The 55,653-nt window shown below is 51.7% G+C and overlaps 3 protein-coding genes across 9 annotated transcripts; 1 reads left to right on the plus strand and 2 right to left on the minus strand.

The window, feature by feature from the left end:
- Positions 1-9,055: 9,055 nt before the first annotated feature.
- Positions 9,056-18,091, plus strand: LOC113630032 (SEC14-like protein 3). Its single transcript, XM_027125254.1, is given in 13 exon segments — positions 9,056-9,109; positions 9,964-10,039; positions 10,326-10,354; positions 10,448-10,541; positions 10,544-10,563; positions 11,542-11,730; positions 12,651-12,746; positions 13,416-13,476; positions 14,637-14,724; positions 16,305-16,407; positions 16,776-16,942; positions 17,042-17,211; positions 18,027-18,091. Coding segments are annotated over 13 exon segments (1,212 nt in total).
- Positions 18,092-28,992: 10,901 nt separating this feature from the next.
- On the minus strand, positions 28,993-33,031 carry MTFP1 (mitochondrial fission process 1). Its single transcript, XM_027124308.1, has 4 exons — positions 32,553-33,031; positions 31,655-31,782; positions 31,049-31,281; positions 28,993-29,624 (listed from the first exon to the last, which is right to left on the minus strand). Exons 1-4 carry the CDS (start codon positions 32,617-32,619, stop codon positions 29,552-29,554), a joined length of 501 nt encoding a protein of 166 aa, XP_026980109.1. The 5' UTR covers positions 32,620-33,031; the 3' UTR covers positions 28,993-29,551.
- A 1,382-nt stretch (positions 33,032-34,413) lies between these two features.
- Positions 34,414-54,328, minus strand: LOC113629685 (SEC14-like protein 2). Of its 7 annotated transcripts, none has more exons than XM_027124311.1 (13): positions 54,129-54,251; positions 53,533-53,727; positions 51,880-51,955; positions 47,154-47,197; positions 46,692-46,812; positions 46,270-46,458; positions 45,182-45,277; positions 44,954-45,014; positions 44,474-44,557; positions 40,880-40,986; positions 40,658-40,797; positions 40,341-40,510; positions 34,414-35,543 (listed from the first exon to the last, which is right to left on the minus strand). In XM_027124311.1, the coding sequence occupies exons 3-13, from the start codon at positions 51,943-51,945 to the stop codon at positions 35,413-35,415; spliced, it is 1,209 nt and encodes a 402-aa protein (XP_026980112.1). In that variant the 5' UTR covers positions 51,946-51,955; positions 53,533-53,727; positions 54,129-54,251; the 3' UTR covers positions 34,414-35,412. The 7 variants fall into 7 exon arrangements, with proteins under 7 accessions (XP_026980112.1, XP_026980114.1, XP_026980110.1 ...); XM_027124313.1 differs by having other exon boundaries at positions 46,692-46,751; positions 54,129-54,249; XM_027124309.1 differs by lacking the exon at positions 53,533-53,727 and having other exon boundaries at positions 46,692-46,751; positions 54,129-54,328.
- Between the last annotated feature and the right edge of the window lie 1,325 nt (positions 54,329-55,653).

The following is a 55,653-nucleotide window of genomic DNA, read 5'->3' on the forward strand; positions in this document are numbered from 1 at the left end:
CCCCCAGACTCAGCCTCCCCCACAGTAGTCTTGGGCACTCCATGTTGCCCAAGAATGGCAATGAAATCAGAGACCAGTTTGGCATGAAGAACTTGGAACACTGCATGCCCTTAGGGTACACCCTGGTATTGTGAGAAAGGGTGTGCTAGCTCCAGCCCTGGACAGTGTACAAGCTTCTCCACTTTGCAGCCTCCTTAATAATCCTCCCCCATGCTCCTATCACCATAGCAACCCATTCCTATGGTAAGCAACAAGGGCATCTTGGCAGAAAACATAAGGGGAAAGCTTCATAACAATGGATTTGGCAATGATTTCTTGAAAATGACACCAAACACAAGAAACAATAACAAAATAAGCAATAGATGAATTGGACTTCATCAAAATTTAAGACTTTTGTGATTTAAAGGACCTATCAACAGAGTGAAAAGGCAACCCACAAAATGAGAGAAAATATTTGTAAATCGTATATCTGATGAGATTAAAATCCAGAATATATAAAGGACTCCTACAAGTCAATAATAACAACAACAACAGCAACAAAAACTCATTTAAAAATGAGTAAAGGGGACTTCCCTGGCAGTCCAGTGGTTAAGACTACACGTTTCCACTGCAGGGGGCACAGGTTCCATCCCTGGTCGGGGAACTGAGATCCTGGGTGCTGTGCTGTGTGGCCAAAAAAAAAAAAGGGCTTCCCTGGTGGTGCAGTGGTTAAGAATCCACCTGCCAATGCAGGGGACATGGGTTCAAGCCCTGGTCTGGGAAGAGTCCACATGCTGCAGAGCAACTAAGCCCGTGCGCCACAACTACTGAGCCTGCACTCTTAGAGCCCACACCACAACTACCGAAGCCCGTGTGCCTAGAGCTTGTGCTCTGCAACAAGAGAAGCCACCGCAGTAAGAAGCCCGTGCGCCCGCAAGGAAGAGCAGCCCCCGCTCACCGCAACTAGAGAAAGCCCACGGGCAGCAATGAAAACCAAATGCAGCCAAAAATAAATTTAAAAATAAAAAAAAACAATAAAAATGGGTAAAGGACTTAAATAGACGTTTCTCCAAAGAAGATATACAAATGGGCAACAGCACATGAAAAGATGCTGAACATTACTAATTATCAGGGAAATCAAATCAAACCCACAATGAGACACCACCTCACACCACTGAGGAGGGCTATTATCAAACAACAGAAAATAGTAAGCATTGGTGAGGACGTGAAGAAACTGGAACTCTTGTGCATGCCTACAGGGAGTGTAAAATGGTGCATCCACTATGTAAAACAATATGATAGTTCCACAAAAAAATTGAACATAGAATTACCTTATGATCCAGAAATTCTACTTTTGGGTATATACCCAAAAGAACTGAAAGCAGGGACTTGAACAGATATTTGTATACCAATGTTCATAACAGTTTTATTCATAATAGTTAAAAGATGGAATCAACCGAAGTATCCATTAACAAATGAATGGATATGGACTAATCAAAATAAGCCACATGCAAATGGACAAATGTTGCATGATTGTACTTACAAGAAGTACCTAGAGTAGTCAAATTCATAGAGACAGAAAGTAGGATGGTGGTTGACAGTGTTACTGGCCCTTTCTAGTCGGGCCCCAACAGGGGTCCCTCTACCTGGTGTCATTTGAGCCAAAAGATTGAGACCGAGTTTGGTTGTGAAGCAAAGGAAAGCTTCGTTCTTTGATCAAAGAATGAAGAGGTGTGAGCTTGGTCTAGAGTACTCTCCATCAGGCCCTCCCCAATAGGCCCTCAGCGGGGCTGCTTTATAGGGCTCTCGTCAGTGGGAAGGGGGCGGGGTTTTCAGGGGTCTGGCGCAGGCGTGTTGCTCACGGCTCCAGACCGCCGTGCTGGGCGTAGCATCTCTGCGCACGGCCCCCTGCCGCCATCTTGAATTGAGTGTTGCGTGCAGCACTTCTGCACGTGGCCCACCGAGCTGAGGTGTCCGTGCAGCGATTTTGCACCGGGAACTCTGGTCTGAAGTGCCGGGTGCACGGCCTCTGCAGGCGGCCCCCTGTGAGCGAGTGAAACGAGAGTAAGAGCAGAGGAAAAGAAGAAGAAAGGTTAGACTTTATTTTATTACCCAGATTCTATTTTTATTTCCCGAGAATTGTTCATGGGCTTTGCCGGTGACACCAGGGGCTTGTGGGGAGGGAGAAGTGGGAAGTTACTGTTTAATGGATACAGAGTTTCCGTTTGGGAAGATGAAAAAGTTCTGGAGCTGGATGGTGGTGATGGTTGCACAACAATGTGAATCTACTTAATGGCACTGAACTGTACTTTTAAAAATGTCAATTTTTTGTTTTTGTTTTTGTTTTTTGCGGTACGCGGGCCTCTCACTGTTGTGGCCTCTCCCGTTGCGGAGCACAGGCTCCGGACGCGGAGGCTCAGCGGCCAGGGCTCACCGGCCCAGCCACTCCGCGGCATGTGAGATTCTCCCGGGCCGGGGCACGAACCCGTGTCCCCTGCATCAGCAGGCGTACTCCCGACCACTGCGCCACCAGGGAAGCCCCTAAAAATGTCAAATTTTATGTTAGGAATATTTTACCACAATTTTTTTAAAAAGTTAAAAAAAACCAAAGACCTAAATGTAAGAGCTAAAACGTAAAACTCTCAGAAGAAAACATGGAGGTAAATCTGAAACAGGAAAGAAGGGATCAGGGCACAACCTTTAAAAGAATGACTTAGCCATTGTGGATACAACGTAAACTGGTTAGAACTGACTAGGCCCAAGCTGGCAGAAGATTCGACTTCCAGTTGACCTTGAGCCTCATTATGTGCTCATTGTAAATATTAGCATACGCTAAACAACATGCTCACAGGCGCCATGACAGTTCCAAGGCCAAAAAGTGGGTGGTGGCCCAATTCCTGGAAATCTCCGCCCTTCTCCAAAATCATTGGAAAAATCCTCCCACTCATTAGCCTATGAAATTTCCCAGACCATAAAAACTAACCACTGCATATTTCGGGGCCACTTTCAATCCTTTCTGTCTATGGAATGTGTATCTCCCAGGGCCTCTCACCTTCTGAGATGGTCCACACTCTGTGTGTCTCTTTTTTTTCTAATTTATTTATTTATTTTGGCTGCGTTGGGTCTTCGTTGCTGCACGCGGGCTTTCTCTAGTTGCGGCGAGCAGGGTTTACTCTTCGTTGTGATGCGCAGGCTTCTCATTGCAGTGGCTTTTCTTGTTGCAGAGCACGGGCTTTAGGCTCACGGGCTTCAGCAGTTGTGGCACACGGGCTCAGTAGTTGTGGCTCACGGGCTTAGTTGCTCCACGGCATGTGGGATATTCCCGGACCAGGGCTCGAACCCGTGTCCCTTGCATTGGCAGGCAGATTCTTAACCACTGTGCCACCAGGGAAGTACCTGTGTGTCTCTTTTTGAATTATGGTTTTCTCTGGGTATATGCCCAGTAGTGGGATTGCTGGGTCATATGGTAATTCTATGTTTAGTTTTTTAAGGAACCTCCGTACTGTTCTCCATAGTGGCTGTATCAATTTATATTCCTACCAACAGTGCAGGAGGGTTCCTTTTTCTCCATGTGTCTCTCTCAATTAACCTACTTCTTACCTATCGCTTTGCCTCTCACTGAATTCCTTATGCGCTGAGGCAAAGAGAACCTGAGCTTCATTAAGTCCTAAGACCAGGCATGTGATTTCAGCTAAAAGACAAGTGGGTTTGAGTCCCAGCCCATGGGTTCAAGTCCCAATCTTAGTTTTAGCTGGGTTTGAATACCATCTGAGGTGTGATTGAGTTCAAGTCCCAATCTGATCTGAGTTGTGCTGTTTCAGCCAATCTGAGACCAGGTGTGAGCTTTCAAGTCTACGTGACCTTGGATTTGGCAGTGCTTTTTTAGATATGACACCAAAAGCATAAGCAATAAAAGAAAAAGTAGATAAGTCAGCCTTCATCAAAATTTAGAACTTTTGTGTATCACAGGACACTGAAGAAAGTGAAAAGACAACCCACAGAATGGAAGATATTTTCAAATTATATATCTGATAAGGGATTAAAATCCAGAATATATAGAGAATTCTTACATGTCAACAATAAAAAGACAACCCAATTTAAAATTAGGTAAAGAGATTTTAAAATTTTGAATAGATGTTTCTCCCAGAAGATCTACAGATGGCCAGTAAGCTCATGAAGAGATACTCAAGAGCTTTAGTCATTAGAGAAATGCAGTTCAAAACCACAATGAGATACCACGTGACACCCACTAGGATGGCTATAATAGCAAAATAAGAAAACAGAAAAGGAGCCCTCACACATTGTTAGGGAATATATAAAATGATGCAGCCACTTTGGAAGACAGTTTGCCAGTTTCTCAAAAGGTTGAACATAGAATTACTATATGAGCCAGTAATTCCACTCCTAAAGATACACCCAAGAGAAGTGAAAACATGTTTTTACAAAAACTTGTACAGGGCTTCCCTGGTGGCGCAGTGGTTGAGAGTCCGCCTGCCATTGCAGGGGACACGGGTTCGTGCCCCGGTCCAGGAAGATCCCACATGCCGCGGAGCGGCTGGGCCCGTGAGCCATGGCTGCTGGGCCTGCACATCCGGAGCCTGTGCTCTGCAACGGGAGAGGCCACAACAGTGAGAGGCCCGCGTACTGCAAAAAAAAAAAAAAAAACTTGTACAAAAACTTTTCATAGCAGAATTATTCATAATAGCCAAAAAAGTGGAAATAACCGAAATGTCCATCCACTGATGAATGGGTAAACAAAATGTGGTATATTTATGCAAAAGAATATTATTCAGCCATAAAAAGGAATGACATAACTGGTACCTGCTACAACATGGATGAACCTTGTATACATTATGCTAAGTTAAAGAAGCCAGTCACAAAAGATCACATACCGCACGTGATTCGCTTTCTATGAAATATCCAGAATAAGAAAATCTATAGAGATGGAAAATAGCTTAGTAGTTGCCAGAGGCAAGAGCAGGGGTGCAGGAAATGGGGAATGACTGCTAAAGGGTACAGTGGTTTTCGGGGGGCAATGAAAATGTCCTGCAATTAAGCAGTGGAGTTGGTTGCACAACTTTGTAAATATACTAAAAATCACTGAATTGTACACTTTAAGAATGGTGAACTTACGATATGTGAATTATACCATATTTTAATTTAAAAAGGAGATGAAACTGCCCAAGGGTAAAAGACGGAAGGCAGACGGTCCCAGGGCGCAGCTGAGATCATCACTGGGGCTCCGACAAGGCGCCCCTCCCCGCCTCCCATCCCCACAATTCCCCTCTCCTGTCGGCCACCCCACCTCATCTTACTGTGCCCTGAACCCCACTCCCACTTGGCTCGTCCCAGCCACGTTTGCCCCATGGTGAGGCTCCCTCACCCCCGGGGCCCCCTCTGTACTCACCCAGCTGGTTCTGGTAGGACGGCATTTCACATTTCCTAGTAACCAACCCCCAGAAAGGAGGGGTTCCTGGGTGTGGACTGGGTGGCCCCGTCTATCCCCCTTAGGTTGTTTGCTGGTGTCCTGGTTGTAGACATGGTCCCCTGAGAACCTGACAAACTAGGACTTGGAGAAGACCGAAATGGTGGGTGGGGGTGGGGGGGTTCTCCTCTGCCGAGGCCTTTGTTTCAAGAGAGAGAAATGAATTCTCCTGGCCTCAAAATACCCTGCAGTCCGAGGTGGGTGGATCCAGGCTTCCTAACACACAATGGATCTTAGACCTTTTATCGAGCACTTACTGTCTTCTAGGCACAGTGTTAAGCCCTCCGGGGGAAGGCACATCTGGGCAGTGGCTCCACTACAAGGTTCCAGAGTCAGACAGGCTTGGGTTCAAATCCTGGCTTCCCATTTCCTGGCTGTGTGACTTCAGAAAAGTTTCTTTCTCTCTCTGATCTTTCATATCTTTGACTGTAAAATGGAGATACCCCTACCTGTTTCCAAATGGTTTGATACCAATGTAATGTTCTCAGCGCAGAGGAAATGCTCAACAAATGGGAGACTGTGAGTTCCGTGCAGGCAGGGACCCAATCCATCTTGTTTACTGTAACATCCTCAGCTCTGCCCTTGTGCTTTTCACTTGCCCACCTCCACACCTTGGCCCATGCCGTCCCCTCCACTTGGGATGCCTTTTCCTCTACCCCAATCTCCACTAATCGACATCCTCCTTTTCTTCAAGGTCTGGCTCAATGCCACCTACATCTCATTGGGGTGACTTCTGTGCCTGGGTCCTCTCCCTGATTAAGGTGGAGGCCCCCAGAGCTGAGACCGTGGGGTGGCCTCCAGTGTGACAGCAGAGTGGTTAATTGCATGGGCTTAGCTCTGGATAAGATACTTAACTTCTCTCTACCTCAGTTTGCTTGTCTGTAAAATGGGCTTAATAATGGTAGCTAATCCCAGGGGGGCTCTGAGGTTTAAATGAGGTGATGCTTTTTTTTTTTTTTGGGTCTCACCATGAGGCATGTGGGATCTTAGTTCCCCAACTAGGGATTGAACCTGCATCCCCTGCAGTGGAAGTGCAGAGTCTTAACCACTGGACCACCAGGGAAATCCCATTGTTTTCTTTTCTTTTTGGCTATGCTGTGTGGCATGCAGGATCTTAGTTCCCCAACCAGGGATCAAACCCGTGCCCCCTGCATTGGGAGTGGGGAGTCTTAAGCATTGAACCACCAGGGAAGTCCCACAAGGTGATGCACTTAGAGTGGAGCCTGGCATGTAGTAAGCCTTCAATAAATGCAGTAGATCTGTGCTAATATGGTAGCCACAAGCCACATGGGGCAATCTATTATAAAATTAATCAAAATTTAATTTATTTAAAACTTGAGTTCCTCAGTCTCACTAAGCACATTTCACATGTGACAACTGGCTACCAGTGATGTCCAATAGGACACAGCCCAGATACAGAACATTTCCATCACTGCAGAAAGTTCCATTAAAGGGGCTTCCCTGGTGGTGCAGTGGTTAAGAATTCACCTGCCAATTCAGGGGACATGGGTTCGAGCCCTGGTCTGGGAAGATCCCACGTGCCGCGGAGCAACTAAGCCCATGTGCTACAACTACTGAGCCTATGCTCTAGAGCCCGCATGCCACAACTACTGAAGCCTGCGTGCCTAGAGCCTGTGCTCCACAAGAGAAGCCACCGCAATGAGAAGCCCACGCACCGCAACAGAGTAGCCCCTGCTCACCACAACTAGAGAAAGCCCCTGCGCAGCAATGAAGACCCAATGCAGCCAAAAATAAATAAATAAATAAATGAAAGTTCCATTAGATAGCACTATTGATGATGATGATGATGATGATAATGAAGATAACGATAATGATGCTGTGGGCACACAGTATGTGCTCTGTGTCTGTTTGTGGTCTGGGTCAGGAGAAGCACTTAGGGGTATCTCTGAAGGCTCAGAACTCCTGGGAGGACCTCAACTCCTATTCCTGGCCCTGCCTTCCCAGCCTCTGATATCCCCAGAGGTAACTGGGTCCCCTCACGTTAGAGGGATTAGGGCGAGAAAGGTGACTGGTGAGAAACAGGCAGGATTAGGGGCTAACGAGAGGGCAGTGGAGGAGCCCAATCTCTGCATGCTGCCCACCTGGCAGGAAGTGGGTGTAGGTGGCAGCTGTGGGCTTTGCAGAAAGAGGCTGGAATGTGAAGTGGGGCGGGACCGGGGTGTGGAGAGGTACCTAACTGCTCCTGAGTGCACGTGGCAGGCACCCTGGATGGAGGGAGATCGCCAAAGACAGCCCCCCTTCTCCTTCTGGACCCAGTTCTATCAAGGCCCAGAGCAAGGAGGTGTCAGCGCTAACCCACATCAGCGTAAAGAGGTCCCAAGACAGCCCAGGGGTGAGGACCAGGAATGCCCTGGGGGTAGAGGACCTGGGACAGCACTGGGAACAGGGGCTTGAGTTAGCCCAGCTGTTGGGTCTGAGGCTAGACCAGGGGAAACTTTCAGCCCATGTGGACCCCCTCGAGGCCTGGAAGATGCGGCCATGTGGCTGTACTGTGGTCTCAAGCAGATGTACTCCTGGTTTCCTTATAAACAGTCATTGACAATGTGGCCTCTGCCCTCTCGGAGCTTCTGACAGCTGGAGAATCCCTTAGACGTGCATGACCCTTGACAGTCTATATATCTCAAAGGACAGGGAAACCTTCTGGGCTTCCCTCATCACCTGGCACAAGTGGTGGACGCCCCTCACTGATCAGATGTTTAAAATCCCAAGAAGCACCCTTACCGCCCCAAGGGCATCAACATGCCCCACCTCTCCCTTAGGACCCAGGGGATGCGAGGTCCTGGACAAGGACCCTTGTGTCCCCATGACCTCTGCGATGAGAAGGGAGGGCAGCAGGGTTGGGGGAACTCAACCCTTCCCCGTATTGAAGGTGAGGGACCAGCACCACAGGATAGAATTTGAAAGACAGGAAAAGTAGCATCAGCCCTGTGGGGAAAAAAAACCTTGCGCAAGGACACCTTTCGAGTTCCATTTTTCTGCCCCAACCTGTCTCCTCTTGAATATGGACATTTGTTGCAAAAAGACATGAGCCTCCCACCCCGACAAAGTGAATGAACTGTTTACTAGACTAAGTCCCTGACTCCTAGCCATCACAGCTGGGTGAGGGTGACGTTTGCAGAACCGTAGGTGCGGGGTCTCTTCCTTAGTGAGATGGCGAGACTGAGGGTCGGAGAGAAGGGGTGCCTGCAGGGAGCAGTCCTCACTCCCCCTGAAATCCTGCCTTCCCTGGAGGCCTGGGGAGCACTGGGGGGGGTTCTACAGGTACCTAGCCTGGACTCCCATACCATGGGAAGCCAGCCTCATTTCCTCCCAGCCTCTTCCACCTGGCAGGGGACCTCTGACACGCCCTCCCGTGTACATCTGCCTCCCCCACCCCAAACTATCCCAGAGCCAAGCACGGGACTTCACTTAATCCCAATTATGTAATGTGCAACCCAACAGCTGGCCAAGAAGGAGGCTCCTGGAGCCACGCCCAGGAGTGGGGGCAAAAGGCTCTGCTTGGTCAGGACCACAGACCAGACTTGGCCTCTGCCTGCAGTGGCCTCCACTCCTCCAGCCTCACCCAGCACCATGAGTGGCCGAGTCGGAGACCTGAGCCCCAAGCAGGCAGAGACCCTGGCCAAGGTGAGAGCCAGGGGAAAAGGGCTGAGAGGAGGAGGGAGGGCGGTGGCCAGAACACTGCCCCACTCTGTTGATTCAGCATATCTTTGACATTGTCTCTTTGTCATCACCTCACCCAGGGTCAGGTCTCCCAGTGCCTGGTGACATCAGCCCTGTCCAGGGCAGAGGTTGAGGGAACAGCACCACTTCCGGGCAATAGTGTGGGTGCCAGATCAAGCTTGACTTCTCATCCAGGAGCCAGACCCAGAGACCTTTACCTGACGTGCCCCTCCCCGCCTCCCCTTTGGTGGGAGCTGAAGATGGTCTGCCCTCTGACTCTGTTCCCTTTCCCTCCCCAGGACCCTGACAGATGACCTGTCTGTAAGAGCTGAGAGATGGAGCAGAGTATGTTATCCCCACGGTCAGTGGGGAAGAGGACGCATAATCACTAACAATGTTTTTGTAGAAAATGGGATGGAAAAAAAGACAGAAGCCTTGGTGGGCTAACACATGAAAAGAACTAAGAATACATTCATACTCCAGTCTACTTACCCACCCATCCACCCATTTATCTTTTCTTCCATCCATCCTTCTACTCCCACCCACCCGTCTGTCTACTCACACACCCATCTCTCCTTCTGTCCATCCACTATTCATTGATTTGTCCTTCCTTTTTTCCCATCCATCCATCCATTCTTTCTTCTTTCTATTTACTCACCCATGTATCCTTCCTCCCATTCACCTACCAATCCATCCACCCACCCATCCTCCATCACTGTAGGCCAGACTGCACTGGAAGAGAAGGAGGCAAGACGAAAACAATCACTGAGTCTGGGGCAAAGGCTCAGTGTGAAAAGCTCTTCAATGTCTCTTCCCAGTTCCGAGAAAATGTCCAGGATGTGTTGCCTGCCCTGCCCAACCCAGATGACTATTTCCTTCTGCGCTGGCTCTGAGGTGAGGGCAGAGGTGGGGGAGGTGACGGTGAGGGGGCAGTGAGAGGGCCCTTGTCCCAGCTGCTCCAGAAGGACCCAGGGCTCTCAGGATCCTACCATACCACCTTGCTTCACATGTTCAGGTGCAGGAGAGGGGAGGGGACAGGAAAGGGAGGTCCCACCCAGGCCCCCAGTGCCCTCCATAGCCCCCCAGTGCCCTCCATAGCCCCTCACTGCCCAGGACCAGGGCAAGATGACTGCAAGGCAACCTCTTTCCCACCCCATGCCTTCTTTCCATCTTCTCACAGCTCAGAATTTCGACCTGCAGAAATCAGAGGCCATGTTCCACAAGGTGAGACCCATCCCCCGCCCTGGAAATTTGGCAAGGGGCTTTGTGGGGGCAATCCCTGCCTTCAGCCCCTACCTCCAGCCCCTCCTCAGGGGTGCTGGGAGCCCAGTGAGACCTTACCACTCAACTCCCTTTCAGTACATGGAGTTCCGGAAGACCATGGACATTGACCACATACCGATTGGCAGCCCCCCGAGGTGAGCCAACACCTGCACAGCCCCCAGTCTCTTATAGACTTACTACCCGAGCAGTCTCTGGATCATCGGGACCGTGAGTGGAGGGTAGCAAAGACCATGAGTATGCAGGCACCTCTCCTATAACAATTATGACTATTTTCTGGGGGCTTATGAGGTCCAAGCGTAAGTTAAGACTTTATCTGCATGATCTCATTTAATCCTCACAACCCCATGAAATGGGTACTGTTGTCCCCATTGTACATATGAGGACACTGAAGCCCAGCAATGGTTAAGCAGCCCACCCAAAGTCCCACAGCCCCAAGGTGGAGCTGGGATTTGAGCTCAAGCTTGTCTGTCCTCCAAATCCAGGCTCTTCACCACCAGAGTTAGCTCGTGGCTCTGAGCCCTCACACCTAGGGCCTTGGTCAAAGCATCCTGTCTAGGTGGGAAAGAAACTTAGCTCACCAAGAAGTTGGGGAGAAAAGTCCCACCACCGGCATCTTAGTAAAGCAGTGGTCCTAGTTTCATTTGTGGAGCACAAGCTCTGAGTCAGGCACTGTGTGATCTTGGGGACTTTCCCCAACAGAGGAGAGGGAATGGGGCTCAGATAGGTGGCATCACTTGCTCAAGGATGCACAGGAGGGAAGCAGTAGCATCTGTTTTTGAACCAGGTCTGTGACCTTCAGAATCCATATTCTTCATCACTAAGCCCAACTCCTTTCCATGGAAAGGGACACGGGAGGCATTGGGGGCAGAACTAAGGAGCCCAGAGGCCTCAAGCAGGCGTGGCTGAGACCTGCCTTGGCCATGTACCTGCTGTGAGCAAGACCTCCTCCTGCAAGCCCCTCAGTTTTCTTACCTGGACAGTAGAGCCGCCCTCCAGTAGAGGGACAGTGCTTGTACCACGGTGTGTGTTGGCTCAGGCCACCCACGGCAGCCTGGTCTGGGTATCTCTGGGAGGTGCATGATGCCAAGTTTCGTGTGTTTGTCCATGCCCAGGTGATCCAGAAGTACATGCCTGGGGCCCTGTGTGGCTGTGACCATGACGGCTGCCCTGTGTGGTATGACATCATCGGGCCGCTTGACCCCAAGGGCCTGCTTTTGTCTGTCACCAAGCAGGACCTGCTCAAGACCAAGATGAGGGACTGTGAGCGCATCCTGCACAAGTGTGACCTGCAGACAGAGCAGGTGAGGCTGCCAGGGGACTTGGTCCCAGGAACACACCTGTGATCTCTGCTGTCACAGTCAGAGGGCTCTGTGGTCAAACACCAGCTCTGCCACTTCTCAGATGGGTGTACTGGTTTTCCACCTTGGAAAGTGGTAACTTTGGTGGTGGTAACTTTGCCACCTTGGAAAGTTACCTCACCTCCCTGAGCCTGTTTCCTCACCTATAGAACAGGGACAATAATAATGTTTGCAAAGATTAAATTAGATAATGCAAGTATATGGCTGGCATACAGGGCCTGATTCATATTTCTCAGAATGCTATTAGCTACTGTTATTCCCTCAGAGTCTTTGCCCCTGTTGTTCCTCTGTCTGGATAGCCCGACCTCCAGCACACACACTTCCCTCCCGCACTTCCCTTGGCTCTCTCCTGTCTGTCTTTCAGGTCTCAAACTGTCACTTTCTCTGAGGCCCCCATCTGGGTTAACGTGTGTTCCCACAGCTCCCATGTTGTCCAGCTCTCACTTCAGGACCGTGGGGATCTGGTTGCTTGTCAGTCTCCCCAACCAGCCTGTGAACTCTTCAAGGACAAGAACTCTGGATTATTGAGCTACATGCTATACTTACAGTGTCTGGCTCAAAATAGGTGCTTAATAAATATTAGTTGGACAAATGGAGGAATGAATGGCTGAATAAACAGCAGTATGAAGGGATGGATGGGTGAACTGATGAGTGGGTGGGTCAATTAATGGGTGGATGGATAGACATGATGGGTGGATGGGTGGATGGTGGATGGATGGGTAGTAAATGCATTCACTATTTTGTCCACTCATTCATCTGAGGGCAAAGTAGGAATGTGGGAGAAGCCCTGAAGGGTCATGTGCTGGGGTCACCATCTCCCAGGTTCTGAGCCTGCACCCTGATCCTTGCTCTCATCCTCACAGCTGGGGAGGAAGATTGAGACCATCGTGATGATATTTGACTGTGAAGGCCTGGGGCTGAAGCACTTCTGGAAACCCCTGGTGGAAGTGTACCAGGAGGTGGGGAAAGGCCCCTGGGCACCCCTGCTTGCTTTAACGACCAGCTTGGCCTGCTGTGACCTTGCTGCTAACTCAGAGGCAGGATCTGGTAAAAGGTGGTGGCCTTCCTGGGCCCCATCACTGCAGCTCAGGACCCAAAGATATGTTGGCTGGAAGATCCCACAGAACAGGCCTCAGGGACAACACTGTACTGAGTCCATAGGGGCCAGCTTCAGACAAACCCCGCCCAGCCCTGTCATCCCTAGCTCTGTGACTCAGGCGAGTCGCTCTATCCCTCCATGCTTTATTTTCCTCACTTACAAAATGGGGATACTGATTGCACTTCAAAGGGATGTAGGGATATTTCAGTGAGTTGTTATGTAAAGTGTATACACAAGTGCTTGGCAAATAGCATTTAATAAACAGTAAATGTTTTATTTACTATTACATAAATTATTATTATATACTACCATTGTTATAACATTTGCTCTAAAAATGATTATTGTTATGTAATAACAGGTTATGGTTGCAATAGTCTGGGGTGAGATTTCCTCCAGGGGCCATGGAGGTGATGGAAAGAAGGGAAACCCTCCACAGCCCTCTGAATCCTCCAGAGGGGAGGTTGCAAAGGGAATGGGGGTAGGAGAAGAAGAGGTGTGGGCTCTCATGGGGTCTCTCTTGGTTCCACAGTTCTTTGGCCTCCTTGAAGAGAATTACCCAGAGACCCTGAAGTTCATGCTCATTGTGAAAGGTGTGTGGCAGGTGACTTCACTCCCCTGTGCCTCCAATTCCTTATCTGCACCCTGGGGACAATACTAGTGCCTTTTTCCCTGGATAGCAGTGAGGCAGATTGGTTGTTTGGCTGCATGCAAATCAGAGTGCCTGAAACAGAGTAACTTCTCCATAAATGGTAACTTCTGTGGTTGGCTTTACTGCAAGAAGAGGCAGCTCCCACCTCAGTTCTTCCAGGAATCCCCCATCACCTTTCCCACCCATGTTGATCTCTCCCTCCTCAAACTGCCTCTGGCACTGGCAGCTGGTGCAGCCCAGTCTGGCCTTTCCTGTCAGCTGCTTTCTGGGCCCTCCAGTTGTCTTGTGTGTATTCATCCTGTTTTCCTTGGGTTGTCTGCTCGTTGAAGGCAGGGCCTCTGATTCTCCACTTCTGTTGTATCCCTCACAGGCCTGGGGCCAGGTGGAAACTCAATAGGTATTTGGGTGGTGGTTGTTTGGGTGGGTGGGTGGATAGAAAGATGGATATACGTTTGATGGGTGACTGGTTGATTCATTGCTTAGTTTTTGTCTATTTGGCCAGTTGTTTAGCTGGCTGGTTGACTGGTGGTTAGTTGGATATCTGGTTGTCTGGTTGGGTAGTTGTTAGCTTGGTAGACTAAGTGACTAGTTAGCATTTTGATTGCCTATGTGGGTGAGTGGCTAGTTGGCAGATTGGTTAGTTGGTTGGCTGATTTGTTGCTTGGCTGTATCTTGGATGGTTGATTGCTGGTTTGAATGGTTGACTGACTGGAAGAGGCGGTTGGTTGGGCAGTTAGCTGGTGGTTTAATTAGCTGATTGGTTTACTGATTGGCTGACATGTTGATTGGTTGTTTGACTATTTGGTAGGTTGGCTGTTTGATTGGTAGGCTGACTGATGGGTTGGTGAGAAGGTGAATTGATTGGCTATTTTTTGGCTGGTTTGCTGGCTGTTTGATTCATTGGATGATTGATTGGGTGGTTGGTTAGTTGGCTGCTTGTTGTTTTAGTTGACCAATTGGTTGGATGGTTTGTCAGGTGCAGGGCATTGGAACTTGCCGAGGTAACTCATTATTCCTCCACATTGTTGGCTATGACTGTTACGGAGAGAGTGGCCCAGTGGAATTATCTTTTCCCCATTATACTTGCTTATATCTCTCCAGCCACCAAACTGTTCCCTGTAGGATACAACCTCATGAAGCCCTTCTTGAGTGAGGACACTCACAGGAAAATTATCATGTTGGGAAATAAGTAATTCCAGCTCCATCCCCTAAGCTCTACGTATGAACTTTGGAGTAAGTTTGGTCCATCGCCCCCTCCAGAGATCCACACAGCACCTAAAGTCAGAGGCTCCTCCTTCTCAAAGATGAAATGGGTCTTACACTATAGAGTCTATCCTGTTACCTCTGTCTTACTCCCTGCCATACCTCTTTGGTGACTAAAACCTCCACATCTTTCTCCTTTTCAGTTTCAGTTTGGTTGCTAGTCAACCTCTGGGCTATGGGCATCAGTTTCTTTTCAACACTCATCGCCTCAGTGCTTCTAAAGGCAATTTGGGCTGAAGAGGATGAGGAAGAAGAGCAGGAAGAGGAGAAGTGATTCAGAGAAGGAATGCTCAATAAGGACGGACTGGATAAGTAAGTAACAATGCATCCATTTGATGAATGATTGGGCAGCCATGAAAAGTGATTTGATGTCATGGGAAATGTCATTAAGTTAAAAGAAAAATAGATTATAAAGTGGTGTGGATAGTATGGTCTTATTTTTATAAAAACAATATATTTCTAGAAGGAAATACAACAAAATAATTTGTGGTTAGCAAGAAATCAGGTGGTTTATAATTTTTTTAATATATTTCTAAACTTTTAGAATTACATGTATTACCTTTATAAGTGGGCAAAAAAAATGTTTTAATGATTAAAAAAAAAAAGAAATAGAGAAGAGAAATAGTTCTTAAACTCAGCTGGTGACCCTGAGCTTGGAGGATAACATCTCATAATCAGAATGGTCAGATCATCAAATCAGGAGATCTGAGGATCCAGGGGGATGGGGATGAAGCTAACAAATGCCTGTTTTCTCTCCCTTTCTGATACCTGAGTCTCTGCCTCTGCCTAGATCCAGTGGGGTAGGGAGCTGGGTGGATCACAAGGTAGCCCCCAAATCCTGGAGCAGTGTGGGTAACTGCCACACTCCAGACCCACATCCAGGCCTCTGCCCCATTTGGTGGCGCACAGGGTTCTGTGCATTTGGCTGTGAGATGCCAGGCATTATGGTCTTCCTTCTCATCCCACTGGTATCTCCCATGGCCACAGCAGGGGATAACTTGAATTGGTTATAGGTCTGGGGCCATGGTGACACCCCAGGATCCAGAACACTTAGAGCTTTGCATAGGGCATGAAGAACAATAATGGGCATTATGATTGTGGTGATTAAGCAGCAGAGAGGGGGAGGTCCTTTCAAAGACCCAGGGCTATCCCTCTCCACCCAGAGGTCTGACTTGTGTATGCCACTTGCACACAGTGTGGCCCCTGACATGGTCCTTGACCTCATTAGGCTCCTTGAAACAATTAGACAACTCTAATTGTGACTGCTTATGACTGGGAGACCCTCAAAAATGTGCAAACCCATCAGCCAGGGAAAACATGTTTCCATAGCAACACAATGCTGGAAGACATTTCTGCAGCCTAAGGCCTGGGGGCCCAGGGAATGGGCCCTGGCAGCCTAGCTCCTGTAGGGCTTCTCCCCAAGGTCAGGTCCTCCTGGTAAGAGGGGGGCTGATGGGTCCCCTCCATGCTCAATAGTCCCCCTTCAACCCCTCTCCCCACAGACAGCTGGAAGGAAGGTTTGCTAAAACTCATCAGTCCTGAAGAACTGCCTGCCCAGTTTGGGGGGACCCTGACCAACCCAGATGGGAACCCCAAATATTTAACTAAGGTATGAAGAGCCCCAGAACAGGGGAGGGTAGAGGAGTAGAGCTCAGTTCCTTTCTCACCCTCTCATTCATTCCACAAATGTCTATGGAGAAACCCCTGTGAGCCAGGTATTGAGTTAGTCCCAGCCCTGCCCTGACAGAGCCCTCAGCAGCTGTGCAGGCAAACAAGAAATGGGGAAATTTTGACCCAGAGGGATGAGCTGGGAGGGGAAGTTCCCAGAAGAGGCCCTGATTGAGTATGGAGGGACACAGGAGGCTTCCCAGGATGGGGGGGATGGGTAGGGGAGGACAGGATGAGCAGGATACTTCCAGGAGATGGGGAAATATCTCAGGCAGGAGAAACAGCATGAACAATGCAAGAGGTGGGGAGCAAGCCCATCTTGCTCTGTGTCTGCAAATCAAATGTGGTGGGGAGATCCCCAAGTCCATGTACGTGCAGGACCAGGTGAAGACTCAGTACGAGCACTTGGTGCAGATCAGCCGCGGCTCCTCGCACCAGGTGGAGTACGAGATCCTGTTCCCAGGCTGTGTCCTCAGGTAAGGAACAGGCCACCAACCCACCCCTGGCTGGGCCCTAGCCCCTCAGGGACCCTTCAGCCTGAGCAGTGACCTGTTCCCCTCCTTCCCCCAACACAGGTGGCAGTTCTCATCTGACAGTGAAGACATTGGCTTCGGGGTTTTCCTGAAGACCAAGATGGGGGAGTGGCAGTGGGCTGGGTTGATGACGGAGGTGCAGCTCAACCAGCGCTACAACGCCCACCTGGTGCCTGAGGATGGGAGACTCACCTGCACGGAAGCTGGCGTCTGTAAGTCTGCCCTGGCTGGGCCCCAGCCCTGGAAGGTTGGAGCCACCTGTGCCATGGTTTATAGGAAGAAATAGAGGGGTAGTGACCACTCCTCCACCAAGGAACATACACCCTAGGTCAGTGCCATTCATCCATACAGTCACTCTTTCGGTTCACACTTGAGAGCACCGATCGTGTGCCAGAAGGGGCTGAGAGCACTCAGGCCGCAGGACACAGGCAAGGGACAATAGGGCAGTGACATTCCCCAGGAGGAAGCTGGGCCTCTGAGAGGTAAATCAGCTTGTCCAGAGGCACACAGCTGAGTGTGGTACCAGGGTCCCACTTCAGCCTCGTGGTAGCTGCATAACCCTGAGCAAAAGTCTTACTGAGCGCAGGTTTGCTCACCTGTGAAGCAGAGGCTACAACTCCTACCTCTGGGGTGCCTGTAATGAGGCAGAAGGCATGCACAGGCCTCGCCCTGCACCCCACTTCATCAAGGGGCCTGGGAGGCCTCTGATGTTCTGAAATGCCCCCCTCGCATACCTATCATGTGACTGTCCAGGTGTGGACACAATGGGAGGCAGTGGCTGTTGTTCTCATTGCCAGTTGGTGCAACTAAAGCCAGGCTGGGCACATGCCAGGAGGAGGTCAATTTCTGTTTACAGGCCCTGCTCAGGAATGGCAGTTCCCATGGGGAAGGGAACAGCAGTTGGGGGAACTTGGTCCAGCTTGGCAAACACAACAGGTGGGAACACAGCCTGTTCTCCCCCATGGCCAGGGCGCAGGGAGTGTGTGAAGCCAGGCCAAACTACCTGTCTGTCCATCTATCCCCCTAGATGTCCTGAGCTTTGACAATACCTATAGCTTTGTCCACACCAAGAAGGTCAGCTTCACAGTGTAGGTGCTGCTTCTGGATGAGGGCATGCAGAAATAAGACAAGGAGCTCACCCCTGTCTGGGCAGTTCCCTCACTTCCAAGAGACCCCTGACTGCTTTCGGCCTATATATCCTACTCTTCCCCCAGAAATTGCTCAGTAGTCCTCTTGACTCTGTGACATTAGTAAGTAAAGAAACAGCTGCCTTGGGGAAAACGCATATGCTGTGGTCAGATCAGGAAAGGTATGAGAGGCACAGCTTTGGAGAATGCCGAGGTTGCAGAAAAGGAAGAAACAAGGGTAAGAACAAGTGGATGTCCCTGAAACCCAAAAAATAGGAAAACGAGTCTCCTAGCCTTTGTCCTCACTTCTGAGGCATTTGTGTGCATGAATTTTTTCTCCATGAGTTATCAGCAACCTGGGTTGGATGTGTATCTAAATTCTTTTTGCTGCTACTCCTTATATAGTATATGCTCAATATATACTTGTGAAGTTGAATGGAGGTAGGGAGCAAGTGATTCATGGGTGTGCAAATAAGAAGTACTAGGGGAGATTTCAGCACCTCGGACAGGGACAGAGCCCTGGAGGGGATGGACTCTCTTGGAGACCCAGGTGACCCAGCCCCCAGACCTATGGCAGTGGCTGCCCCCTTGGGTAGGTAGGAGCTGCCTAGAGAAGGCTTTGTCTGACTCAGCACACAGCTTCCCCAGCCCATCTCTACCACCCTCACTGCCTTCCCTTGCAACTCACAGCTTATATTTTAAGCAATTAAAGGCACTTTCCTAGAAGCAAAGGAAGTCACATCTGGCTCTAGCTGCTGCCTGGCGATAATTAAAAAAAACAGCTGTCATTCGTTGAGTGCTCTCTATGTACCAAACACAGTGCCAAGTGCTTTATGAGTTTAGCCCATTTCACACGCCTACCCTGAGGCCACGTATCATGGTCACCTATGCATAAGGAAACCAAGGCTCAGGTGAAGTCACTCACCCAACATCATACAACTCTTTTTTTTTCTTTTTCTTTTTTTTTGGCTGTGCCACACAGCTTGTGGGATCTTAGTTTCCTGACCAGGGATCGAACCCATGCCCTCTTAAGTGGCAGATCCAAGACCTGTTTTTTTTTTTTCACTCCAAAGACATTGCTCTTAATTGCCCTATAATACTGCTTCCTAAGACCCTACTTTTACAGAGAAGGAGAGAAGGAATGACTTGTTTGTCCTAGATTGTCCAGTGGAAGTGTCTTGGATGTCACCCTCTCCAATCTCAGTTTGTGGGCAGAGGAGGTGTTATGCCCATTGGGCAGCTGGAACAATGGAGACCCACAATGCTAATTAAGCAGCTCCTCCAAGGAAACTCACAGCAGAGGGGGCAGGGCTTGTGCTTCAAAGCCCAGCATCTGGTCCACTGTTCATATGGTCTCTGAGAAGCATGGCCTCTTGTCATCCACCAAGACCCTGGGTGACTAGAGGAGATACCAGGGCCCCAGGACGTTCTCGCTCCAGGGACATGGCCTCAGGGACATGGAGCTGCTGGCTTGAGCCCCAGGTCCTGACACATCTCTTGACAGGAGGAGTCGAATTACACAGAGACTGTGGATGGTTGGGAACCAAAGGACTTGAAGTTCCTTGGGAATGAGCTGAGGGCCGAGCCCACTGCGGTGAGCTTACCCATGGGCAGAACAGGAGGCCTGACTCTTAGACTAATCAAGCTCATGTTCAACAGCAGCTAGTACTTTCCATCTGCACTTATGGACACATTTTATAGATGAAAAACAGCTCGCAAAATGCACTGGCCTTGTTTCCTTCAGCCCATGGGTGGCAGAAATAGGACTGGAGCTAAAGGCACCCTCCTCCCACAACTAATTCACGTTACTGCAGCAACTTGCCAGAACAGGACAAGACTGCCGACTCTGAGCTGGGGGCTGGGGTGGGGGTGTGGATAGGAAGGAGGAAAAGAAGAAAGGTCAGATTTAGAAGAAGAAAAAAGGCAATACTTGGGACATACTTAAAATGTATTGTTTATCTGAAACTAAAATTTAACTGAGTGTCCTATATTTTATCTGGCCACCCTAGAAATAAGGAATGAGAGAGAGGAGAGGGACGTGGGGAGGCAGAGAAGAGGAGGATGGGTTCATACTCTTGGAAGATGGTGGCAGCACCTGCAGTTGGGGCAAGGATGTCATGGGGGGAGGATGGCTCAGCATCGGGGATACAGCGTGGAGGGACAGGGGGTCTCACCCTTGCCCTCTGAGGTAAAGACCCCACCCCCAGGCTGCAGCAGGGGCAGAGGATGAAGGGGTGGACCCTTTGCACCCTTGAGGCTGAGGCAGCTGTGAGCAGTGGTGTTGGATTATCTGCATTTGTCTAAGCTCCTCTACTGCAGTTTATAGACCCCATTTTGAACAGAGGGAGAACTTGCTACCAGGAGGCAGGGGCAGCGCAGAGAGCTTAGGCTAGGGCTGGAGCCAAGAATCAAAAAGTGCCCCTTGGTATCTGTGGATGCCCAGCCACAGCAAACCCACTCCTACTCCGTAGCCACAGTCGGTGGGAAGCAGCCCTCCAGCTCCCAACCTCCAGGTCTCCAGTCTCACCCAGGGGCAGGATGCTTTGCTCCAGTTTTGAGTGTCCAGGGGGTGGCTGGGGAGGGAAAGAGACCCCACTTAGCCTTGGCTAATGGGCCCCCTCATTCCAGCAGCAGCCAGCAACCAGTATAGTGGCAGGAAGACCAAGGCCTGCAGGCTCCCCACTGTGTACGAAGGGAAGTAAAGTCCCAGTTCCCAAAGCCCAGAAATGCCAGGGAAGAGACAGGGCATTGCCTCAGCTGCCCTTGGGAGGCAAAGATGGTGACCACAGCCTGTTTTCCTTAAAAGATGGGGTTCAAATTAGGCAGCTGAGGCCGAAAGTCTGGGCCAGTTAACCTTGTAGACCTCAGGCCAGGGCAACCTTCTGTCCTGATGCTAATTAGGCACCAGACCCCATCCTCTTCCCCTGGAACCCAGCACTGCCGCAGCCTCTCCAGAGAATCCACTTTCACATCCACACAGTTAAGGTCAGCTTTGCCCCCCGGCACATGGTACAAACACAAACAAGTACCAGAGGGAGTTAAGACCAGAGCACTAGAGAAGTAGAAATCTTTATTGTGTGTATATAAAGGGTGATTTAGTGGTCTTCTGAAGGGCCCCCCTGACTCCCTGATTTCCTCAGCAGTTGTCTGGGACACTCCATCAGTCTCCTCCTCCAAAGACAGTCTCTCCATTGCCCTGGCCACCGGCTGCCTCTCCTCAGTGTCTGGCCTGGTCCAGGCCCGCCTCAGTGTGTTCCCCAGCCAGCCTAGTGGGCAGCTCAGCTGGAAAGCCTCCAACACCTTCCTCAGGGACAGCAGGATCGGCATCAACAGCAGAGTGACGCAGCTGACGGCCAGAACCACTGCCAGCAAGTCCTTCAGCGTCTTACAGGAGGCTGGGAAGGACGGGGCCGGGAAGCACCTCAGGGCTGCCCAGTGGTGTGGGGCAGGCCGTGCGGGGCAGCTGGAAGTGACCCTGAGCCCACAGTTACTCATCAAGGTAAAAAAAGAAAAGCCAGGAGCAGGCAGGGAAGCTGGAGATGGGACAGGGCAGAGGGGACAGGACCACAAACGAGTATCTGTGAACCTGGATGGTGGTGGGACCAGTCCTCTCAGTCCTTGTCCTGGTTTTCCTGTACCAAGTAGAGGCCACCTACATTTCCAGGATAAGGATTTCCCATGGTGAGGGAGAAGCATCCAGGTACGGAGCTAGCTGAGGTCTTTCATCTCTCCCAGTTACCCAGATTCCAGAACCCAAGGCCTGTGCATTATGGCGGTCAACACTTCCATTTCAGAGAAATGGGAAAGGAGTTTGCCCAGGTTCCCACAGCTTGAAACAGGAAGTACTCACCTGGAGGAGGAGGAGGTGTAAAAACAGGATTTCTGGCCAGGCTCAAAGGGTCTCTTCCAACTCCAGATGCTCATCCAGCAGATGATATATACTTAAGGAAGAACCCAGGCCCCCAGCCCCAGGTGAGAGGGCTCCTCTTGGGCTCCCATGCCCCCCAGCACAACCACCTGTGTTGAACTACGTTATGCCTCATTTATCCAACTGGGCACTGCAGGGAGAAGCCAGGTCAGCCTGTGACTGTCACAGCCCCAGCCCATAATAGGTCCTTAGAGGGAGAGAAAATTCTCCTGATTTTCCCTTACCCATGGGCATTTCCTCATTGCAACCCTGGCTTAGAACAGGGGCAGATTGGAACCCATGGGTAGTTTCTGCCATAGGGCACTGGTTAAGTTACAACTCGACCAGACTGGAATTCTACATAGCTGTTAACATTCATGGGAGAATACAAAACTGTATTCTCCTGGGAATTCCCTGGCAGTCCAGTGGTTAGGACTGCATTTCCATTGCAGGGGACATGGGTTCAATCCCTGGTCAGAGAACTAAGATCCCACTAGCTCCAGGATATTTTTGACCCACTAGTCAAAAAAGTATTCTCCCATGCAGAGAAATGGGATATTCAGTGGGAGGAAAACAAATTCTATCATGGCATATGCAGACCTATTTTATAAAACACTAACTTAGTATATGCCCAAGGATTGGTGATTCTCAGGGCTTCAGGATTTTCATTTTCTGTTCTATATATGATTTAACAGGTAACATTGAGAACAGCTCTTAAAAGGAAGCGAAAAAGTGTAGTGTATGACTCTTATGAAGAGACGTACAGACAGGAAATTATAGTGTCATTTTGGGATAATCTCCAAGCAGCGGTAATTGTCTTTTGTGCATCTGTATCTCCCGTGATGGAAGTATCTTACTGTAAAGAAAGGAAGCTTCAAGTTGCCCCAGGCTGCGAGCATCCTTTGGGACAGAGGCGACAGTGCCCAGGTTCCTCCGTCCTAATCACATCTATCAAAATCTCTCTGGGGTGAGCGGGCCTTCCCAGCCCCCCGTGCAATCCTTGGGCCAGGCTTGATCCCAGACTTGCTCCTGCACGTGGAAATGCAAGACTCCCAGGGCCTCGCCTTTTGGTCAGAGCTCAGCTGAATCCAGGGCTGTGGGCTCCAAGTCCCAGCCCTGGATGCCTATCCCACTGCCATTCTCAGGGTGAGGGTTGCCAGATAATACAGGATGCTTGGTTAATTCTTTAAAAATTTAGTATAAATATATCTCATGTAATATTTGGGACATATTTAAACTAAGAAATTCATTATTTATCTGAAATTCATGTTTAACTGCAAGGCCTAAATTTTGATTTGCTAAATCTGGAAAACCTATCAGGGGATCCAGCACTCCTTTCCTGGGCTGACCCCCAACTCTGCCCAAGATAGCCCTGGGAGGGGAAGCAGAGTAACAGGAAGAGAATCCCCAGATCCACCTCGACCTGGGGCATCATGCTCACCTCATCCTTTTCCACGTCATCGTTGAGCATGAAGGCCTCCACGCTGAACTGCAATGTCTCATTATTCTACCGGGACCGAGGGCCAGAACCGGGGCCTACTGAGAGGCACCTGGGGGACAGACAAGGGATCCCAAGGGACCATCACCTCGGAGACTGGCCGTAACAAATTTCCCGGGAAGCCATGGAGAGGCTTACTCTGTGGGACCTTCTTGCTCCCTAAAGCCTCATTAAAGAATGTCCACCCCATTACTAGAGTCTGGGAACAGATGTATTTAGCCTGAGCAAAGGGCAGAAGTTACAAAGTCAGCCACGAGTGACAAGACTCTTAAGGCCCCTGCAACCACTCAACGGCCTGCTCCCCGGCTGGGAAGGACAGTCCGTCCTCTGCCAAGCTACTCACAGCCCAGGTGGGCAGCTTCAGGCCCCAGCAAGTTCAGGCCAGGCACCATAAATGGTTGGTTACTAACGACCAAGTGCAAAAAACAGACTTCTACACATGATTACACCAGTGGCCCAGCTAAGCAAGACCACAGGATAGGGATGAGCTATCTGACCCTATCTCCCTCCCCACCCCTCAAAACCCCACAGACCCCCAGTTGAAGACGAGGGTGTATGTCCTCTTAGAGTGGTTCAGGTTCACACACTTGTCCATGTAGAACTTCATGGCCCAGTTTAGCACCAGCTGGATGCAGGCTTCTAGGGTCAACCACAAGCCTTCCACATAAGGGAAGTGGCGAGGCACCTGAGGGAAGAGGTATTGCTGGTACCTAGCCAGCTACCCCCTAACAAGCACCTACCGCATACCTGGTAAATCACAGCCATTATTTCATTCTTTCCTGAATGGTCCTAGAAGTGTTATGCCCATTTTACAGATGGGGTGATGGAAGCTCAGAGAGAACTTTGGTTCTTACCCCAGCCTCATCTACCAAATGGGTGCACATCTGTCCCACCAGGGGTGGAAGACTGAGGCCAGGTACAGGAATGGTACACATGGCCCACATTCTGCCCTCCTTGGGCAGCCCTCAGGGGTTCACTCTCCATCCGCTCCGTAGGCACCAGGACAAGACTCACCATGCAGTACCTGGAGGGCCACCTGCAGGAGCTGTGTGTTGAAGGCTGAGGGAGGCGTCCTTCAGGGGGCCAGGCAGGGTTCACGATGGGCCAGCTGCAGCCGAGCTGTTTGCCTACTGCCCAAGGAGCAGCCTGCGCTGGGGAGTTGCTAATGAAGAGGCACCACAGGTCAAGGGGGTTCAGTGGGTCCCCACAGTCAGACTGGAGGGCAAGCCCTGAGCAAGTTCCCCTAGGGGGAGGGAATGGGAATGGGAATGGGAGGACTGAAGGGAAGCTACTCAAATAAGCTTGACCAGCACTGAGCATCCTTCTAGCTGCCATTAGGGGCTATTCCACATACCCCCATATGAACCGCACAACTGCCCCTGTTTTACAGATGTGGAAACAGGCTGGGAAGTCCTGCTACCATCTGCCCATAGTTACATGCAGCTATCAGCTGCAGAACTTAGATTCAAACTCCCAACGAAGGGCTCTTCCAGAACTATTTAAAGATTGAAGTTATATGGCAAGATTTGGATGACCAATGGTACTAAAATAAAAACTGAGTTTATCTTTACCCCGTCCCTACCAGTAACTGCTTGCTTTGTGTCAGTGTGAGCAGCTGGCCTGTGTGTAAGCAGACTCATCCCTGAATTGTCCCCAGTTAATTCTTTTTACCATTTGGGCTCCTGACCACCTTGCCATGCTGCTTCGAAGAAGGATTATCTTGTCCCAGAGGGCCTAGAGCAGACCAAGGACCAGAAAGGAGTTGAAAGGTTTTTTAGAAAGGAGAAGAATTTAAGGCAGTTGTGTAGTGTTTGTTGAGTATCTACTGCATGCCAGCTCTGTCCTAGAGGCCAGGGGTGCAGGGTGGGGATGGGCCCTTACCCCTGATTTTGGCCTGGCTGGACAGCTCAACCCTTAAGGAGGACCCTGGACTCTGGAGGTTCCTGCTCAGCCTGGCTCCCCAGACACAGGGTGAAGGTCAGAGAGGAGGAGGAGGTAACACGGGGCTCTGGTGTCCTGGGCTCTCAGTGGGGGAGGCAGCAAGGGAGTCCCAGGTCAGGGGCCATTGGGAGGTAGGGCTGAGTGTTGGAGGGCACCTGACAGAGAGGCCATCAGGAGGGAAGTCCCCTCCTCCCAGTATCTCCAGGATGCCAAGTCCAGCTCCTGTGGTGGCGCAGACCAGGCATGGGGGGATGAGTTGTCCTCGCAGGGGCTCCCCAGGTACACAGCTGGCAGAGGGAGGCTCAGCTCACCTCAGGGACGGGAAGGGCAGGGGGAGGGCCCCCACGGAGGGCCCCCACCCGCCACCTGCCACTCCAGCTCCCAAGGTAGACCCATTGCCCAGACCTTACCGAGAAGCAAGACCCGAGCAACACGCAGAAGCGCCCTGGGGAGAGCCATAATGAGAAGAAACATTGCCTACTCCCCACAAGCCTCCTTAAATTGGCCCACAGAAGGCTGGAGAAGGAACAAGCCTCACCTGGAGCCCACACGTGAGCCTAGGGCACGGCTGAGCTAGGCCAAGCCCAGCCCTTCCACGTTCCCCCACCAGGGCCCCCCACCCACCTGCAATGCCTTCTGATTTTAGAAAAGGTTCTGAAGCCCTCCTCACTCACGTGGGATTTAATAAGGCTGGCAGAAGGCTCACCGCACAGTGGACTTAACTTTCTCATCTGTAGGATGATAATGGTGGCATCTACCGCACAGGCCGTTATAGAGTTTCTGTAACGCAGTGCTTCGCACAGTGTCTGGCACATAGTAAGAGCTCCATCCACGTTCTCTGTGGGTGTCATCTGATGATTCTTGTTCAAGAGGAGGGAGGAGCATGATGATGATTCTGTCTGGCGGGCAGGAGCCAGGGAGGGTTCAAGGAGCAGGTACCGTTAGAGATGGACCTTGAAGGCTGAGAACAGAGGGAAATGGGGGCGGGGAGGGCATTCCTGGCAGGTGGCATGGCCTGAGCAAAGGTGGAGAGGCTGGATGTGCAGGAGTCAGGGGAGGCAAAACAGAGGTGCAGGATGCGTCACGGTGAGGGATGAGACTGCGTAGGCCCAGAGGCTCTGAAAGCCAGGCTGAGGTGTTCAAACTGGATCCTGGGGGCTGTCAGGAGTCAAGGAAGGTATCAGAACAGAGGAGGGACTTGGGGAGATTCAGCCAGCAGCAGAATCAGATCAGAAGCATGTTCCTTTACTCACTGGACCTTTAAGGAGTGCCCAAGACTTTCTCGCTTATAAAAATAAAACCATGATCACCCTCAGATGCACGTCTTCGAATCATCATCCAATTATTTCCTCTGAATAAATTCTTAGGATTGGAATGCCTGAACCATAAAATTGGCATACTTTCTCTCTAGATTAGTCATCTGATGGCACAATTACCAGTTATTTGCCCTTGAAATGGATGTCTCTTGCCACAGTCATAACAGTGGTTAAATAACTGTGAGCCCCACTATGGCCAACTGCTTTGCAAGCATTTCTCCTGTAACCCTCACAGCAGCTTCAGAGGGTTATTACGGACAACTGTACAGTGAGGAAGCAAGGCTCAGAGAGGTCGGGTAACTTGCCCAAGGTCACACAGCCTGTGAATCAGCTCTGCCTCTGACCCTGTAGAGAGCCATAGGCTGGAAGGCAGTAGGCAAGGAAGCAGTACTGGGCTGCGGGGGGACAGGGGAGGTGGGGGTTGGAGTGACTCCAACTCCAGGAAACAGGGACCCAACCACAGTGCGGTTGTAAAGAGTAAATGAGGACTTCCCTGGTGGCGCAGTGGTTAAGAATCCACCTGCCAGTGGAGGGGACACGGGTTCAAGCCCTGGTCTGGGAAGATCCCACATTGCCGCAGAGCAACTAAGCCCGTGCACCACAACAACTGAGCCTGTGCTCTAGAGCCCGCGAGCCACAACTACTGAGCCCATGTGGCACAACTACTGAAGCGCACGCACCTAGAGTCCGTGCTCTGCAACAAAGAAAAGCCACCACAACGAAGAGTAGCCCCTGCTTGCCACAACTAGAAAAAAGCCTGCGCGCTGCAATGAAGACCCAACACAGCCAAAAAGAAATAAATGTGTTAAAAAAAGAAAAAAAGAAGAGTAAATGAGCCTCAAAACAGGAAGCGCTTAGCATGGAACCTGGCCCACTAGGAGCGGTTCAATAACACATATTCTTCTCAATGACCTGGAGGTGGTTTGAACCTGCCAAGGTGGGCACGTTTGGAGGTGCTGCCTCCTTGTGGTCGTCCTGAGCATTGTATGAAGCTGGCCACTGGGGGACCCAACTCCCAGCATGCCCCAAGTCAAAGGCCACCAGGCCCCCGGGGTGGGAAAAGACATCTCCCCCCACCCAATCCCAGCAGCGGTCTGCCTCATCCTCTCAGGCCCCAGGAAAGCAATTTCCTATTACACCCGGCTCTGCCACCTCCAGTCCATTCACCTCTCTGCACCTGTTTCCCACCCATCAAATGGGATAATACGAGTTAGCCTAGTCACTAAAAACTGTCCCTCATCCCCTGCCCAGGAAAGAGACAGGCTGGAGAGAGTGTTTCCCACCTCTACAGGGCTGGGGTGTTTGGGGGAGGCATTCCAGCTCCATGCATGGCCCCCCAGAGTAGAGTTGCAGATAAAATACAGGATGCCCAGTTCAATTTCAATTTCAGATAAACAATGAAGAACTTTTCAGTGCATATATGTTCCATGCAATATTAGGGACATACTTATACTCAAGTATTGCTTGTTGTTTAAATCAAACAAAATTTAATCGCTCACCCTGTTATTTTATTTGCTATGTCTGGCAACCCTACCCTGGAGGGTTCAGTGCAGAAGCAGGATTGTGCTGCCTGGGGGAGGCAACTACCCATTCTGTGCCAGCTGCTTTGGACCTCCCACTTAAGCTCTCACAAGCTGGTTGGGGGAGTCTATCTTAGCCCTACTTCACCAAGAGGCCACTGAAATTCCCGCTGGCTCAAAGCCACATGGCTGATATGCGCAGGGACCTAGGGGAGAGTTGGGGCTGCAGCTTCCAGGATAGATGCAGGCCCTGGCCATAGGAGCTCACAGAGGGGGAGGCCAAGATCGCTACAGGCTATCAGCACAGTCATGGAGGAAGCCCAGAGGAGGCTCCCAAGCCAGCTCTGGGGAGACAGAGGCTACCTTGAGGGGGTGAACTAAGGGAAGAGTGAGCTGTAGTCAGGCTCAGGTGGTATCTGCCCAGCAGGCTCCCCTCCCAGCAGTGTTATTTTAGGAGGCTTGCAGAAAGAGGGCAATGCCTACCCCAAAGGAGACTGGCAGCACCACGGTGGAACCCCAGGCATCTGCAGGGGGGCATTGATGGGTGGGGAGGTACCAGACAGGCCCAGTGCTAGCCACTGTGAGTGATGCATTGCCAGAGACATCGGCCTCTGGCTCTGAGGGCCCCCAGCCCTGCTCCCCATCACCACATCCCTGCTCATCCCCAACAGAAAAGGAGAAAACTCAACTTCTTGAGGATTTATTGGACCGGGGGCTGTGCTGCCTTCCAGCTAGACCCCAGCAGCCCCTGCATCAGGAAGGGGCTGCCAGAGAATCAGTCCTCAGGGTCCCCACTAGTGTTCTGCATTTCTCCAAGTGCCTGCTGCTCCTCCGTCAGCCACACTGCCATGGGGTGACCTGGCTGAGCCGTTGGGAATCCTGTAAGTCCCCAGCTTGCCAAGTGATCTTGGCCATATTCCTTGCCTTGTCTGGGCCTTAGTCTCCTTACGCTCCATGGGAGTATGTTATTGTCCTGTCAAAAGACAGGGCTGGGCCCACTCACAGTCCAGTCCAACTCAGTATCACAGATTCCATGGAAGCAGATGGGGTTCAGATCCTGTCTGTGAGTCACCGTAGCTGCTGCTCTGAGGTCTTTGTCTCTCAGTTTCCGTCCAGCTTAAACCCATTCAGGTGCCAGGGCCTCGGATCCCAGAGAGCCAGGCATCCGCAACCCCTGGCAGGAGGAGGGAGTTGGAACAGAGCAGGGAGTGGGCCAACCCACAGGCCAGGTACTGGGGTGGGGTCAGGAGGAACTGGGCTTCTCCACAGAGGGGTAGAGCTTGCGCAGGCTGGAGTCCAGGAGGAAGTCCACTGACCTGTGGGGCAATGGAGGGTCATGAGCAGGCAACCAAGGGGTGCTAATGGGGGAATGGGAGGCAGGAGGTCAGGGCTAAGAAAGGGACTCCTGGATGCAGGACACAAGTGCCATCCTGGTGTCAGCCATCACCCTCTCTTTATTCAGTTGGGAAAACTGAGGCACAGAGAGGGTAAAAGACTCACACAGGACCTCAAGGTCAGCTATGTTCCTGAGGAGAAAGACTCCTCCTCCCACTCTATGTTCATCTAGTTGGGTTGGCCCCATCTCTGGTTCTAAGGGAAGGCACGTGACCCAAGCCGGGCCGGTCGGAAAAGGGAAGCTGGCTCAGGGATGGGCACCCAGTCCAGTATGGACCAATGACAGCCTTCCTTGGGATTTTTGCTGTCACTATTAAGAAGCTTCCTATGGGGGGACTTCCCCAGCAGTCCAATGATTAAGACTTCACCTTCCAACGCAGGGGATGAAGGTTTGATCCCTGGTGGGGGAGCTAAGATCCCACATGCCTCGCGGCCAAAGACTAAAACATAAAAAACATAAAACAGAAGCAATATTGTAACAAATTCAATAAAGACTTTAAAAATGGTCCACATCAAAAAAAATTAAAAGGGCTTCCCTGGTGGCGCAGTGGCTAAGAGTCCGCCTGCCGATGCAGGGGACATGGGTTCGTGCCCCGGTCCGGGAAGATCCCACATGCCGCGGAGTGGCTGGGCCTGTGAGCCATGGCCGCTGAGCCTGCGCATCCGGAGCCTGTGCTCCGCAATGGGAGAGGCCACAACAGTGAGAGGCCCGTGTACCGCAAAAAAAAAATAAAATAAAATAAAAAAATAATAAAAAAAAGAAGCTTCCTATGGGGCTTGCTAAGCTGGGGGGAGGGGAGCTGGGAGCTGCTGGGAGCCATCTCTGTTCCCATGAAGGAAAAGTGACTGAAGCCAACACGGGGTGGGGCGGGGAGAAGGCCAGCAGAGAGACCCAGACCCCTAATAACATCAGTTGAGTGCTTGGATCCAGCCATGCCTCCAGGTAGCATAGCTTTGGACTTTTCGGTTATGTGAAACAATCAATTCCTATTTTACTTAACCCAGTTTCAGTTGGGCTTCTGTCACCAAAAGTTCTCAAAACCCAACCCTTCCAGGGTGCACCTGTTCCTGCCTACCTCTGGTGGTTTTCTAACACTGAGTTTTTTTTCTGGGAATTTACTTGTCCTGCGTCCCATACTCTCATAGCACCTCCTACCTTTATGGCCAGAGTACCTGCCAGATCATATGACAAGGGCCTAGACTGTCCTTTCTACCTCAGGAGCCCCAAGTGCCAGCCCTGCCTCCGCTACAACTGTTCTGTGAAAAGTGGATACACCCCCATACCTCTCAAAGGTTATCCCCGCCTGTAGGGTGGATGATCCCTGGGGCTGGGAGGAGCACCCACCTGTCGATGGGGTGGATGATGATGGGGATGGCCAGTAGTCCCAGTGCGGTGGTGGTCCACCTGCGGACAGCCAGAGGCCAGCGGGTAGCAGTGCCCAGGATATAGAGAGAGGCAGCACACACACGGTTGATAGTGAAGCCTGGGATGGCCACAGAGGCCAAAGCCTGCCACACGAAGGTGTCCACCATGGCCACGGTCACCCTGGTGCTGCAGCCTGCCTCAGGGCTTGGCACCTGGCAGGCACAAGAGACATTTAATCCAGCAGAGGCAGAGGCGGGAAACCCTGTGGACAAGGGGCATGAGGCTGGACCAGGGAGAGGGAAGTGAAGGGGGTTGGGGACAGAGCCACGCTAGTGTTGGGTTCTGGACTCCACCAATTCAGGGCTGAGGGTGGACTCACTCATATCCAGCACTAGGATATAGATTACGTCACCTGCGCTGGGGACAGGGTGCACTATGCTACAAACGGTACCGGGGTATGGAGTCTACCAGGCCAGGTTGTGGGGACCGGACTGTCCCAGAGGGACTTAACCACATGCAAGGCTGTGGACTGACCACAAGGGGAGTGGACGGGGGTGGGGGGTTGAGGGGCAGGTTAACACTCACGTCTCTCGCTTTCTTGCCCTTGTCAATGGCATCAGCCAGCACGTAGGAGCTGGACACACCGTAGCTCAGCCACACGACAGATACAGGCACCAGGGAGCGGAAGGCCTCCCCCACCTCATTGGCGTAGCCTGGTGGGGAGGGGATATTTAATTCCTGAGCCTTTGGGTTGTTCCACAAGGGAGCACTTGAGTGAGCTGGTTCTTATGTCATTCTGCTGAGCAGTAGCTGGGTGACCTTAGACAAGTAATTTTACCCCTTTGAGCCTCAGTTTCCCAGCCTATAAAATGGCACTCATGATGCCCACCCCAACTCTCCCCTCGTGGAAGAGCTGAGCGCAGACACCGTTCTCATCACTCACTTGCCTTCACAGCCTGGGTTCTAGAAGCATCTGAGCTGATGGCCGAACAGGCAGTGAGAGAGACTAAAGGCAGCCCCACTGACCAGGGGCTCACCATATGCCAGGCCTTTATGTACTTTATCTCATTCTACCCTTAATATTACCACCCAATGAGCGAGACCCTGCGTTCATCCCTTTTTGCTGAGGAGGAAACAGGCTCAGAGCCAGGGAGGAGCCAAGATGAGAGTCCAGATGCCCTGACTCCACAGGCCTGTGCCAGGCATGCCACAGAAGGCGATCCGATCACCTGGTTCCATCCTCCTACCTGAGCTGCGGCTTCCACCTGGGAGTCTGACCAGCAGAAACCCCGAGGGCAGGGCTGGGAATACCAGAGCTGTGTGACCTTGAGCAAGTTCAGAACCCTCTCTGAGCCCAGTCTCTTCCCTGGCTGAATGAGAACTAAGATCCTCCCACCTTCTCCAGGTCCCTGACCGGCGTCTGGCAACCCCTGCTTCCCCAGACACGTGGTGTAGGGTCGCTGTCCCCCTGCCCCGCGCTCACCCAGGTACCGCACCCACGTGTCCCGGAAAAGGTCGCGCTCGGCCCCCCGCGGGGGCGGCTCGGACATGGTGCTTCCTCCTTGGCCTCAGTCGCTGCAGCGTGTACTACCGCCTCGGCTTCCACCAGCACTCCCGTTCGCAGCGGCGGGACGAGCTGAGCCGAAGGTCCCCAACTGAAGCATAGGTCATGTAGTCCCCGCCAGCAGGGAGCGTCTGCAAATTCCCCCCGCGCACCGGAGCCCCTCTCCCAGGTTTGAGTTTTACAGCTTAATTTTCTTCACGTTTTCTCTAGAGTCGAGCGGTTGGCGCGATCCTCTTCCAGCACTGGCTGTAGTGTTGGAACCAAAGAGACGGAGGTTCAAATACGGGATGCTACACTTCTTGGCTCTGTGACCTCGGGCAAGAGCCTGTAACTTCTCTGTGCCTCACTTTATTCATTTGTTAATTGGGCAACAGGACTGGTTCAGTCCTGGGACGGTTTCGAAGATTAATTATACAGTCGTCATTTATTGAGTTTACTACCGGCCAGACCATTGGCTAAAGACTCTAGACGGATTACTTCTTTAAACCCTCCCACCAGCCTGGGACACCGCCCCCCCCCCATTTTACCGATGAGTAATAGAGACACAGGAAAAATATTAATAGATCACTTTCCCAGGACATATAACTGCTGAGTAGTGAGGCTGGCATTTGACTCCAGGCAGTGCAGCTCCAGTTCCCATGCTCCTAAGGTGAGCTGAGTAAATGAGGCTGGGGGAGCGAATGGTGAGAACCCTGGTGATGTGGATGCTTGGACTCTTAGGAGTCCCTACCCCATGCTCATTTATCAAGCACTGGAGTCTAACTGGACCGAGCCTCTTCGGGGCAGGACCACGAATGAACGAATGAGGCCAGGGAAACGGGGTTGGGGTACAAGACTTCAGGGAAATGAGAACAGAATGAGAGGACGTGGGGTTATTGATTACTAAAGAGTAAACTCTTCCCCTGCTGCACCTCAGTTTACCCATGTGAGGAATAAGTGCACTTCACTAAAGCTCTGTGAATCCTTTGGGGGTACCAGCGAGCAAAGGCCCAGCCTTTAAAGACAGGCAGTCCTGGGTTCAAATGCTAGTTGTGCCGCCTATGAACTGTCAGCCACGCCTGTAAGAAACAAGAGTAGCCAAAATTTACTGAGCGTACACTTGTACCAGGCTTTCTAAGCGCTCTGAATGTATTAATTCCTTGAATCCTTGCAATAAGGCGATAAACACAGGGCTGTTGCCTGGTACCCAGGAGGCGCTCATTAAAGAATTAGCTTTATTATCATCAAATAAAGGTCACAGCCTCCCTGTTGAGGTCCCTGGTTTCAGCCCTGGGAGTCTTCATCATTGTAGGATCATGTAGGGCAGCCAGGTCAACTGTGATCTCGCAGGAAGCTGGGATCGCGACTCAGTGATCCTCAACCCCAGAAACACTGGCAGTGCCTGCGCGGAATTAGGAGACGGTCCCTAAAGTCACGTGATCGTCGCTTCTCCGTGACCCTCCCAATCCAGGTCCACCGCAGGCGCTGCGCGCGCTTGCCAGACCCGCACTATTTGGCGCGCTCTGAGAAGCCCGAGTTGGGCGGGGTCTCCGTCCTGACCGTTAAGATGGTCAGGTGCACCCTTAGTGCCCTTAGCAAAAATGGCGGAAGACGGCCCACCGGCTGGGCCAATCAGGGGGCGAGCAGGCCGTCAGGACGCCTTCAGCGCACGGAAGGAGACGAGCAGATGGCTTCTGCGCATGCGCCCCGCTTATTGAAGGGGAGAAGCAGGCACCCCACGGCGGAAGTTTGCGTGTGTGAGTAACTGTGAGGAGCGAGGCGGAAGGCGCTGACTTCCACGCCCTGCGCGCTGAACGTTCTTTATTCATTGGTTACTTTTCCTAACAGAGCGCTGTAAACCAAGGTCAGGATATCCTCCTGAGGGGTCTGGCTGGGAGCCATGCGGCCTCGGGGCCTCGTGTCAGTTCCAGCCTTGCCCCTGACTCCTGCTCCCTCAGCTTGGCCGGACCATCTCCCCAGGATGGGTCAGGGCCTGGGTTTCTGAGGGGTGGAAGCTTCAGGACTCACACCCACCGCCAGCCTCCCTGGCCCTTCACGGAGCTGGGATCCCTGGAGGTAACTTCCCTGTGCTTTGTTTGCACTGAAGGACAGTGGCTGGGTACCAAAGCTCACTGTCCCAGGAAGCTGAGTCACTGACAATCATTAGTAATTTAAGAGGCAGCCAGTGGGACCCAGGAACTGCTGGATTCCTCGAGGCGAGGGAGAGGCCTGCCTGTCTACCCTTGAAAGGGAAGACCTATGCTGACTCGGGCCCTCTCCCAAGACTTGGGAAAAGCTAAAAGATCCTAGCCTGGGTAGAAAGTTCAGAAGAGCCTCAGACCCCCACCATAACTCTAGCAACCGGCTACCTTGCTATTCCTCATTATGATCTAGACTTACATGTTCATTTGGGAGCAAGTTCCTCCCCTGCAGCTGGCTTCCCTGAAGTGTTAGGTCTCAATTTCTCCCCTTTTTCCTAATTTCCTCCCTGCCACCCCATGGTTCCCCCCTCCCTGTCTCATCTGTCACTGGACAGGTGAAGTTGGCACAGCTTATAAGACAGATGCTGTCACGGTGCCCAGCCCCTGGGGACTCCTTAGTAATTTGAGAGGCAAGGAGGCCCACTTCAGCTAGTCTCCCTCTTCCTAATTCTGAAATGAAGGCTCCCCAGATCCAGCCCCGAGGTCTTTCTTCTAGCCCAGTTTCTTTGGGCGTCAGAGTGCTGGGAAAATGACTGCTGCAAGGGATAGAAACTGACAGGGAGATGCTGAGGGAGCCAGGCCTGCTGTGGGAGGAGGCATTACTTTGGGGTGACTGCCCCCAGCTGTTTCATCTTCTCTTCTGAGGCTTTGTCTGGAAGCAGGACCTCCACGGTAAAACTGACCTTCTTTGCATGAATGAAGCTGTAGGTGTTGTCAAACCGCAGGACATCTGAGGGGAGGGGAAAAAACAGACATTCAGGCAATTCTGACAAAGAGCTTGACACAGTGATTTTGGTTGACTGAGCAAGGCAGTGTGGTAGGTAATGAGGCTGAAGGTAGCATAAGCAATGGTCCTTCACCTTCTGAAACCTAGTCTAGCTGGGTTACAATATGTTCATGAAGAGAAAAATATATAAGAACATGCCAAGTGCCAGATGAGTGGCAGAGACAGTCACGTCTGTAACAGCTTGGAACGAGGGGGCCCTGTAGACTGAAATCATGTGAAAGGCTTTTTAAAGGAGTTAGAGCTTGAACTGGGTCTTGAAAGGAGGGAGTAGAATTAGTTGCAGCAGTAGTTATTATAATAATAATAATAGTAATGGTAACAACAGCTATTTATGTGACTCAATACTGGTATGGCAATCTATATATATTATTCACAATAACTCTTGAGTTCAGCATTAGTACTGTGTTATATAAAAAGAAAGTCACTGTGTCACACAGTGAGGAAGGGATGGAGCTGGAATTTCCCTCTGGCCTGCATTGCTGCCTGACTTGGGCCCTAGAAAGCCTAATCCTGTTCAGTTTCTGACAAAAGGTAAAATATGCAAACTTTTTTTTTTTTTTAAAGAAGATGTTGGGGGTAGGAGTTTTGTAATTTATTTATTTATTTTTGCTGTGTTGGGTCTTTGTTTCTGTGCGAGGGCTTTCGCTAGTGGCAAGTGGGGGCCACTCTTCATCCGTGGTGCGCGGGCCTCTCACTATCGTGGCCTCTCTTGTTGCGGAGCACAGGCTCCAGATGCGCAGGCTCAGTAGTTGTGGCTCACGGGCCTAGTTGCTCCGCGGCATGTGGGATCCTCCCAGACCAGGGCTTGAACCCGTGTCCCCTGCATTAGCAGGCAGATTCTCAACCACTGCGCCACCAGGGAAGCCCAAAATATGCAAACTTTTGAACCAGAAACTTACCCCACAGAAAGATAAATGGACAAAGATGCTCAATACACCCCTATTTGTAGTAATAAAAGATGAGGAAAACTAAAATGTTCAAAGAAGAATTGCTTTAAAAGTTTTTATTGAAATACTATTCTGTATAAAAAGAAAGAGGTGAGCTTCATAGAAGTGACTGGGGAAACTAGTGACAATATATCCTTAGGCTAAAAAAAGCAAGTTGCAGAACAATTTGTAAACCATTTCTAACATTTTTGTTAATATATGTAAAAAAATTTTTTTTGGCTTTGTTACTTGGTCTACCTACATTGACAAGTTTTACAATTTCAAAATTCCTTCAAATATACACTGAATAACATATATAATTCCTATGAATGTATATGGGTGGGCACATGTCCTGTATATTATGGAAACACATAATGCTTCTAAAGGGATGGAAAATATTTGGTAGGATAATACACAAGATCTGTTAGTGGTTTCCTCTGGGGAGAGAAAATGGGCATGCAGTTGGCAGAAAAGGCTTCCAACCCTTGGCCAAGGAACAGACTGCTTTTAATCTAACCCTTCTTTTTTTGAGAAGTTTTTCCATTCCAGTCAAACACCCCTTCCAAAGAACAGAGTGGGAAAACAAAAACACTAGCTCTGCCCCTTCCCTATCCTGGTCTCTAACTTTTCCCAGCCAAAAAAACCCTGTGCATTTAATCCTGAGATTTAACCTTTCCCCTTTTCTGCCCCTGGATAAAATGCATAGTTTTAGACTGAGGGCAGACACACCATTCACCCTTTTCTTCATGGTGTGAAGTGAGTAATAGTCATTGATTTTCTCTCTGAGCCAGAGCTCTTTCAGGACCAGTGGTGCCTCTGGAAAGAGGGAAGCTTCCTCTCTGACCTGGATGACAGAGCCTTAGCAACCAGAGTCAGTCATGCTAGAGAAGAGGTCTTTGAGCTCCTTGGACCAAGCATCAGGATTGAGATGACTCTGCCTAGCATGATGTTCTGCCCTCAGAAACAAGGAAGGGGCTGTTGTGACGCCCAGGCCCGAGGGAAGTGGTTCATTTTGACACTAATCATGTACTCACAGACTTGTAGAGGCCCCAGAGATCCTCCAGGCTGGGGCTCCTTCACTTTTGTTGGGGAACTGACCCCCCCTGAGAATCTGATGAAAGCATACAATTTCAGATCCCATGGAGCCCATCATGGACCCTCTGGGGCAGTGGTTCCCAATGGGAAAGTCACCATTCTGAAGAGAGGAGGAGCTGGGGGTAACTGTGCCCTCTCATTTATGTATTGAGAAAACATATATATTCTTAGTGTCCTTTTATTTCTTTTATATTCCAGATAGGAGAGTATATTGACTTTTTAATTATGTGTGTAGGTGGTTATAATATCTATGAATTTCATTTCAGAGTAGTAAAGGGGACATTAGACACCACTTATTATAAAAGGGAGGTGTTTGGTCTTTAAAGATTTAGAATCACTGTCTTTAAAGATCTATATCACTAAAGATTTAGAATCATAGACCCCAGATTAAGATCTGCTCTAGCCTACTCCCCTCATTTTAAGGAAAAAGAGAGCAAAATCTAATTAGAGACACTCGGAGAGTTACTGGCAAAGCTGGACTCAGAAACCGGGTCTTCTGGTGCCTGGAGGGGCTGTTTAACCTTCCTACAGTGCTTCAGCTCTTCTAGACCACAATGCACGCTCCAGATCTTTTTTTCTGAATCTTTTTCTTTCCTAGAAGAGTACTCTACACTCAGGACCTCAGGAAATATTAGTTGGGAGAAAAAAAAGTGGAATCTCCCAGTCAAGGCCCCACAAGCAGATAAACATTCCATCTGGGAATGTATCCAAGGGGAACTATAATTTGGGATTTGCAAACCTAAGCCTGATTATGTTAAAGGGTTCATGGTACTACAGAGAGGTAGTGGGCAGCGCTGGAAAACGGTTTGGGCTCTGCTGAGTTTGGGTAAATTACTTCCCAGGTCTGGGACCCCACTCTCTCCTCTGTCACATGATCATCTCTAGGGTAGTCTGTGGTCACGAGATCCTGTACCGGGACCCTAGGATTCTCTCCTGTCTCCGTTTCTTGGTGTCTATGCAGGCTACGCTGTGGGAGAGATAACATCCCCTCTCTATACCTCAGCTTCCCTGTCCTTTAAAAGAGAAATTCAAGCTTATATGTACAAAATGCTTTATGCTCTGAGGATGACAGTGTCTGGGCTGGTGCTAAGCCTTGTTCTTGATGAAGCACACAGTATACCGCCTTCTCCCTCAGGACCCGACAGCTCACTAACAAGAATACTTCTCCTCCCTGGGGAGCCAGACCACAGAGTATATGTGAGGAGGGGGCGGTGGAGACTGAGGTTGCTTGGGCTGTGGGGGAGGACACAGGATCTGAGGTTGGGGCAATGGTGTGGACAAGTACAGAGGCCAAGACATCTGTGGGGCTAGTTCAGACTTCTGGCAGTGCTGCCATGAAAACAGGGCGCAGGGCTTCTCCCATCTCTGGCACTATCTCCCCAGTGGCCCTTCTCCCCCAGGTTTTCCCCTAATGATAATAATGGTGGCCACAGTGCGCTGAGTGCTGCGTGGCAGGCATTACGCTAAGTGCTGCACAGACCTGATCGCATTTCATCATCAGGTGTCCCTATGAGGTAGAGAATTTGATCCCCATTGTAGCAATCAGGAAACTGAAGCTCAAGGAGGCCAAGTCACTTGCCTAAGGACTAGTCAGTGGTCAAGTCCATCTCAGCTTGATAACAAAGCCCTTGCTGTCACTGATTTTCCATGCCTGGCCCCTTGGCTCAGACAGAGAGGAAACTGGAGATTTGATGGGGGTTTTGTGTGTGTGTGTATGTGATTTTTCTGCTTATAAATGTAGTACATGTTCTTTGTAACATAAACTGTATTTGCAGGGCCAGTATAAAGAAACGAAAGCCCTCTATAAGCTTCCTACCACCATTAGCATTAGCAGAGTCCCCAGAATTCTTTTTTTTTTTTTTTTGGTAGGTAAGAAGTGAATTTATTTAGAGAAACACACTCCACAGACAGAGTGTGGGCCATCTCAGAAGGTAAAAGCGGCCAACCCCAGAATTCTTTTGACCTTTTTTAGCCAAAGTGAGTATACATCATATATGCTAAGTCTCATGCTTTATTTTTTTTTAACATGTATCAGACATCTTATATGTCAGTTTATTCTCTTTAATGCGTATACTGTATTCCATTATATGGATGGACCATAATTTACTTAACAAGACCTTCTTAAGGCCATTTAGTTTATTATCAGTTTCCCAAACTGCTAGGAACATCCATGTACCTATATCTTTGTGTTTTTGTGTAAATATTTCTGTACAGTAAATTTCCAGAGGTAGAATTGCTGAGTCAAAGGGAATTTAATCGATATTGCAAAGCTAAGTGAGGTTAAACACCTTTTCAAATGTCTATTTGCCATTCTTATTCCTCTTGGGTAAACTTCCTGTTCATGTTCTGTGGCCATTTTTTGATCAACTTGGAGATGAGTGAAGTTCAGCAGAGTCAAGGCTAGGTTTGTCAGCACTCTGCTCACCCTGTGATCCCTACACCTACGTAACGTGTTCTGCCTCTCTGATGTCTGGGGAGGGCGCATCCCCAGGAAATGTCTAATGGCAGTCACAGCCCCAGTTACACCTGGACCAGGTCACCTTGAGCCTGTCATCTCACCTCTCCAGGCCTAGGGTTCCTCACCTATGCAAGAGAGGTTGAAACTGATGGAGCTCCACTTCTAGTTCTAACAGTGTGAGAACTTAAATCCATGGAGAAAGAGGGACCTCCCGGGCAAACAGCTAGAGCAGGGGCTTCGAGCCAAGACAGAGAGACTTACAGATGCCAGGATCGCTGCAGGTGAGGGTCCCATCCTCAGGGACCAGGTGGGCATTGTACCTCTGGTTGGAAAGCACCTCTGTCATCTCCCCTGCCCTCTGCCGCTCCCCCACTTTGGTCTTCAGGAAAATCCCAAAACCGATGTCCGAACCATCCGACATGAACTGCCACCTGCAGGAGACACCCACCCACTTAGACGTGATTCCGTCTGCATGTTCCCTCTCTGGGGTCCTGCCACCAGGGCTTCTCCCACCCCAGCCCACCGCCAGCACCTATGGCCAGAAGGCTCAGGTCTCCTGGAAGGGTCCAGAACCCTACCTGAGGACGCAGCCTGGAAAGAGAATTTCATACTCCACTTGGTGGGAGGAGCCCCGGGAAATCTGCACACTGTGTTCGTACTGCTGTTTCAGCTGGTCTCGCACGTAATACTTCTTGGGGATGTCACCCCCATAGTTGATCTAGAAGCAGAGCACGGAGTGAGCTGGAATGTGCATTTGAGCCAGGTGTCTCTGGTCACCTCCGGCCCCTGGCAGCCCATACCTTGGATTTACACTTGGGGTCTCCATCAGGGTCAGTCATGGTGCCCCCATACTCCACAGGCAGCTGGTCAGGGCTGACATATTTCAGTAAAACCTCCTTCCAGTTTGCTGGCAGGAGAGGGAAGGAAGGAGAGAAAAGGATCACCACCAGGGCAGGAGTTCATCACAGCCCTGGCAGTCTACACAAAAGAGGCAGAAAAAACCTGTCTGCCCCCGCACACAAAACATGGGCATTGGAAGCACAGGACATGCGCACAGCTCTGCAGGGGGTTCAAGAGGAGCTGTCACCCAGATGACTGCCCTGTTCTGGACCAGGAAGCAGGAGACAGAGGTCCTGTCCCCACTGCCTCTGGCCAGCGAAGCAACCTGAGGCAAATAAATCACTTCATTCTGAGCCTAGTTCCTCCTGCCCTGCAAGGTTATGGTGGGAGTGAAGTGAACTAAGTACTTGAGAGGGTGTTCGTTGTAAACTGTAAAATGCCGTACCTGTATGAGAGTGTATTATCACTCCCAGGAAGAGGGGATACAAATATTTGAAGTGCAAGCAGGAGGGAACAAAGAAAGGAGGGGAGGGCATTCCACGCAGAGGGAACAGCGCATGTGGCAGGCAGGAGGGCAGTCAACATGATCTGCCCTAGTTAGACTGAGCGTGAGGTCATGACCACTGTCACCTACTGTGCTCACTCGTGATTTATTGAATGAATGCATCACTGTAGACCGACCCCTTAAATGGGCTCCCTTGGCTTTACCCCAGCCACAGTTTCACTTCTCTTGTTTTGTAGGCTGTTTGGCTACCAGTGATTTGGTTTTTTTTTTTTTTTTTCTTTAAATAACCAAGCCCTTTCCTGACTAGGAGAGTTTGCCTCAAGTCCAACCAAGGCTGAGATCCATTTCTGTGCCAGATTCCTAAACAAGTATCAGCCAAAGACAATATTTTGATACTGGATGGAAACCTTTCCCTGCTGACGACAGAGACCAGATACAGAGAGCAGCTCCAGGTCACAGGGTACCACCGAGCATCCTCTGTGGCTGGTGCTGCCCATAAACCCACAGGGATGGTCCAGGGTCTCCCAGCCTTAAGATTTCTAGGGACTTGAGACCATGCAACTCCAGGGGTGCTTTAATCTGTGCTGAGTACCAGTAACCAGCCCAGGGTGAATTTCTCCCCTCCTCTATTGAAGATCCGATACCTTCCCAGCCCGAGGCGGGTTTGGTTGAAAGGGTTTCAGGTGTGGGTGGGGGAACTGACTGAACCTCCTCTGCAGCTCCGCTGCCAGGAAACCGAACTGGCTCATGCTCATGGTGGGTGGCAGCCACAGAAAAGCCAAAAATCATTAGAGCCTTTTCCTCAGACGTTGTTTCTTCACCCAGTTCAGCTGGAGGGTTGGAATAAGGCCAGGAGGATTCTTCCCATCTCACAGAGAGGAACTGAGGCTACAAGGACAGAATTTGTTGCACTAGAGCCAGGACCAGCACCCAGAAGTCCTGTGCTTTCCAGACTGCTTTGCACCACACCCAGGCTCAGCACACATTTGGAAAACCTCCACTTTCAATGTGGTGCCTGAAGGTGAACATTCAGAAACCTTCAGAATTCCCTACCCCCAGTTCAACTCCACAGGTGGCATTAAGCCGTCCACGAGCCAGTCCCAATCTCCCTTTCTAGGCTTTTCTCCCACCACCCCACATCACGCTCCAGCCAAACTCGACTCCTGCCTGTCCCTGGCTGGCTTGATTCCCATGGGTCTTCCTTGCTGGCTTCCCCTCGTCCCCTGGTGTTCTCCTGCTGCCGTGCCTATCCAGTGTCCTTCTGCTCTCTTCCCCGCCAACCTCGCAATCGCTTCTTCACTCCCTGGTGGGCTCCTCTTTCTCTTGATGCCCTTGAGCCTGGATATTCCCCAGGCTTCAGCCTCTGTTCTGTGGGCAGTCTTACCTCCTCTCAAGGTTTTAGCTGCTGTCTCTATCTAAAACTCCAAATCTCCAGACTGGAGTTTGCTGCTAAGCTTCAGGCCCAGGCATCCCCAACATGTGTACACCTCACAGACTCCTAGAACTCAACTTCAAGCCTTTCCTTCTGACTGTATTATTCCCCAGTGGAACTAACTGCATCAGAATGACTGCAATGCTGTCACTCATGCCAGATACCAGGGAGCCATTCTAGATTTCTCTTCCTCCCTTCCTACATCCAGTCAATTGAGTTCTGCTGTTCCACTTCCTACGAAAGTCTGAAATCCATCCTCTCCTCTCCGTCCCTACAGCCCCCGCCGTGGCTCAGGCTTGCAACACCTGGTACGTGGGCTGTGGCCACGGTATACAAACTGGTATCTGTCCTGAGAATCAGGTCCTGTACCCCACCCCCTGCCCCGGCTCAGGAACTCCTCTCTGGTGCCCAGTGGCCGGTGGAGTTGTGTCCCAGCTTCCCGACACAGTGCCCTGGATTCTCTGTGACCCAGCTCCTGGCACCTGGCTCCCTCTCCACGTCATCTCTCGCACACCCTGCCGTGTGCCCTCTTCAGCTGCCCGTGCCATGGTGTGTAAGGTCTTTGCTCATTGTTCTTATTTCTGCCCAACAGCTTCCTGCCTTGCTTCACCTGGCTACCCTACTCATTCCATAGCTCGCAGGTGAGGGAGGCATCGCCCCCTCCCCAGGCTGGGCGGGGTGAGTGCCCCTGCTCAGTGTTCCCATGGGCTTTTCACCTCCTCTCTTTTACACGTAACATCTTGCGCTGATATACATCTGTTTGTGTCTCCCTTCTCCGAGAGGCCACAAGCTCTTCAAGGGACTCTGTCTTACCTCTGTGGCCTTGACACCTACCTAGTCCAGGGCCAGGCACACAGCAGGTGCCCATCCAATGAATCCATGCGTACTTGCCCTCAACTGAAAGCAACCTCTGCTCCTGTGACCTCCCTTCTCTGCTGCATCTATGCCTTTTCTTTTTTTCTTTTTTTTTTTTTAAAGGAATTTTATTTATTTTTTGGCTGCATTGGGTCTTTCTTGCTGCACGTGGGCTTTCTCTAGTTGCGGTGAGCAGAGGCTACTCTTCATTGCAGTGCGCGGGCTTCTCATTGCGGTGGCTTCTCTTGTTGCGGAGCATGGGCTCTAGGCACGCGGGCTTCAGTAGTTGTGGAACGCGGGCTCAGTAGTTGTGGCTCGCAGGCTCTAGAGCGCAGGCTCAGTAGTTGTGGTGCACGGGCTTAGTTGCTCCATGGCATGTGGGATCTTCCTGGACCAGGGCTCGAACCCGTGTCCCCTGCATTGGCAGGTGGATTCTTAACCACTGTGCCACCAGGGAAGTCCATCTATGCCTTTTCTAGTTTGTGTCCTAGCTTTCTCTTAAAAGTCTCCTGTTTCACTGCAAGCTTATTGAGGACAAGGACTTGCATTCCATTCATCTTTGAATTTCCCCGTAGTGTCTGAGAGAAAGAGTTCTTAGGAAAACAGACAGGAAGCCCCTTGCTAGGGCCCAGCCTGCTCCTGGGTCCCACTGCTCCCAAACCAGCAGAGGGAGCCTTCGCCCCGGCAGCTCTGGCTCTCTAATGCCATCCCCAGCGGGGCTGCAGCCATGCCGTGGAGTGGAGGAGGGTCTGGGCTACTCACCCCCCAGGACCATGATCTTCTTACGAGTGTCCTCACTCAGGAAGGGTTTGATGAGGTTATAGGCCACAGGAAACAGCTTGGGGGCTGGAACAGAGACCAGGCCATGTGAGGCCAGGAGCAGTCCCCACTCTGTCCCTAACAGTGTCCACCATAGGCCCCAGTGTCTGGCCATGCACTCCCTGGTGCTGTGGAGCCCACACAGGCAGCCCTATGTGAGGCTCGGCTTTCCTGTCTGTACAGGGGGGATGGTCTTCCTTTCTCACGGGGCTCGGTGGCTCGAAGGAGGTAACGAATACTAAAAGCTTTGTGAATTACAAAGTGGTCTGCGTACATCATGGGTCGGTCTTCTGAACAGGTCCTAAGACCCCACCCTCCACCCCTGACTTCGGCTCACTCTATTTCACTCTCCTTAATCTGTCCCAGTAATATTTTTGGCCCCTCTTTCCCATTGGGCTTCATCACAGGTAGTTGCCAACTTACCTTTAATGACAAAAAGACGCTTCAGTGTTTCAGGGTAATTTTCCTCAAACATGCAGAGAAACTGTGGAAAGAATCCAGTGGGCTCAGAACTCTGTGCCAGGGAGGGAGGCCCTTCTTCCTCTGGCTTCCCCCACCCCACAGGGCCTCCTAGCAGAGGGACCCACCCCCCCAACCCACCCCCCGACCCTCACCTCTCACCCTCCACCACCCCCGAGCCCTGGCCTTCACCTCTCCATAGGCCTCCACAGCTGGCTTCCAGAGATGTTTGAGACCAAGCCCCTCACAGTCATAAATCAGGGTGATGGTCTCTATCTTGTTCCCCGTCTGCAGGGGACAGAGGAACAGAAAGTCACATCAGGCTGCCCCCCACACAACACACACACGGAAGCCCACCCCGGTTCAGGGAAAGTGCTGATTGTACCCTGCACCCATACTGCAACCAGATCCGGCAGGGCCGTACCTAGGGTTTTCCGAATCGAGATAATTACCCCAGGCCGGAACTGCGGCCTAGACAAGTCACCCTTCCCGTTTAGATCTCCGTGTTCTCATCCAGTAAACAGCTGGGTGAACTTAGATTACATCTGAAGTCGCTCCTGTTCTGCAGTTTGACCCGGTGGCCCCCCTCGTCCTCTGCACCCCGTGCAGCCACTCATCTCGCAGGCACAGATGCTCTCTATCCAACCTAAGCCCTTAAGGTGCATCTCTAACGCTTCTCTGCGTGCCCAGCCCCACAGGGCCTCTGCGCACACTAGGTTCTCAGTGAATGTGGATGACACTGTTGAAATGTCCCCAAACGTATCACATGGTCTCACTGGATCTTTACGACTGCTGAGGAGGAGGGCAGGGGAAAGGACCATGGCAGCTCCGCCTCGCTCTTCAGTCTTTTTCCAGTAAGAGAATTAGCTGTCCTTAGCTTTGTCTGAATTCAGAGTTAGGGAAGCACAGAATCTGAGCTCACTGACACCAGCGGCACCCAAATACTTGTCCAGGGATAGGGTGGTCCCTGACAAGGATTCCTCTGGTGCCCAGATAAAGGAAGAAAAGTAATGATAACGTAGCATGTTTTCTATGAAGCTAAACTTTACCCAATTAAAGGACGGCCCTTTATTCTGAGACAATGCCGTCCCTATAGTTTGGTGGGTTAATTATGACAATTAGGGACATAGATCAGTCCCTAAAACTTTGCAATTTCACTGGTCTATGAAACCTAAACATCAGGGCCTAAAGCTGCCCTTAAAGCCACGTGTGACACCCACACTTCTGCGTGACCACCTCCACCGGGCGTAACTCCTCTTCAGCCGTGCTGGTCCCCTCACCTTTTCGGTCTGGCAGGCGCACTCCCGCAAAAGCAGCTCGCAGTCCCGCATCTTGGTCTTGACCAAGTCCTGTTTGGTGGCTGAGAGGAGCAGACCCTTGGCATCCAGAGGTCCAATGATGTCGTACCAGATGGGGCAGCCATCCAGGTCGTAGCCGCACATGCCCCCTGAGAGATACTGTTGGACCACCTGGGCCCAGACAGAGATGGGGGTGCCTGGTCAGCAGGCCCCGGGCAGCCATACCTTCCCGGTGTCCAGGGCCTTCCTCTGGGTTCATCCGCCCCTGGGTGCCAATGGATACTCATTCAATGACTTGGCATTGTCAGACCTTTCCTCTGAGGGTCCCAGTCCCATAGACCCAGGATACAGATCATGGGTCTAACAGACCTCACGTGGTGTGGGGCGGGATAATCTGTTCTCACCTCTGGAGGCTGCCAGCTCATGATGTTGTCAATGTCCTTTTGCTTTCGGACCTCCACATGCTGCAAACACACGAGGGCTTTAAAAAAGCAGGGCGGGGAGGGGGTGGTCCTTAACAGGCATCTAGCAATGGGTGACAGCACGAACAGACCACCGGACCACAGGTAAGTCACGAGAAGGCAACCAGCAGGAATGGAAAAGAAGGAAGTGCCTGTTTCAGAGATCTCAGCAGAACAGATTATAATTCTTGGCTGGCCCAGAACTATGAAAGCTCTGTTTCCAGGGAAGGGAATGCACTTTGTCCTGGAGGATAAGGCAGTACGGGTCGGCTAATACTCAGATATGTCACATAAGCCACAGGCGGTGATTGGGGTGGGAGGGGGTGGACAGAAGTCCAAGCACGGCGTGATTCTGATGGGCAGAAATGGAGGCAACAGTGGGCTTCGGAGCCAAATGGGTCTCACCTTCCGGAGCATGGCCTCAGACTTCTGCAGGTCAAAGCTTCTTGCTATAACAGGGAAACATGGTCAGGGTTAGGATAGCAGCCTGGGCGCCAAGGATGGGAAGATTTCCCTGCTCCTGTGCGGAAACGCCTGCTGACTCTCAGATCACCCCACATATAGAAGCTAATGTGAGGACATTCACTGCTTCTAGAGCACCACAGCCCCTGGGCTTGTGGGGAAAGCAGGTCAAGGTTCAGGGCAGGTGGGGGCAGCATTGCAAGTTCAGGGTCAAAAGAGTTTTACCCTAGTGGATGCAATCAGGTGAAGGGTCTTATCTCCTGCCAGGGAAAGCAAACCCTGGGCCCCCTTATCATTTACCCTTCTCCTTCCACAAAGTTAATCTCCTCCACGGTCTAACATCCAGTCCTGAGAGCTTGACCTGCGGTTCAAAGATGAATACAGCTGCCGCATAATCTGGGGCAGGACTGGCAGAACATTCCAGTAGGATGGAGGGGAGATGAGCCTCCAGTCAACCTTGCCATATCCTCAGAGGACCCATGCATACCCCAGGGGGACACAGAGGGCCCTCGTCCTCCCAGGGTTCCCAGAAAGTTTCAGAATTAGAGTTCACCTGGCTCAACTCAATTTCATGTACAAACCCTGACATGCTGTCCTGCTCAAACTTGAACACAAAGACCTCCCTGCCCGCCAAGGCCATCTGCTCCCAAACAATCCAAGCTGCCATTTGCACACAGCCCTCACTATTGTACTGAGCAGAGACCCTCTACAGAGACATTCAGAGAGGAGGGGCGGGGGTGCTTCCTCAGCCACGTGACCACCTTTCCAATACTCGCAAATTCTGTGCTGCCACCCTGAGTGCTCCCTGCTATCATGCTGCCCGTCCATGGATCCTTTAACCATCCTTCAAAGCTTGGTTTCAAGTCCATCAACTTCCCTTTGGATGTTTTCCAGTTTGCCAGCGCCCCTCTTGAAGTGTGTGGTCCAGAGCACAGGTGTTGCCTACCCTTCTCCAATTAAGCCTAAGAACTTTCTCGGCAACAGGCCAGGCCCTTAACTCAGGCGAAGCTTACAGTCAACTGAAACCCCCAAATCCTTTTCACCTGTGCTGCTTATGAATCCTCTACCCCATAGGTTGAGAGGTGGTTTTCTGGATCTATCCCTATCAGATTTCATCTTGTTATGGCCAGCTGCATTTCATCTTTTTTTTTTAATTTTTTAATTTTTGGCTGTGTTGGGTCTTCGTTGCTGCAGGCAGGCTTTTCTCTGGTTGCAGTGAGCAGGGGCTACTCTTCATTGTGGTGCGCAGGCTTCTCATTGTGGTGGCTTCTCTTGTTGTGGAGCATGGGCTCTAGGCACACGGGCTTCAGTAGTTGTGGGACACGGGCTCAGTAGTTGTGGCTCATGGGCTCTAGAGCGCAGGCTGAGTAGTTGTGGCGCATGGGCTTAGTTGCTCCACGGCATGCGGGATCTTCCCAGACTAGGGCTCGAACCCATGTCCCCTGCATTGGCAGGCGGATTCTTAACCACTGCACCACAAGGGAAGCCCCTGCATTTCATCTTTTAAAGAGTTTCTGAGATCCAGATTCTGACCAATTTTGCCATTTGACCTATGAACTGTCCCTCCCAGCTGTATGTCCTCTATGGGTCTGATTGACATCCAGATCTGCTGACAGCCCTGGAACCTGGGCCAGACAGGCTGCCCTCTGGACTGTCACCAGCCCCTTAATCACTGCTCTTCGGGAGTGGCCGAGCACATTCCCTGACTCTGCTGCCCTGAAATGCAGTCCACTCACCTGCACTCAAGGATACGACAAGAGATTTGACCAATGCCATACCCTGTCATGTGTGCTAGACACACGTTTGCAGAAATGAGCAGCCTTCCCTCTTGGGAAGTTCCTTCTCATGGTCACCCTTCACATGCCATTGTAGCAGCAGGGGGCAGCTTTCAGAGGAATATAATCTGGGTTTGCATCTCAGCCCTTCCACCTTCTTCCTGTTTGACCTTGGACAAGATACTGCACATCTCTGGCCAAATCATCCAGTGAGCTAGAAACACTTGGAAGATGCAAGGCACCATGCTATCATGTTGGGGTAGCCCAGCTGGACCTGAAAGTGGGACTCCTCCATGGGAGGGACACGCCCAACTGTGAGGAGAGTCATCTTCCTTGGGAACAGGAGTGGTGGTGGACTTCGGGCCCCCTTATCTCAGGGAGGCTCTCCAGTTAACCTTTAGCTGCTGGGGTCCAAAATCCAGGGTCTTTTAGGGCCCTCTCGGAGTTTCCATTGCCCCTGGCAGTACCGGCCTGATGCCTCTCCAGGGCTCCTGCCACCCTGGTCAGGGGCAGCTCAAAGCATGGCTTAGGGCACTGCCAGAGAGGCCGGCCTGGGAGCAAGCTGTCCTGGGTTCTTATTTGATCTCTTCCTGTCCTGGAAAACAAAGAGACACAGACCTGCTCTGCCAGGCTCACAGGTTTCCTCCACCTCCTCGTTTTATCTTGCCATCTGAGCCCCCTCGCTGGGGTGCCCAGAGCTCAGGCCCACTCGGGGGGAGGCAGTGATCTGTGTGCCTGCTCTCGGGCCTGGGGCCCAGCAGAAAGCCAAGCCCATGTCGGGGGAAGGGAGGAACCCAGTGCTCACTCGAGAAAGGGAAGAACCCAGTGCTCACTCACACCTAGATTAGACAAAGACATTCGGCTGGCATGTGCCTTGCAAATGTTTCCTTTAGATGAAAAGGAGAAAAAGAAAAGGTTTCTCTAAAAAAAAAAAAAGGGGGGGGGGAATTCCCTGGTGGTCCAGTGGTTAGGACACCGAGCTTTCGAGCTTCCACTGCTGAAGGCCCAGGTTCAATCTCTGGTCAGGGAACTAAAATCCCGCAAGCTGTGCAGCGTGGCAAAAACAGAAAAGAAAAGAAAAGCAAGGCGACAAAAACCCTAATTGAAATTCACAGTAGAGTCTGACCAGGCCTGAGCTCCTGCCCAGGGAAATGTGAGGCACAAATAAAGTGCAGAGGAGATATTTTCTTGGTTTGAAGAGGCAGAGCTTGGTTTCAGGAGGCAGCTGTGGCTTACTGGAGAGGACGATGGCCTGGGAATCAGGGGCCCTAGGTTTCTGCCCTGATTCTGCTTTGCATTAGCTGTGTGCCCTCAGCTAAGTGCCCTCTCCTCTCTGAGCCTCAGTTTTCTCATCTGGCAAATGAGGATAACTGCACTCTTCTATATTCCTGCAAAGAGAGGGGTTATCCCAGGACTGGGGAGTTGGGGTGCCTGGGAAACCAGGGCCCCAGGCCAGCCTTCTCTCAGATAAAAAAAGAGCTGCGAAGCTGTTCAATTCAACAGCTCTCTGAAACCACACTTCCCCCACCTCACAGTAGCTGGGTAGTTTGTTTGATCATCTCGCAGCTGGCCCTTTAATGCAGCGCTGTCTGCCCACTCTCCCCACCCGCCCCCTTCCAGCTACAGCCCTTCAGCAAAGGCTGGGCCAAAATGTCCTCCAGCTCTGGACTGACTCCACCGCCGCCTCTTTGCTGCCTCTCCACCCTCTCTGAGTGGGTGGGGTGGGGGGAGTTCACAGCTTTTTAGGGGGAAAAGGGCAAGTGGCACTTTCAGAGGCACACAGGGTCTGCTCTGGGGGGCCTGCTAGCTATCAGCCTCTCAAGAGTGTGCCAGCTCTATTCAGTTTCTGGACAGAAAAGGAAAATACATCTCTTCCCCTGTCCCAAGACTCGCAGGGTATACATGTGTGTGTCTGTGTCTATAAATAAGTAATTGGCCATGACTTATACTTTAATATTTTGGGCTCTGATTCTGTTATCACGATTTAATCTCTGCTAATCTAACACAGAGGAATTTTCTCTATTATTTCTATGTCTGGCAATAAAGTTTCTACAAAGCCAAAAAAAAAGTGTGTCACAAGAACCAGAGAGGGTGGCACATGACTTGAATCACAGGAGAGGAGGAGAAAGAAAAGAACGGAAGGATTTCAGGAGTTGCAACATGGGGTTGAGTCTGACCCTGATGCTAGTAGAAACGTGTACACTGCATCATCACGGGCATAGCACTGTCATGTCCCATCTTGCCATAGGCAGGGCACCCTGTCTCATCCAGCTCTCCCAGAGAGGAGCCTCAGACAGATGTTCACCCCTGGACCAGGTACCAGAGCCAGGCCAGGGCAGAGCTGGAATGGATCTCAGGGCCATGGAGCCAGATGATGGCTTGAGGGGAGTTTTGTTAACCTAGGTCAGGCTGAACCCCACCCACCGTGTTCCCCGTGCATTCTGCCCCTCCTTCAAGCTGCCACAGAGAGGGCCAGTCTCTCCCACGGGCCAAGACTCTGGTTCTAAGCTTGGCTCTGCCTCCAACTTCCCACAAGCTTGGGGCCTTTCTTGGCTTTTCCTCAACCTGTTTCCCCACATCCATCGGCAGAGTAGATTCATCGAGTGGATGGAAAGGGCACCGGGCTGGGAGTCAGCTGACCTGGCTCTAGTCCTCTCCCTGCCTGCAGTTCAACACTGTGCGACTTGGGGCAAGTTACCTCACCTCTCTGAGCCTCAGTGTCGTTATCTATCCAACAGGAGGGTTGAGGTTATATCATTGCCAAGAACGCTTTTAGTTCTGAAGGTTGAATACTCCAGATTCTGAGATTGCCTGGGGCAGGGTTTCCAGAGGGTGCTATTCTGTTCCCCAGCCCAAGCCCCTGCCCCAGCCTCCCGCAGCCCCTTTTTCCTCACCTCGGAGCCAGCGCAGGAGAAAATAGTCATCTGGATTCGGCAGACTGGGCAGCACATCCTGGACATTCTCCCGAAACTGTAGGGAGAGGCAGCTGGGTGAGTAGCAGGTCCCACCCTGACCGCCCTCTGCCCGGGACTCTCCATAGAGGTTTTTGCTGGACCCCTGCTCAACACGGGTCAACTCTGCAGACACTGGCTGAGCACCTGAGCAGCGTGGGACACTCTGTCGGTCATGCTGGTGGGAGCTGAGTAGCAGGAGGAGGGGAGAAGGGAGTAAGACACTGCCCCTGCCTGGCTGTGCGCACTTACACGCTCCAGTGTGATGGCTGGGCAGAACAGCCCCCAGCTAACCGCCACAGCAGACACTCTGGGGTGTGCCACAGCAAAAGCGTAAGTTTACCAAGCATTCCTCGTGTGCCCAGCACCGACCTCGGTGCTTATTCATTCTTCTAGAGATATTACTGCTCCCGTTTTACAGATGAAGTAATTAGAGCTCAGAGAGGCCAAGTAACATGCCCAAGGTCGACAGCTAGTAATCAGCAGAGCTGGGATGCAAACCCCGGTCTGTCCCAGGCCAGAGCCTGCACTCTTTCCACCATGGCCTGTCCCCTTAGTAATGGAATGGTGAGCAATGTGTCCAGGGAGCAGAGGGAAGGAAGAGTTTGATGCTGACTGGGGCCAGGAAGAGGGTGGTCTCACACTACTTCATATAAAAAATGACATTTGAGCTGGGCTTGAAGGACTCCAAAGGCAGCAGGAGGAGGAAGGAGGGCAATCCAGGTGGAGGGAAGAGTTCCAGCCAGAAGTCATGAAGGGGGAAAGTGTAGGGAGTGCCAAACAAGAGAGCTGGACAGTGACCCCAAGGATGGCCACGCCCCCTCCAACTGCTCATTACCCTGCAGGTGAGCATGCCCCCACGTGCTGTGCTGTCCCCAAGCCTCCTGCTCCCAGCCACTCACCTTTCCCTAGTCAGTGACCTACAGGGCAGCCACAGAGAGGATCAATGAGGACCCGCCACCTCTGCCCCTTGCCTAGGTCAGCCAGGGACTCAAACCATCCCATCCCCCAAACAGCTCCCAGACCCCCAGGGAGACTGGCATGAAGCCACCCCTTACCAAGGACACTACCCAGCCCCTGATATCTAGTTTAATCACCACCTAATCCCTTCTCTGCCTGACTTCCCCTGCAGGTCAGCAGTAAAATCTGAAACCTCCCTACCCGGCCTCCCTGGGATGGGGAGGCCCAGCCTGGGGCAAGGCCTCCATGGGACTGGAGCCTCTGCCCCACTACCACGGCAGAAGACACCTGCCACCCGCCCCCTCCACCACTTTCTCAGCAATGGAAAACTGCTGTGGAGGCTCCAGACCTAAGACTGGACGCAAACAGCTCCAGCTCCAAGAACAGCCAACCTTCCCTCTCTCCCCAAGGGCAGCAGGGGAGATCCAGCTGGTGGGAGAGGGTCCGGCCCTGGAACTGTTGCCCCCTCCTCTGCCCAGGCGCCAAGGCAAAGCTAGGCTTACCTCCTTGCCTTTTGAAGAGCATCAGCCCCAAGTCCCCAGCCCGGGAGGGGCCTGGGTTGAGGGAGGGGCCTGGGTTGCAGGACGGGGTGGGGAGCTGGTCTCAACTCAAACTAGCCCCAACCCAGTCAGTCACCGGTAGGATCCTAGGCTTTGCACTTGAAGCTGCTCCTTTCCACATCATCTGGTCCAACCTCCTCAATTCCTTTCCTCAAGGAGCGAACAGAGAAGGACCGGTTTTGCCCAAGGTCGCAGAGAGACTTGGTGCCAGAGCAGGAGCCATCCAAGTCTCCTAAGAAGCCCTCCGGCCCTTTCCATCGTGCCACTGCCCCTGCAAGAGGAAAACCTCCCGGAAATGGGAGGAAACCTAGGGCCCTGCCCCTGCCCCTGCCCCCAGGGCCCGGCTGCCAGTCCCGAGAATGAACTTTGCCTTTGTGCCCTCAGCTGCCTCCGTGGGCTTCCAAGCAACCACTTCTTCCCAGGTGGCAGCGCCAAGGGCTCGCTCGCGGCTGGGGCTGGGACGACCAAACTTCCCCGGGGTCCCCTCGGCGGACGGAGGGGAGCGAGGGAGGGGGCGACCGCGGACCGCTCGGTGCGGTGGCTGCCGCTCCTTCCGCCGCTCGCCGCGGACCCGCGCTCGCCCCCCATCCAGCCCCTTCCCAGCCCGCTGCCGCCAGAGGATGGGGGCCATCGCCCGGGGCGGGGCCGGGCCGGGACGGGGTGAGGGCTCACCTTGGCCAGTGCCTCCTTCTGCCTGGGGCTCAGATCGCCGACTCTGCCGCTCATCGTGGCCCAGGCTCTGGGCGCGGCGGTTGCGGCAGCAGACAGAGCACGGACTCGTTCTCCGCCGCGGGAGTAAAGTCCCAGCCTTTTGCCGGGGCCGCGGTTGGCAGCCAAGCCCCGCCTCTTAAAGGATCCCAAGGGGCGGAGTAGGGAGAGATGCGCTGGGCGCAGGAGCGTCTGACGCGGGTACCCTCCGCCCTCCTGAAGCGGAGACCTGAGCAGGAGGCGAGCAGGAGTGCCCACCCGGTCCGAGGCCCGTAGACATGAGAAGGACAGGAAGTCTGTGTTCCAGTCCCCAATTTACCCTTAGCTTACACTGTGACCTAGGAGGAGACACCTGAACTCTCTAGGCCTTACTGTCCCCAACTAGGTGCTATCTATTGAGCTCTTCTAAGATCAGGTTCCCACGGTGCAGGACCTCTCCCTCCAATACGAGAGGAAGCTTGACTGATGCCTCTATAGGGGACCAGGGGACCCCTAAGTCTAGCCATCGCCCTGCCTCCAGGACAGTGGCCTTGGCCTTTTCTCTCTGGGGCTTCTGCCCTCCTCCTGTCCTGCCATGGATTTTGGACCACTGCTGCAAACCCAGCTTGGGGCCTTTCAGTGTTAACAGCCTTTCCCCTCCCCCTTTGGGGCAGGCAGGCTGAGGGGGGGTAAGGAAGCCCAGACCCCATCTCCCCACCCAGAGCCCTGTCCTCCGCTTCTGACCTTCGCAGCTCTCTGAGAGGCTCATAAGGTGCTGGCACCCTCAGCTGGCATGGAGGGTTGCTTCCTCTCTGGGAATCAGAAGACCTGGGTTTGAATCCTAATCTTCCCCTTGTTTATATGAGACTTCAGGGAGCAACTTCACCTCTCTGAATCCAAGCTTCTTCATTCCCTAAATGGATTTGGATGATCTGGACCCTGAGTCAGCATGAGAGGATAAAGCAAGCTAATGTACATAGCTTGCCCTGCACTCAGGGCAGTGCCTAGCACAGGGTTCCCCTATGTGACCACTCCTTTGTCCGCTCTGCAGAGCTTCCCTTTGCTGCCTGCCTGGCCAGGCTTCAGCCTCGGGGTGGAGATGCAGGGTGGACGTGGAGGAAGCCACAGTGAAAGCGATGGCCCAATTAAAGCGGGCCTTCTATCAGCTTATCTGCTTCCCCCCCAACTCACAGCCAGGGGCCAGAGCTGTGGGTTCCCACGTAGCTAGCTGCAAGTCTGATTTGCGGGACAGATGCCATCTGACTGTCCTGCCATGCCCCTTCCCCATACAATGAAGCCATTTCCTACTTTCTGAGCTCACCAGCCCTCCCTCTCTGTCTGGGTTCCCCCCTCCCCTACTCTAATCCTACCTCCAGGGTAGCAGCTGGTCACATGCCTTGGCCATTCTTTCCTCCTACTGCGTGCCAGGCCCTAGGTGCTGTTCTGGGGATCCCGAAATGAGTCGGATGCCATCCTGCACTCCCAAAGGTAAGACACAGGCACCATCGAC

Source organism: Aethalodelphis obliquidens, unplaced genomic scaffold (genome assembly GCF_003676395.1).
Source record: "Aethalodelphis obliquidens isolate GAN/ISIS:26980383/991018 unplaced genomic scaffold, ASM367639v1 scaffold28, whole genome shotgun sequence".
Taxonomy (NCBI): domain Eukaryota; kingdom Metazoa; phylum Chordata; class Mammalia; order Artiodactyla; family Delphinidae; genus Aethalodelphis; species Aethalodelphis obliquidens.

Excerpts from the sequence above, each read along its gene's own strand:
- MTFP1 (XM_027124308.1), bottom strand. The coding sequence starts at position 32,619 with ATGTCCGAGCCGCCCCCGCGGGGGGCCGAGCGCGACCTTTTCCGGGAC. Across the intron at positions 31,783-32,552 it reads CACGTGGGTGCGGTACCTGG|GCTACGCCAATGAGGTGGGG; the intron begins GTGAGCGCGGGG and ends CCTCCCCACCAG. Across the intron at positions 31,282-31,654 it reads AGGGCAAGAAAGCGAGAGAC|GTGCCAAGCCCTGAGGCAGG; the intron begins GTGAGTGTTAAC and ends TGTGCCTGCCAG.
- LOC113629685 (XM_027124309.1), bottom strand. The coding sequence starts at position 54,182 with ATGAGCGGCAGAGTCGGCGATCTGAGCCCCAGGCAGAAGGAGGCACTG. Across the intron at positions 46,752-47,153 it reads CTGAGGCCATGCTCCGGAAG|CATGTGGAGGTCCGAAAGCA; the intron begins GTGAGACCCATT and ends GTGTGTTTGCAG. Across the intron at positions 45,015-45,181 it reads CTGTGGAGGCCTATGGAGAG|TTTCTCTGCATGTTTGAGGA; the intron begins GTGAAGGCCAGG and ends TTCTTTCCACAG.